This window comes from Abramis brama (assembly GCF_963993115.1).
Source record: "Abramis brama genome assembly, chromosome: 10".
Classification (NCBI taxonomy): domain Eukaryota; kingdom Metazoa; phylum Chordata; class Actinopteri; order Cypriniformes; family Leuciscidae; genus Abramis; species Abramis brama.
This window is the reverse complement of record NC_139972.1, coordinates 13,436,150-13,508,238: the sequence shown is the minus strand read 5'-3', so window position 1 is coordinate 13,508,238 and position 72,089 is coordinate 13,436,150.

The window sequence follows — 72,089 nt, the reverse complement described above, 5'->3', positions numbered from 1 at the left end:
TTGAACTATTATGATAACGAAGGAACTTGTGACCATAGTTGGCTAACAATGCTTTTGGGAAACATGAACAATTTAATCAGAATTGATTTTTGTGATTGAATTTAGGCTTTTTTCACATTTGAACATTGATCAACAAACATAAACAGAAGCTCAATTGTACTTGCTTGGTTCTTGCAGAAGTGAACGTGCTGCATAACACGAGAATGAACCTCATTGGTTCTTAGGGAAGCTCAAACGTGCTACGTAACACGAGAATTAATATTAATGGTTCTCACACGTCAAGCAAGCATACTTGAGCTTATGTTTACCATATCTGATGTGTGCGTTGATGAATGTTTATATGTGAATAAAAAAAAAAACTTTTTGAAGCGTCAAAGTATCGACTGTCAATGGAGGGACATAAATCTCTGATTTCAATAAAATATCTTCATTTGTGTTCCGAAGATGAACGAAAGTCTTACGGGTTTGAAATTACATGAGGGTGAGTAATTGATGATAGAATTCTCATTTTTGGGTGAACTAACACTTTAAATAAAATATTGCTGACTGATCATTTAAGGTTCATGAAAGAACAACCTCAAGGTCAGTATCTCATAATGCTACACAATACAGCATCAGCAAGGAACAAATCAATAAAACAATAAATACAGAAAATATTTTGCACTTGGCTGCTTTGTGATGCCTGACACATTTCGTTTTTCTATCCATTGATTGGCTTCTCTGCCCTCTCTGTTTAAACACACCGTGACCCCCAGCGTGCTCTCTATCATTTGTCTACCTGCTGACCCATAACAGCAGACACAGACGCAGATGTCTACAGATATCCTCCATCCTTATTCACAGTCATGGAGCAAGGTTGACTGCAGGCAAGAATGAGACGTTTTAACCTTCATGGCTGGGTGAGCAGGGAGGCTATCACCGCGAGACTCCGTTTATTTCCAGGCATGTGTCCCTGTCCTGTTGCTGCGCCCTCCAAACATGCCCCAGATAAGCTGTCAGGAGCTTGGCGGAGACAAGGAGAGACCTAATCCGATTCAACAACAGGATGGTGAGCAGGTCGCTCTGGGAGTTAATTGTGGTGCTGGCAAGTTATATGAACATCCTCAAAAGGACAAGAAGGAGAGTGGGAGTGAAGGATGTTTGTATATGCACCAGAGCACCAGCACATACATGCTTGGTTTGCAGGGAAAGAAACTTCCATCCACACCAGATGCTAATGAAAGTGCAATAAGAAACAAAAAGATATATTCAAACCATAACTCCTGTACAACAGGTGGTGCTAATCGACAGACAAATTGACTACGGTGCAACAGATGCACATCTTTCAGCTTAGGGATGTTACCGTTAATGCTTTTACCTAATGTTGCAGAACTGTTTCATTCTATTCATTCTATTTAATATTAGATAACATTCGCAGATAACATTCGCTCACAATAAATGTTTGGTCTTAGTGTGAATTAAGCCTGATCCAGCCAAGAGGGACAATTTATTTTTAGTTTATGTTAATTCAGTTTAATGGATTCTTTGGAGTTTGGGTCAAGTGTTATATATATATTCTGTGTTTATAATGTTTTTATTTATTTCAAGTGGTGAATTTTATTTATTTTATTTATTTCAAGTGGTGAATTAAATTAATTCATTGTATTTGATATAAAATTGATTTAGCCATTACGCGCAGTATAAGTTAACTGGGCAGAAGAGTGAATCTCAGTTCACACAAATCTAACTCATTATCTACTAGAACAGATTTGGGAGTTCATATAAAATTTCCATGCAATTGTATTGGCAAATTTGCAATGAGAAAGACAAGAGTAAAGCGGTACAATTATGTATAATTACGGTCTTTGTTTATTTATTAAATACTATAATTACAAAAATACTAACCGATTATTTTGTCCAAAAAGTAAAAATGGCAAAAAGTAATAATAAAAAAAACAAAAAAAACGTTTTGCCTCTGGGGAGTTTAGGGGCATTTTTTGTGTTCAACATCACATGGTATAATGTTTTCAGCTATATGCTTTCAGATTTTCAGATTTGCTTTTGTTGTTGTCACATTTTTTATGCTTAGCTCATGTTGAGCATCAATCAAAGAAAACAAAATTGAGTGGACATGTGATTTCTGATTGCGTGCACTTTGGTGCAGTTTGGAAGGCAGGGAGGGGGTAATCAAGAACGGATTGGGAGAAGTAATTAGGAACTTCAGCAAAACCTATTTGTGTTTTTGAAAGGAACACTCACAACAGGCGCTGAACATTTGTGCTTCAATGCTACAAATATAAAATATTTTGAGTTGCTCATAAAAAATATATATATAAATCAATTGTTTATTTGTGATAACGCAATGAAACATGCCAAGTATTTTTTGGCCAGGCTGTCATATAAAGAAATTAAGAACTTTAAGAATATTATTAACTGATTATGTTGTAGTCAATTTATGTTTTTCGTATGACAATGTATGTCAATGTAGAATTTTTTTCTATGCATTTTGTTTTAATATTAAAATAAAACTTTAACCAAGTTTAGTGTTTTGTTCTTGCAGCATATTTAACATTATTTAAATTTAATTATTATTATTATTATTTTTTATTTTATTTAGTTTAATCAAATCAATTGACACATTCAATTGATGTGTCAGTAAAGTATAATGTTACAAAAAATTTCACAGTGCCGCGACCAATCAATCACTCCTTTACGACTGGCTGGCAGAGACGTTTTTGCTTTTTAGCGGCGTGTTGGGGTTCCAGTACACCAGCCACGTTGTTACGTCCCCTGATGGCATAGAGGTATGAGGAAGACGTTCATATTAAAAATTAAACACTTTCCTATAGTTTTGATCTCTGGGGAGTATTGTGGGCGTTGCGCATGTTATTCATATGCTATTTTAAGGGCGCATGCTTGGCCATAATCAATGTAGCGTGTGCACAAAGTGCATACACTATACATTAGTACAAGGAAAAATATTAACACATGAGGGAAATCATTGTTGTGTCCACAAAGATGTGAAAAAATAGGCATAAATCTAGCTTACACATTTACCCAAATTATTATACGCCTGTTTAACCGAAGCTAATTTGGGTGGGTTTCTCCCATCCCCAATGTAACTTCTCTGTCTTTTACGGCCCTGACGAGAACGTCGGTCTCCTCGGCTGTGAACCGCTCCTGGCGTGCGCCTGGCAAATCCGCCGTTATAATAGCAAACCGCCATGGAACAAGCGCGCCTGCTCTTAAAGGGAATGTGAGATGTCGCTCTACTTCAGCTACTTCAGACCAACCCATTTTAGATTTGCGTCGCAAAGACCCGCCCACAAAGTTACTTGCGTTTCGCGCTTGATACTTGCGTTTCAGATCATTAAAATAGGGCCCCTAGTAACAAATACTCTACCCCTTTCCTCATTGCAGCCCTCTTTGCAGCATTCATCCGATAAGGATGCTGCTTAATGGGAACGGCATCACAAACATTAATGTCATGATAAAGCACATCAGTTTGCCTAGGTACATCCCCAAAAATCTATGGAAAACTCTGAATCAGTGTTACAATGTCTACACGCTGATCCTCTGTCAAATGACACCGCAACTTAGAAGGATCAGCCAAAATCTCAGAATTAGACAATGGTGTGAACGGCAACGGGTCAACCTGTAATCTCACCTCATCAGCATCGAACTCAGGATTACCAGGAAATGATGGTTCTGTCTTTCAACTCACGGCAACAGATGAAATCACGGGCCCTGTGTTCTCCTCCGAACAGTGAGATGCTTCCTTCCTGGAATGGTAAGCTTTGAGCATATTAATGTGACACACACGTTTTTGTCTCTTACGATCAGGTGTTTTAATGATGTAATTAGTGTCATTTTGTTTACCCACTATCTCGTAAAGACCAACAAAACGTGCGGACAACGCAGACCCTAAAATTGGTAATAACACGAGCACCTTATCACCAACTGAAAAAGATTGTGACACTGCTGCTTTATCAAAATGCTGTTTCATGCTAGACTGAGCTTCAGAAAGAGCTTCTTTGGCACGAGCACAGGCTTCATGAAGTCGTTCACGAAAACGAGCCACATAATCAAGAATGTTCTTTGTAGGACTCAAACTGTCATCCAGACCAAGAATTTGCTCCTTCAGAACTTTCAGTGGTCCTTGCACACTATGTCCAAAAACCAGTTCAGTTGGACTGAACCGTAAAGACTCCTGAGTGGTTTCACGAACAGCAAAAAGAACAAGTGGCACACCTGTCTCAAAACAATATTTCTTCAACATAGCCTTAAGTGTCTGGTGGAATCTCTCAAGCACACCTTGACTCTCTGGATGATAAGGACTGGAAGTACAGTGACGGACCCCCAATGAACCCAAAGTTTGTGTGAACAACTTCGACATAAAATTTGTGCCTTGTACTAACTTAGGCAGACCAATGCCTTAACGACCGCTTTGGACGTAATTTTTCGCAATGGAACTGCTTCTGGGTAGCGAGTCGCTACACACATCATCGTGAGCAAAAACTGATGTCCAGTCTTTGTTTTAGGCAATGGCCCGACACAATCCACGATCACGTGCTCAAAAGGTTCACCGAGCACCGGAATTGGAACTAACGGCGCGGGAGGAATTACTTGGTTTGGTTTCCCCATAACCTGACAAGTAGAGCACGTTCGGCAATAAGCTGCAACATCCCCTTTCAACCTAGGCCAAAAAAGCTATAAAAAGCTATATACAACTTAAGCAAAATAATTGAAAAATAATAATTGAAATAAGTCACAGAGAGAAAGAAATTGAGCGGTGCTAAACAAACAAAATAACAAAACCAAAACACACACTCTAACTCAGTGGTTCTCAACCTCTCCTGCAGGGACCCCCTGACAGGCCATGTTTCTGTTTTAACCCTGAAATGGCACACCTGATTCAAATAATTAAAGGCTTAATGAGCAGTTGACTAATTGATTAATTGACTAAGTCCTACTCTTCCTACTCTAATAACTACTCATTAATTGAGTCAGGTGTGCCATTTCAGGGTTAAAACAGAAACATGGCCTGTCAGGGGGTCCCTGCAGGAGAGGTTGAGAACCACTGCTCTAACTAATCCCCACTCTCTAAACTAACTGAAAACAGAAAGAGAAAATAAAGAATTCTTCAGCGCTTAACACGCCATAACTAAAACTTCACGAACTAACCAAACAAAAGTTACACATTATTTGCACACGCTCCTTCCCTAATGTGTCTAACAATAGTTATTCTGCGTGTATGTAAGATGTAGGTCACGTGACGTACTTCTCTTTTCTCTTCTCTCCGGACTGGTGCAATTTTAGATCAGGTAAGTCCTCTGAGTGAGCAAACACAATCCAATAAGAAAGCAAGCAAGCGAACCACCACAAAGTCAGTACTTTACAATAACAACAGTAGCACAAGCCAACAAACACTCCGAGCTCCTCCTCTGCTGTTCTCCAGAGTGCCTTATATCCTGAACCACAGCCGATGATTGGTTGTCTCCGACCAATAGCAGCACCTACAAACTTAAAGATAGCAGAGAGCGGGAAAAGAGGAAGAAACCAACAGCAGAGGGGAGAAACGCAGCAACCAATAACAAAACGACCTCACTCGTACGAATTTGTACGATTTGTCTAAACCCACGTGATGGGTAGGTTTAGGGGCGGGGTCAGGGGTAGGTCATTCGTATGAATTCATACGAATTGGGTAATTCGAAAAATATGTACGATTTAGCAAAAATCGTACTAATTCGTAGGTCGTATGAATTCGTATGAATTAGCCACCTCGTAGAATTTGTACGAATTGCCGTGAGATCAGGCTGGCTCTGTCGCATTCTCTTTCTGTCAGCAGACTCTCCTCTGTTTGGCGTTTGTTTTAAACGGGTGATTCGCCGGAGCCGAGTTCGAGATTTAGCGACTCCGTGTCGTCCGTGTCGCAAGTAACCTCTGCAACTCACACCATACCATGGTCAAAGTAGCCAGAGCAACTTTTCTGTTTACGGACATGACGAGACACACGGGCGAGCGACAAAAAAAAACATCATGCTAATTTTAAAATATAACACTTAAAATAGGCTTACCATAGCAAATCAGGGTAAGACAAAAACAAGTTTTTGAAGAAGGATTGATTGAGAAAATGTTGTTAATTTTGAACCCCAAAAAATTGCATAGTGTACCTTTAAATTGCAATAATATTTAATGTTTTTACTGTATGCATCAAATAAATGCTTCCTTGGCAAGCATAAGAGACTTCTATCTATTTCTATCAACAAAAAAAATATGATCAAAACTCTATGCTACAGTATATGTTCGCCTGACATTTTGATAACCTCTGCAGTGCGGAATGTCGAGTATCTGAACTAATACTTAGTATTGTTTCTCATGCTATTCCACCAGGAACGGAAAAGCACTGATTGTGTATGACGCAAAGGAAAAGCATCATGTTGCTGATTGAGGAAATCTTGAAAACATGCAAATGGTAAACACACAACCTGGAGGAGGCAGAGTCACAGTAGCAGATGTGTGGGCGGCAGTGGAAGGCCTCCTGATGAACACAAATAAAACAAACATATTTTCTTGTGTGAGGATCAATTTGGAGATGCCGTAAATGTACTGTTGGGGAAGAACCTACGCTGTGGTTGCCATGCCAACAGGTTAAGAGAAGCACCTGCTACCTTGCGGTTGCCGTCAAAATCCCCACAGACCCAGGCTATCATTTTCAGCCTGCCTTTCCCATTTGATTAAAGGCTGTTACGGACCTAACACGGCACGGCTTGCATCTCCCTCTTGTTGTGGTTGCGAAATTACCCTGGACTTCATTAAGTGGCTCATTACCTGCTGTCAAAGCTATCAGAGAGCCGTATTCTGTTCCAGTCCCTGTTCCTTTCTCTTTCCAGCCTAATCAGACGGTTCACATGACAGGAACATGAGCTCCTGCTCGGCCCGGCTTTGTGGATGACTGCAGTGACGCTAAACCCACAAACAAACACAAAAACAAATAAAAAAAGTTTGATTTTAAGCTGGAAGAAAAAACTGTAGCCTGAAAAAGGCAAAACACTACAGGCATTTCCTACTTTTCTGTATATTCATGTTCTCATTATATATTTGTTAGCATTCTGAATTAAATATTAATATCACATTTCAATATCACCGTTTTTAAGATGGAAATCATATTAGTTTTATGTTTCTTATATCATAACTAAGCAAACAGAAGGATACATTTTTGCCATGTCCCTGGGTGCAATGTGAACTAACTTACAATAAAAATCATTATCATATATTGATTCTATATACTGTAATTAAGAAATATTTCAGGTGTTTTGTATTTTTTTTTTTTTGTAATGTCTTGAACACTAGATATTATATATACAGTATATTGTAACCAACATATAGATTTGTATCACTTCAGTATCACCTTTTATCCTTTTAGTCTTTTGTATATTCCTATAACAAACAAAAGCCATTTCCTCAATGACATCATCCTCCAGGAAAGGACATCATTTTGGATATAAACACAAGGTGATTTGATAAATTGGTGATATTCTGTGGTATTGCCATTATAAGTGTAATTAGTAACAGTATTCTTAGTAAAATCAGGTAAAAAGGTTATAAAAAAAAACCCTAGCTGGCGGTTACCCAGATTGTGTGTAGCAGGTGTCGTGTGGCTTTTATCAGTTCCTATCTAATAAGTCTTTTTCAAGTGTCCTGGAGACTTGCATGGAAACGTTTTGATATGTTGTGGACAAGTGGTAGTATGTTTAGGCAGAGATTGTAAGTTTTTGCCTAAGGAACACCAAAAAAATAAAAATAAATAACTTTACATCCTCCTTTTCCTTGCTGTGTTCGTGAGAGAAGCACTGATTCTTTTAATCCTATCTTTTCAGAATGCTTTGCAAAACCATTTACAATTGTGACTCATGTAATTTAGTTAAAGCAAGCGTAGGCAATTTCAGAGAGGCTAGCAATAGCAAGCTAGCTTTGAAAGGATAAGATCCCAGCCTCCCTTCAGAGCGTCTCCAAATTCACGCTTCCTTCAAAACACATGAACGCGCACAGCCAGAGAGAGTCTGCAAAGCGTCACGAGAGACGGCGTTAAATTACCTCACGTCTCAAAGCACATAACATTAGAATAATTATGAGCGTAAACAACTTAAAGAGTTCTGACTTGTACCGCCTGACTGCTGCAGATTAATTTCAGCATTAATAGCGTTGCCATAGAAACACATCCAAGTCTGAGGACGTGGACATCTCCGAGTAGAACATCACGGGTTGGCGTCTCCTGATTACAGTAATGGACTACTTTGCACATTATGCACAACTACTTCCGCGTTATATCGGGAGTTTCCGGTTAGAGCGTTCAGCGCACCTATGAGGATGCAGATTATCACTATGTTTTATGGCTGCCAATTGATTAAAACAATGAATAATGATCTCTGTATTAATTATCTTGAGCCTGCTGAAATGTTCCTATTAATATATTTCCTTTCCAACTCTGCATTCTGAATAATAAATAGGCTAAATATATGTATCCGCTAAGCTGCAGCAGTCTCATATGCTCATCTCATTAACAGTTTTTTTTTTTTTCTCTTTCTGACATTTCATACCTGTTGGGTTTACATTTTTAAATGAAATTGACTTTTAAAAGGATTGCTTGTGTGTGCTGGTGTTTATTCCAGTCTTTTAAAATAGTTAAAAGGCGAGGTGCCTAGTAACGATGTTAAATCTATTTAATCAATAACGTACACAGCGTAGAGGAGAATGACAGTCATCTGCTTTGAATATTATAGCATTTTGGGCATAAACATGTAAATAGTGAAAAGATTGACATTGAAAAATGACACAGAATGATTCAAATATTTAATCCAAATAAATAAATGTTTGTGGTTCGTACTGATGTTATTCATCTGTTCTCACACACTTCAGCATCGCGGTCACTAGTTTAGACGAACACTGACACCCTGTGGTGAAATAATGCCGTATTTTTAACACCCGCTGCTTTCTCAGATCGGCTTGGGTTGGACTAAAACTTCATGTTCCGTTAAGTTTGGAAAATTCTGCACACAGTAAACATAATAATATAACCTACCTTCTCCTGTCAATAAAAATTGCCACTTTTTTAAATCTTTTTGCGGACACTCATTTTAGGTGGCGTTTGTTCAACTCATTGACCACAGTAGCCTACGTTGAAAGTTAACATAACCGGAAATTAGTGATGTTACGTTCGTGAACGAATCGTTCTGTTTGAACGAATCCTTTAGGTGAACGAATCGTTCACGTAATCCATTGACTCATATTTCTCGTTCACTGAAATGTGAAATCCCTCCCTCCACAGCAGCGCGGCGCTATTAGCAGCGCATGCGCAGCTCAGTGAACCGGTGTTTTCAACCCGTCAAAGAATGAACCTCGAGCCAATAGCCTTCGAGTATGAGATGTGACGAAGCATGTGATTTGTTGGATGTAGTGAACGAATACGCCCTTCACTGACTGTGACCGAGTTGCTTTTGAGTCTGAACCATGAACGAGAGAGAGATCTTATCGTTTGTGAACGAGCAGAACGAACTGGTACATGTCAGTACAAAATAACCAGTTGTTTGAACGATAATGATGGCGAACCGATAGAGCTAGGTTTGTGTAGCATGTTTGCATCAAAGAAACAAATTTACACTTTACCATTGTAGCCTAATGAAAACAGGTTAATAACGCAAGCTAATGGTTAAATATAACAAAGACAAATTAACATCGTCATTTTTTACTTGGTTTGAGCTAAGGGGGGTGCACTTGACTGTTTACTTGATTTAAATTTACACTTCTCGCTTTTCTTATATTTTGTTTGTGTGTTTTAGTCTTAGTTTTGTGGTATTTTGCACTTTGAACAATTTACTTGACTACTTGTGTTGATTTTGTATTATCAAAAATTAATTCATTACGTTTTATTCATGTTATATGCACTTCTCTAAAAACTAAAACAAACCAAAAAAATATGACAGTATTGGTTAGGTCTCATTTGCGTAACGTCAGCAAATAGCATTTCAGTTCGGGCTGTGAAGGGGCATGTATTTGGTTGGATCTACTGAACGAATATGCCTATCACTGACTGAGATCGCTCTGTTTTGAGTCTGAACGAGAGAGAGAGATCTCGTTCGTGAACGAATTGAACTATGGTACTTTCGTTCGTGAATGAGAGTACTGGGTAGATTGGTCATTTAGCATGTGATACAATCTCATTCAAAGCGCAGTTATAGGTGTGCACATATAATTGTTTATATTCATATTCAACATACAGAACATCAACGTTTAATATAATCCCAGATTTATGAATGTGTATGTCTGACTTAACAATTATTAATTATGCAAGAAAACCTTGGTTTGGTCATCTGAACCACTTGTTTATACTTATGTTATTAATTTAGTAAATAAGGCACACATTTTAACAAAGCCAAATCACTTTTTTTTTGTAACAAGTAAATACGTTCGTTAAAACATAGCATAAAATAAACTCTTTTTCGCCACCTGCTGCAGTATATATGTAATATGAAGAAATTATCACTGAACGAATCAGTGAACGAATTTTTTTTTCTTTTCTTTTTTTTTTCTACAGTGGAAAAAGTTTATTTATTTAGATTATTAAAAGGTTCTTTGCACTAAGAAAAAAAAAAGTTATTTTAAGAACTTTAAGGTTTTTTTGTGAACCCATAATGGTTCTTCTATGGCCTTTTGGCACCTTTATTTTTAAGAGTGTTGCATTTGTGACTATTAATTGAAAATTAAAAGCTTAAAAGCTTCAGTCCCAATGCACTGTAAATGCATTAAAAATAGTGACCAACACAGTCTTGCACATTTATCTTTTTGTGTTCTACAGAAGAAAAAAAAAACAAGAAAAAACAAGAAAAAAAAAACACTATCCATAAACAAATCCACAGATCAGAAAGAATGCCCTTACGGTACAAAAATATATGGGAATATACTGCAAAATATAATGTGATATATTACATAATACATTTCCACATATGGGAAACTAGTGCTTCTATTTTTCAATATACTGCATATGCATTGACCATGTATAGCTATATATTAATACATATAAAATATTTATAAATGAAGACAAACATAGTATTACATGTAATATTCACAAAGTTTCATCCTTTATTGTGTAGGCCTACATATATTGCAAATACATGTCCCCATATAAATGAGAATGTATGTTTACACTTGTTTATATATATATATACACACACACACACATTCATGGAATGAGTTAAAACAGATTTCTAGTTCCCAGCATACTTTGCTTCTGACTGTTAAAGGAGAGCAAATGTTAAAATTAAGTGTTATTTAATGTGTTTTGCTCAATATTAATAGGGGGGGAAATCTGTTAGTGTTTAATGCTCTATTATTTTGAAATTTAAAAGGTTTTGTATGTCTGAGTTTTTGGGGTTACCATTGTGCTGAAGAGTAGAGCCTGTGGTTCGGTTGATGATTGGCCAATGAATATTAAGACTATAATTATTTTATTTAATTAAAAGTAAAGGCTGTGTACTCCTCAGCACAGTGATAGTCTTTTGGCTTAATACTTCAGGACAAGCAGGTCTGCTTGTGCTTTTGTTAACTATAGCTTGAAAATATGAAACATTTATAATGTAAAAAAAATATATATATATATTATATTACATATTTCTCTATATATCTGTGCTTATGCTGAATGAGTAAATATATCTGCAATATATTACACGTGCAGTACCATAACTGATCACATGTGACCCTGGATGACAAAACCAGTCACATGGGTACATTTTTTGAAATTGAGATTTATACATCCTCTGAAAGCTGAATAAATTGTTATGATAGGACAATATTTGGTCGAGATACAACTATTTGAAAATCTGGAATCTGAGGGTGCAAAAAAAAATCGAAACATTGAGAAAATCGCCTTTAAAGTTGTCCATTTATGTTCGCGATTGTGCTGCATTCACTCACAAAAATAAATGTTTTATATATTTACGGTAGGAAACTTACAAAATATCTTCATGGAACATGATCTTTACTTAATATCCTCATGATTTTTGGCATAAAAGAAAAATCGATAATTTTGACCCATACAATGTATTGTTGGCTATTGCCACAAACATGCCCGTGTGACTTATGACTGGTTTTGTGATCCAGGGTCACATATACATCTATATATTATGAAGTGTATTACTGAATATAAAATTAAATATATTCAGATGTGTTACGCTGTGGTTCTCAAAAAGGGCGATGGAGACAATGGATACAAAAAATAACAAGATGATTTATTCTAAACAACGATTAGTTAATAAAGAGAAACAGTGTGATCCAACACAAACAAGTACTGACAATGAACATGGGCACGAGAGGAACTTAAATACACTGAGGAACAATGATGACACAGCTGAAGACAATGAATGATAATGATGATGACTAGATGACTGGCAGGTGTGGGTAATGGAGAACGACGTGCTGGTGTGTTTCAAGGAGGATCATGGGAACTGTAGTGCAGACAATGACGATGACAGTGGCGTGATGGTGACAAGATGACACTTATATATGAGTAAATATATTGTCACATATTTTTCAATATATGAAAAGCGACAATTCCTTATGTATTATTCAATATATTATAATATATTAACACAATATATTATTCCAACCCGATCTCACGGCAATTCGTACGAATTTTACGAGGTGGCTAATTTGTACGAATTCATACGACCTCACTCGAATACGAATTCGTAAGATTTTTGCTAAATCGTACATATTTTACGAGTTGCCCTATTCGTATGAATTCGTACGATTGACCTACCCCTGACCCCGCCCCTAAACCTACCCATCACGTGGGTTTAGACAAATCGTACGAATTCGTACAAGTGAGGTCGTACGAATTCGTACGAATTAGCCACCTTTTGATCTCTTGTACGAATTCGTATGAATTGGTCGTGAGATAGCGTTGATTATTCTGCATATTTTCAAACATACTGTTAAACCATTTAATATATTGATCATTCATATATAGGGAAATATATTTTCTTTTCACAAGGGTGGCCACTCACTCTTGGCGATGCAGTGTGTCTCGTTGTGTTTTTCCATTCAAAACCAAGATTTCCTTTAACATAACTAACAAGCAGCGAGAACTACCAGAAGTGGCCAAAACCAAACAATATACACTAGGGGCAAAACCCCTCTAAATGAGTGTAACAGGCCTGACTTTCATTGGGTTATCTTCAGCTCTGTTCTAACACACACAGTTATCACGAGAGAGCATAAGGAGGCAACTTTCCTAGCCTGCAGCTATTTTCCAGTCTCACACTCAAACAGAGCCTTCTGTACAAACGCATATCTTTCACTGGTGCTTGGAACGAGTTTATACACGGGTCTGTACACATGCTTCCTGCAGAGATGACACTTAAACCTAAAAATTCAATGCTAAGCTTATCAGTGGTGTATTGCACCTGAAGAGCTTCGTTTGTGGAATTGATTGGTTAGATGGCAGAATCTAAATGACTCTGCACATGGATCACTTTACATACACTCTGCAACACAGCAGTTTTTGCAGGGTGGTAAAAAGGCCTGATGTCATGCCTACTGACTGCATCTCAACCTTTACCTAGAATATTTCCACAATTTAAAAACATTCTAAATAAAGCTAGAGAGATAAATGCTAAAAATGACCCCTTTTTAAGAGGACTCTTGAGTCTCAGTTAACCTTATTTGCATAAATGTAGGCTACACTTGTGATCTAGTGGTTTGATTAGAAACTTATCTCCTCATCTGGTGCACTCATCTAAATGCTTGGTAACAAACAGATGAACAGTCTCTCTCTATAAATTCTAGCATTTGCACATAGTGTTGGTGCTTGCTTCTTCAAGTAACAATCAAATAGTACTTTCAAGTAGTAATGCATTACTTCTAAAATTGCAACAGTATGTACATTATCTCTTAGATGTATTCAAAATATTCAAGAATGACAAAAAATACAGGTTTGTTTTTCTGTTGCATATCACACAGTCAGCTAGTTTAACATTAAATTAACAAATAAAAATTTGTTATTTTGTAGAATCTGACAGATGAACCATAGTGTATAATGAGTGGATGCTGTGCATTACAAAACAAATTATGGTGTTTAAGTGCTTTTAAAATGCCAGCCCTCTGACAGAGTCTGGATCATAATATGCCAGGAAATATTGACATTTATATATGCATAACAATAATTGCAACAAAACAAAAATGAGATGCTTTCTTAAGCTTATGCATATACTTCAACTAGTGCTGAATCACTGTTATTTGAACCATATAATTAAACTTAACCTTCTTGTATTAGCATATTCATAATCTATTGACAGTACTGCATGAGCAGTTATCATATCAAGGGTACATTAGCTACATGATTTTGTGAATGTGATTTACATAATCCACATGAGCAGTGAACTGTAAAGAGTAGTACTGGCACAGAGGTGAAATATTATCCGCCATGTTTGGATCTTTTGCTGTCACTGGATAACATAAAAACCTTTTAGTCATCTTTATTACCGCAAATGCAACACTACAAGAATACGCTCACCTGCGTTTCCCAAAAGCATTGTTAGCCAACTGATCACAAGTTCATAGTTCCAATGAACAGTCGCAAACAGCATCGCAAAATTGTGTGGTTGGAACCACAGCTCTCGAACTGTTGTTAGTATGAAATGTGGACTTCATCATGCTCTTAGCAAAATGCAAGCTAACATTGTTGTGTAATACAAACAAACTTCATCCTACGTCTTTTAGTTTGTGCGAACTTGCTCTAAGATGTGGGAATCTCCGGAGTGACATAAGAGAGAACCCGCAATTGAATAAACCGAATTGAAACAAAGCAACATAATGGAGGACAAAAATAGCGAAGAAGACCTCAGATGCCGTGTTCGTTATTCACATCAACAATCTGACTTTTGATCTTGAAGTGATACATTAGCAGAAACTATTACTCCACCACCTGTGTGGTGTCATCCTAACCAACATGGTTCAAACAAGGATGTGCGACAAAGTTACTACGGTTTCAGGAAACAGAGTTGACTAGCTACTTTGTTTCTTAATCATTGCATCATGGTAGTTAAGCGAGTTACATCGTTGTTCGAGAAATGCACCTCTGTTTTGTTAAATCCGCTTAATTCGGCTTTTGTGATTCTCCTAATGCCATAAAATCAATGGACTATAAAATTCTGTTGTAGACCTCCAATATATTAACTATTAATTGGGTAAAATAACATTACCAGGCCATCCTTGGCACAGATGCATTGCTTTTGGGGTAATGCTAGTTCTGCCATCCTAGCAAAATGCAGACATTATATAGCTCACAAAATCTAACGCTAAGGATTCACCTCGACTTTTCCAGCTGACTTTTGTGTGGATTAAGGCAGATTTTAGTCATAGACTCTCTGTGTCTCTGCTGCTCTTGTATCTGATTAGGTTAATAGCTTTTACTGATTATATTGACTGTGTCTGGATATTACTCATTCACACCCCACAGTCACTGGTGGGTGTTTTCAAAATGGTAGAATTTATATATTTTTTTTCATCTCTTTATTTGGAGTCCCAAAAGGATCCTGAGAGAATTTTGTAGATATTGTGTGTCTCAGCACTGAAGTAGTGCATTATAAATGTATAATTCTCAGTAAGGCTATAAATAAACCTCGCAGTCTGTTAAAAATGTCACATAAATCCAGAGAAAATGTCTGTGAATAGAGTGTACTTAGGGTAAGATGCTTTTACAGTCAGAAAACTGTCTATTTAATTTGATTTAGAATACATTAAGCTGTACAAAATGCCAACTCTGATAAATCGTGAAATTATTATTACAGATCCATTAAAAAACTATAAGCAATTAGATTACAATTGTTCAAGTGCAGTTCATCCCATAATCAGTGGTGAGTTAAAACTTTTTTTGATTGGGGTAAGACAAAGCATATCCTAATAATAACATATCTCTTATAATAATAATAATAATAATAACCATTTCAATTTATAATATACTTGTATTACATCCAATTCATTTTGCGCTTTATTTACTGGATGATGTAGCTAACATTACGTTTCTCTGACAAATACAAATTTTCCCTTGCCTTTTCCCACCATTTAAAATTGTATCATAACATTTGCTGCCAAACACCGACCGCCATGTCCTGGGTATCTGAAGAATTGTACATAAAACAGATTACTAGAGTATATTTTACAAGAAAATATTTTCAGTCTTTCTACTTCAAATTACATAAATAATTCAATGTTACTTGTTGTTTTGTATAATTATTTGTGAAATTTACTTGCAGTTTCTGTGTGAAAATTGTTTCAAAGTAAATGCTACACTTAAACAGTTCAATTCAAAAACATTTAGCAACAGCATTTCCAATGGCAAATGTGGCAGTTTGTTGCGATGACTGAAGATTTGGGTTGAAGAATTAAAGTATATTGATTTAAACTCTGCATGGGGCAATTTATGAACTAAAATAGTTTTGCAACGTGCATAATATCCCTACTCGGCACCATAATTACTGCTTGCAGTTATGTTTTTATAATAACTGAATGTTATGCCATTATATGAATACTTATAAAATGCTGTAAATAAATACTGTAATGTAAAATTATTTTGAATAATTATTGTAAAAAATACCACTAACACAAAACATAAAAATCTCAGAGGCAAGTTTTACGCCTTTAAGTTGGTATTTTTTAATGATTTTCTAAGGTTGGCAACAGTTCATTTGCCCCTGTCAATAAAACACTTTAGTTTAATAGTCAGACCTGCAAATATATATATATATATATATATATATATATATATATATATATATATAATTTTTTCTTGAGCTAAATTGGCTCTCTTTTCACCTGTGACCAACCCTGAAAGTACATTGGCATTCATTACTGACTCAACAATGGTCTGAAAAACAAACTAATATTGTTGAATTCACAGGAAATCAGAAGTGATTGACATGTGGTAAGTTAAAAGGTTGGTCTGATGTCAGAGAGCTCTGGCGAGAGTCACAGGGATTCATTGTTTGTTGCGTTATTATACTACATGACTGACGACTTTATTCTGAATGGCCTGTGATTAACAGCAATTATGTATGGAGCGATTTAATAAGATCAATCTCAACGCATGTCTGCTGGCCTGAAGAGTTAAAACTATTTTATGACCAGAGCTGTCAGGTTGTTTATGACTTCAGTGAATAATACTTCATTGATGCTAAATTGAGTGAACAGTTTTTAATTGGTTTTATAATTACATAATGTTCATAATGGGAATATTCAGTTGCATTTTATTTTACAGTATGTGCACTTATAGCAAACTTACCTGAGCAATATAAGGTAACATGGATTAAGGTAGGGGTAGGTTCATGGTTATTATCTAGTTATTACCCAGTTGTTGTAATTACTATAATAAGTACATTATTACAAAAGTTTGGGAGTTTAAAAAAAAGAAAAGAAATGTATACTTTTATTCATCAAGAATGCATTAAATTGATCAAAAGTGAGAGTAAAAGACATTAATAATGTTACAAAACATTTCAATTTCAAATAAATGCTATTCTTTAGAATTTTCTATTAGTTCATCCTGAACATTTTTTATCACGATTTCCACAAAAATGTTAAGCAGCAACTGTTTTCTACATTTATAATTATAGATGTTACTTGAGCAGCAAATCATCATATTAGAATGATTTCTGAAGGATCATGTGACACTAAAGACTGGAGTAAATTCAGCTTTACATCATATGAATAAATTCCATTTTAAAATATAGCCAAATATAAACAGTTATTTTAAACATTTAACAATGCTACTTTTTTCTTCAGTTTTTACTGATTAATTAAATGCAGCCTTGGTGAGCAGCAGAGATTTCTTTCAAAAACATTTAAAAATCTTACTCACCCCATACCTTTGAACGGTAGTGTAAATGCGGATTGGAACAGGACTGTAAAATAAAGTGCTACCGAATTTTCAATAAAAAAAAACTTGCACAGTTAGTACAGTTTTTATATACATTTTCTATTACAAGTTGAGCTGCATATTTACATTTGAATGGAGGTTTCCAAATAATACCACCATGATAAAAGCAAAAAAAGAGATAACATTGAGCAATCAATCTATTCATTTACAAATCCAGTCAAACTATTGCTTTATATTTTATAATCTAAATTATATCTAGTCACAGTAACTCGCCATTACCACCTTATCAAACATGTGGACGGGCTGGAGAAATGTTTCTGTTGTTCTAATGAAATCCTTGAAAAGTGCAGTTTCCACAAGCTGCCAATAAAAGCAACACATCATGGTAACTGGTATTAAAGTGGCTTTAAGGTAACAGAGAGATCATCCTCCAGGAAAAGCCGGGCAATCAAAAGGAGAAGAATTTCTGTTGTTCAACATGTTCCTGGATAAACATCTCTGTTGATCCTGGAACAACATTAGAATCAACCAATCAGATCTGAGGGGCAAGTTTACAGTTTGTCAGGTTTAGGCTTACAACCAGGGTTAAGTGCTTCTACATCAGTGTTATTCATCATTTCCGTCTGATTTTAGGGATAAGTTATGGTTAGGATTAGGTTTAGGGGTAGGGATAGGGTTAAGACTAAATTTTCAAACAGGAATGTTGTTCCAGGATTAACAAAATATGATGATCCATGAACATGAACTTTTGAGCTCTTTTTTTGACCCACTTAAACTTAAAGGGTTAGTTCACCCAAAAATGAAAATGCAGTCAGTAATTACTCACCCTCATGTTGTTCCAACCCCGTAAGACTTTCGTTCATCTTCGGAACACAAATTAAGATATTTTTGATGAGATCTGACAGCTGTCTCACTTCTCCATAGGCTTCTATGGGATCGAAACTTGCAAACCCAGAAAGATAGTAAAGACATTGTGAAAATAGTCCAAGTGACTACAGTGGCTCAACCATAAGTTTATCAAGTGACGAGAATACTTTTTGTGCGCAAAAAACAACAAAAATAATGACTTTATTCAACCATTAATTTTCGTCTGTGTGGGCCTGAATGAATTCACGTATAGTGTAACAGTGATGCGTCACACGCATCACACACATCACACACATGACCAGCCTCGGCCAATAGTGAGCCTACGTGGTGACGTACAACCCAGACGCGCTGCACTGTTGCACTACATGAATTCATTCAGGCCCAGTAAAAGTGAACTTAAATGTGTTAAGAAACAGTCATGGAAGTGTTCTCTTTTCATTCAAATTTTGTTTGAATATACAGTGAGGAAAATAAGTATTTGAACACCCTGCTATTTTGCAAGTTCTCCCACTTAGAAATCATGGAGGGGTCTGAAATTGTCATCGTAGGTGCATGTCCACTGTGAGAGACATAATCTAAAAAAAAACCCCCAGAAATCACAATGTATGATTTTTTAACTATTTATTTGTATGATACAGCTGCAAATAAGTATTTGAACACCTGAGAAAATCAATGTTAATATTTGGTACAGTAGCCTTTGTTTGCAATTACAGAGGTCAAACGTTTCCTGTAGTTTTTCACCAGGTTTGCACACACTGCAGGAGGGATTTTGGCCCACTCCTCCACACAGATCTTCTCTAGATCAGTCAGGTTTCTGGGCTGTCGCTGAGAAACACGGAGTTTGAGCTCCCTCCAAAGATTCTCTATTGGGTTTAGGTCTGGAGACTGGCTAGGCCACGCCAGAACCTTGATATGCTTCTTACAGAGCCACTCCTTGTTTATCCTGGCTGTGTGCTTCGGGTCATTGTCATGTTGGAAGACCCAGCCTCGACCCATCTTCAATGCTCTAACTGAGGGAAGGAGGTTGTTCCCCAAAATCTCGCAATACATGGCCCCGGTCATCCTCTCCTTAATACAGTGCAGTCGCCCTGTCCCATGTGCAGAAAAACACCCCCAAAGCATGATGCTACCACCCCCATGCTTCACAGTAGGGATGGTGTTCTTGGGATGGTACTCATCATTCTTCTTCCTCCAAACACGTTTAGTGGAATTATGACCAAAAAGTTCTATTTTGGTCTCATCTGACCACATGACTTTCTCCCATGACTCCTCTGGATCATCCAAATGGTCATTGGCAAACTTAAGACGGGCCTTGACATGTGCTGGTTTAAGCAGGGGAACCTTCCGTGCCATGCATGATTTCAAACCATGACGTCTTAGTGTATTACCAACAGTAACCTTGGAAACGGTGGTCCCAGCTCTTTTCAGGTCATTGACCAGCTCCTCCCGTGTAGTTCTGGGCTGATTTCTCACCTTTCTTAGGATCATTGAGACCCCACGAGGTGAGATCTTGCATGGAGCCCCAGTCTGAGGGAGATTGACAGTCATGTTTAGCTTCTTCCATTTTCTAATGATTGCTCCAACAGTGGACCTTTTTTCACCAAGCTGCTTGGCAATTTCCCCGTAGCCCTTTCCAGCCTTGTGGAGGTGTACAATTTTGTCTCTAGTGTCTTTGGACAGCTCTTTGGTCTTGGCCATGTTAGTAGTTGGATTCTTACTGATTGTATGGGGTGGACAGGTGTCTTTATGCAGCTAACGACCTCAAACAGGTGCATCTAATTTAGGATAATAAATGGAGTGGATGTGGACATTTTAAAGGCAGACTAACAGGTCTTTGAGGGTCAGAATTCTAGCTGATAGACAGGTGTTCAAATACTTATTTGCAGCTGTATCATACAAATAAATAGTTAAAAAATCATACATTGTGATTTCTGGATTTTTTTTTTTTGATTATGTCTCACAGTGGACATGCACCTACAATGACAATTTCAGACCCCTCCATGATTTCCAAGTGGGAGAACTTGCAAAATAGCAGGGTGTTCAAATACTTATTTTCCTCACTGTATATATATTGAATATATATTTTTTTAATACTTTTAAGATTTTAAATATACGCTACAATGCACATTCAATACAATTAAGTGCAATTTTCTTTCACAGGAGGCTCAAAAATTGCTATACTGTAAATGTAGCGTACAAGTAATCCAGACAATCCAGGTTTTTTAAATTTAAATGGTTATTAACTTTCAAATAAAACCAAATGTCTGATCAATGTAAACAGACCGGAAATCAAATATGGCAACGTCAAAAACATCCAATTTGGAGACTTATGAATTACATTACTGGAGTTTTTGGATTACTTGTATGCTAACATCCCAGACAGCAACATACTGTCGGCCCAGATCCGGCCCACATCTGGTACACGTTGAATCCACATGTACCAGATATGGCCCGGATCTGGGCCGACACATGTTGTAACATGAAACAACATGGGACTAAGTAAATAATGGCAGAATTTTTCTGTGAACTATCCCTTTGACTATTTTAACCGGCAAGTGTCCAACCAGCTAGACCGGCATCAAACCAGATTCATGCAGATTTGTGGTCTTTTTCTTTTTTTTTTCAGCAGGAACATCATGTCTCCAGAAAGGTAAAAGATCTTAAAATGACTTCATGTTGAACTTATCTTTTTCAGGATATTCTTCACCCAATGTTTTGCTGCTTTCCTGCAGTTCCCTGCTCACATTTTTTAAAATGCAAATCCAAGGATTTCAACACTCTGGTGCCCTGTCACATTCACAGCCCAGGGAAAAGGAGGGAAGTTCTATCACCCCACTTTTATGGTGCTTTTATCTTCAGTGAGCCACAAATAACCTCAGCCTTAACCGATAATGTCTGCGCGGTGACACTTGTGTTACATTACCCTCTCAATATCTTCTCACATTGCCATTATCATTTATCTGCCTTTTTTTTCATCACTGCCTTGATTTAGACACATTTCTATGGGCTGCAAGAAATGCACAATTCACAACTACGAAAGCTTGAGCCTCAATGATTAAAAGTACACACTTTTTTTTGCAAGAAGGCCCGCGATCAGTCAATAACCCGTACTACATCATACCGCATCGCTCGAAGCGCCTCTTGTTGGCCCATCCAAGGTGCGACATTAATCATGACCGAAACGTTTGATATCAATTTCTTATCCTATCCACGGACAACAATTTCTGAGTAATTGGATTCTCTTTAGCAACATATATATCCATCTTTAGGGGTGTAGAGTGCTGAGAGCAATTCATCAGATGCCAATTCTAATCAAAGTGCCTCTTAATCACATTATTTGCTTGCATCTCTGTTTTGTGCTGAGATTAATGCTAAAATGGGATCATCCAGGATTTGATTTCTGTTTTAGGAGCGCACCTTTCTTTCCTTTTCGCGGACTGTCAACATATCCCAGCGTCACAAAACTGCTTGCCGTGCAAATGATGAGAGACGTATAAATGGAACAGAAGAGCGCTGTACCTTTGGGCTAGTAATTATTCCAGTGAGACTGTGGAACTCTGGGAGGGGACTAAACAGCTGTATTTTCGGGAAGACACATTGAGGGCATGTGAAGGTGGTCTGTGGGGTTCTGTAAGGCTGAGATTAGGCTGCTGCATGGAGAGGCACAGATTGCTTTAGGAATAAGCAGCACGCTCAGCAGGGTGGCAGGAAAGAGAGGCAATGAGTTTCTGAGGCTGTGAAAGGTTCCACCATCATTATTAATAGCTATTTTTCCACTCTTTGGCATGGGGTAGCCTACTGTATGACATGGCTCTTTTTTTTAACACATTTTTGGTTTTATATTTTCAGGTGTCAGATGTGTTATGATCATTCAAAGATGAATTCTGAATGCATGTGGTCAACAAATTTGCAAGTTTTATTTTTGATTTTATTCTATTTTTGTTCTTTTATTATTATTTTATTATCAAAATAAAGAATTTAGATTAAGATATTGCCTTTTTGATGTAAATGGATCTATAGTTAAAATTAATGATATGTGTGTGTGTGTGTGTGTGTGTGTGTGTGTGTGTGTGTGTGTGTGTGTGTAAATGTTATATGTATACACGTTATATGTATACACACACACACACACATATACATACATACATATATACATACATACATACATACATACATATATATATATATAACATATGTCAAAATGAATATATTTTTTACACTCTACAACATTATAATTGTGATGTCTAAATTCACTTGTAGCATTTAAAATGGTGGATTTTAGTGTTTGATTTTTATGTATTTAAACAAAATAGTATACAATTGTAATTATTAGCCTTTTAACAATTATTGGCCATAACATACTACCGTTCAAAAGTTTGGGTCAGTCAAAATGTTTATAAAGAAATTAATACTTTTATTCAGCAAGGATACATTAAACGGTGTGCACTGAAGACATTTATAATGTTACAAAAGATTTCTGTTTAAAATAAATGCTGTTCTTTTGAACCTTTCATTGATCAAAGAATCCTGAAAAAAACCTGTATCATGATTTTTTGATATTGCTAATAATTAGAAATGTTTTTTTTTTTTTTTACACCCAGAAAAACATATTATGTTTTCTGAAGGATCATGTGACTGAAGACTGGACTAATGATGCTGAAAATTCAGCTTTGCATTACAGAATAAATTACATTTGAAAGAAAACTTTGAAAGAAAGAAATGAAAACATTTAACAATTTAAATGATACCACTATCATTTATATATAAATGATATATATATATATATATATATATATATACTGTTCATTATAATTGTGTGATGCCTAAAAATTACTTGTAGCATTTAAAATGACTGTTTTTAGTGTTTCATATTTAATTTATTTAAACTAAATATCATGGAATTGTAATATTGGCCATTCATCAAGTATTAGTCATAACATAACAAAATCAGCTTATCGAAACAGAATTTTAATACACATCCCTACAGTAAGCCTAAAGTAGAGAGTACCGCCTTAGTCATCTATTGAAAATCCCCCCCAAAAAAAGGTTTTTATTTTTTTGGTTAACTTTAATGTGCCACTAGACATGTGCAAATGTGCACTTTCTAATCATTTTTGCACCCGTTATTATTTCATATTAACTGCAAAGATCATGTATGTAGCACACTTGTACTAAGATACCTCAAGCTTCCTAAAACATCTATAATCTCGTCTCATCTAGTATTCTGTCCTTCATTAATACCTCTGATTTGAGCATCTGTCCTCGACTTGGCTAGTCAAACACAGATTCTGATCAAAACTGATCTGGGATTTTTGGATTGAAAGAATCTTCTTTTTCATTAAAAAGGAGAAGAGATTCCTGTGAGACGTCATGTTTTGAGGTAAAGCCAGCTGTGTGGATGTCTGATGGGCTCCTCTGTACCAGTCTTCACCATGAAGGAGTTGTTAGACTGAGATCAGCTTTGATGGGCGACGGCGTGCCTAACTCAGAGTGGGCTGATTATTGGATTTCCTTCACTGTGGTCGGTAAAAAAAACCCTGGGGCACGGTCGCACAGAAAAACACCGGTCTTCACCCACTTTCTATATATCTCGCTCTTTCACCTTGCTTTCCTCGATGTCTATCCTGAAAACCAATCTATATACTGCAGTGGACTATAACACCATGCTGTGAATAGTTTCCCCTCAAGAAATCTCAGTTTTTTTTTTTTTTGATGCCACATTGCTTCCCGTCCTTTCCTCTTATGTCTATTCACGCTGATGGTGATTCTATCGCTCGAGGTCACCAGGTCACTGTATTATTGTTGGTAGTTACTGCAGCTGAATGGGACATATTGTTTGTGAAAAAATAAGATGGCATTGTATTTTGACAAGAAAACTGTCTGCTTCTACTAAACATTGCATCTCCAATCTCCATAAAGCCGTTACTTTGCGTGATGCTACAAATACGTTGAACAAGAAACCAAAATGGCAATACTACCATTAGCTTTGCAGGTGTTTAAATGCTAATAAAGTAGCAAAAATATCTTTGGATAAACAATGTTGGGTAATGCTATTAGGTGTACAATTATCAACAGAAAGGATTTACTGTGTCTAATTTACAAACCTACATCTGCAAAAGTTTGCTAAACACGTTTTATTAGCATATTACATAGGAACATTGACTCATTGATGATTTGCGTAGAAGTGAATGATTAGCATTAGCGCTTCATGTCTGTCACTGTTCACGTGACATTGTACACCCTCACCTTGGCAAAATCAGATTTCCACATGAGTTTTATATTTGAAAGTCTGACCAAATGTTTGCTAAAGTTTTATTAGCATGTTATCTAGGACTCATTCATGTATTTTATCTGCATAAAAGTTCGTTTAGGATTAGCTTATAATGCAATCACTGGCCTGTTCACACCAAGACGAAGGTAAGTGTGAATTGCATGCCATACATTTTAATTTTGAATGGCTGTTAACGCATCTCTTCAGACCAACACGAACATTCGCTTATCGTCCATTTTTATGGAGAAATCTCTTTTCCATCGCATTGCGAAAAACTCTGACCAACCAATAAGATTCATGCTGATCATATGCTGTACCCAGTCATTGATGTTATATAAAACTATGACTTGGTGGCAAGAATTTTGCCAAATAACAGTGAATAGCAGAATAAGAATCCGAAACCAGCCAGACATCTTGTCTTTGTAGGGGAGACCGGGGACAGTTGCAACACTTTTTGCATTTGGCTCTGTTACTCAGAGACGGTTTGGATTAGACAAACCAATTGTTTATACAATAAACTTACATCTGTCTGTTAATAGTCTAAACCATTTAAAGATTATTCCAGAATCTACATTTTTCACAATTTGCATTTGAATGTAAGGAGTCAGATGTTGCAACTGACCCCATGCCCGGGGACAGTTGCAACATTGTTTGGGGATGGTTGCAACATGTTACAAATACAATATATGTCAGTGTTAAATGTAAGTTATAATAATATTACAGTGTTATTTATTCATCAGCTTTGATTAGATGACAATTATAGATTTGTCTAGATGAGTAGGCCTTATGTGCAGATGTCAAATATTCAAATTGATATAAAATACAGGCTTTTAGTGACATAGGAAGAATGGAACAATTTGTGAGGCAATTAAATTTTATTTAGCCTATTGTCATGTAAAACATTTTTTTTAAAAACTATATTTTATATGATCATTTTTCATTTTAGCAATACAAAGGTAAAAATGTAATGTCAACAATATAACTGCATCTTGCATCTTGCAATCACTCTCATTTTAACAACTGTTAAAACTGTAATATCAACAATAATATAATATTCTGGCTTCAGTCAGAGTCACAGTTGTGACATGTGTACACATCACCTCCAGGGGTGCAATCCTTGTGTGCCCAGGATTTACAGCTCCAGCACTGTAACCAGACTTCCCTCGACCTTGAATAACTCTCGAGACAAACAATACAGAATTCGTCTGATTCTGATTCAGGCATTACGTTCTTCAGTTTTTTTGCTCTTCTTTCCCCCTTTTTTTGTTACTTTTTTCTCTCCAATTCTTTTTTTTTTTTTTTTTTTTTTGCCTTCTCGAGAAGAATGTTGTTCTTCTCGATCTCCCATGCTATCTTTTCTGGAGTGTCAGTCAGAATGGCAATGGAGTGCCTTTGGTGGTCATTTTTCTGGGCCCTGCTTTGGGATGTGGCCGGATAGCCTCTGGAGAAAAGCAAGCAGGTGAGGCAAGAGACGTGGAGGCTTCAGGTGAGGCTGGCGGATGAGACGTGGAGGCTTCAGGTGAGGCTGGCAGATGAGACGTGGAGGCCACAGGAGCAGGTGATGCTGTTGCAGGACAGGAGGAGGCCGCAGGAGCTGCTGAAGGAGGCACATGAGCAGGTGGAGATGCATAGGCTGTGGCAACAGGTGAGGCTATTGGTGGAGACGTGGAGACCGCAGGAGCAGCTGAAGGAGACCCAGAGGTAGGGAGTAGAGGCCGATCAGTGACCAGAGAAGGGGAAAATTCATGGTCTTTAAAAATGTCCCTATTGAATGGCCAGATCCCTGTGCAGCGGAATCCCTCCTGTACGTTTGATGGTGTTACGGAAACAGGGAGAGACTCCTTGACAATGCTTGGGATCATTGTCATGCCAGGATGACTTTTCATCCAGGAGTCGCAGGCAGAATTTACTGCCTTTTTTAAAGGCCTGTAGACAGTCCTGTCAAGAGGTTGCATTTTATGGGAGAAATGGGGAGGCAACAACAGGAGCACAATGCCACTGCTGCGGCAGAAGTTGACACCCTCGATGGAAAGGTGTGAGGGGTGATTGTCCAAAATAAGCAGGACTTTGCACTCTGGGGAGCTACGAGTGTGCAACTGGAAGTGTTTTAAATACACAATGAAGTCAGTCTTGTGCATCCATCCAGTGCGACTGGCTGTCCCTATACATCCAGTCGGTCCATCTCGGACAAAGTGGGACTCGAAATGGACCCGTGGGAAAATCAACATTGGTGGTATGGTATTGCCAATTGCATTCCCTGCACAAACCATTGTGACCAGTGTGCCCCGCTCAGCTGAGGTAAGAGCTCAGCCTACCTGCTTCTCCCCACGTCTGGCCACAATCCTGTCGGGTGTCTGGACTGTTGTAATGCCCGTCTCATCGACGTTCCAAATGTTCTGAGGAGAGAACTTGTGCTTCTCAAAAACTTTGCTGAGATTGTCGAAGAATTTTCCTACATTCACCCGGTTGAAGCTGGATGCTCTTGACAGGCTTGTGGCTTGTGGACGTCTAATAGAGAGACTGGTGTTCCTCTTCATAAATCCTGAAAACCAATCTTCCCCAGCCATACTCGTCTCTCTCCACTGCTCAGGAAATTTGCACCCATAGTGAGTGGCCAGCTGATATGCAAACCTCCTAACCTGAAATAAAAGTGTTAAAAATGTAAAAACCATCCATCATATTATCTTTAGGCCTAATTCTATCCTGTCCCTCCCTCTCTGTTTTCAGACTTCTCTCTCATATTAACATGTCCCTTAATAAAACAGTCTTCCCCTCATCTCTTACCTCTTTGGGACATAACCCAAAGTATAGGTCATCTGCCTTTTGTAAATACTGCTTGACGCTCTTCTCCTGTTCATCTGTAAACACTCTCCTGCTGCTCCAGTAGCCAACACCTGGTAACTTATCATGTCCCTCTGCTTGCAGTCTCCCTCTCTTTTTGTGGAACGCGTACAATGTGGTGTGACAGATGGCAAACTGTCTCGCCACTGCCCTGACTGCTCTGCCTTCATCCCTGATAATGTTAGAGGCTCTCTCCAAAATATGGAGTGGGACCTCACCCCTCTGTCTGTGACCCTCTTTCTCACTCTGGGCATACTGAAACGAAAGATAAATATATGTATATTTTTAGATAATTAAACTATTCACTGTGTCCTCCTCTGCACATAAACACACAGTTGCACGAACGCATGGCCACAGACATCTGCACGCGTGCGCGCACACACACATAAACATAAATCTCCTGTCCTTTCTCCAACTTGATGAACTATATTATATTTAAGTAAAAACTTGTGTGCAGATGAATGAAAACTTATGAATGAACTTTTAAAATGTTAAAAATACTGCTATGTGGTCTGTTTTTATATTTATGCATTGTACGGGGACAGTCAGCCATGATAAAACCTCATGTGCTAGCTAAACAAGGTGACCTTGATACATGCTAACCATTTTAGCTTAAAGTTAACATATCACTCATTTAAACCATATAAGTTTGAACTGAATCACAAAAATAGTGACAACAGTTTAACAAAAACAAAGCTCAAGAAAATAAATACTTTCATACCTCAAAAACAGTTTTTTTTTTAATAAATCCTGGAGCAGCTCAGGAATCTCCTTGATTTTTCTCTGCAAGGGAGGGGCATCCAACTGAGCATGTTCAGTGTGAGTGTCATCACTCTAGCTTGTTTCTGATTGGAGAAAAATGACATGTTGCAACCATCCCCTGTTGCAACTGTGGTCGGTCTCCCCTACTCTTGTATTTGGTGTTGTTTCGAATACAAAACTTAATTTCCTCACTATTACAAGCAGAAATGGAAAGTTGCGCAGCACTTTGTGCACCAGGGTAACCGAGGTATTTCTGCTTCTCTATAAGCGCCACCTAATGTCAGAGAGTGAATTTGCATTTTCATTCAGCCCGTCTGCTGTTTTTACACGTTGGTTTTAACAGATAATTCACATGCCGTTCTAATGCTTTTTTCGAAGTAGGAATTTTGGACACTGTGACTTTTGGGGTTGATTGAAACGTAGCATTAGTCATAGTAAGAGTGCATGCTATCACTGATTAACTTCAGTCTTATCTCATCAAGACGCTGACTTTTCAACTGAATGATAAAAACTCTGTGCAGTATTGAGGGTCAAAATAACAAAAAAAGGAAATTGCTGAGCTTTTACTGTAATGGTTAGAGGCTAGAGTGATTAATTTCCAACTCGCTGCACTCCGCATATGCAGCAGCTAATTCTCTTCTGGAGTGAAATGCAAATGAACATCTCAAAAGTGCACGGCTCATAAAAAGCTCACCAGTCTATTAGCGTTCAGAATCCAAGAATGAGGTCAAACAATAAAATGAACTCAACAGGGACTTCAGGTCCGACTGAGTGAAGCCTCTCTGTAATGTAAACAGCATTTTTGCAGCATATTCAAAAGATAACTCCCACCGCCTATGATGTGTAGCGCTACAGGACACATGTGAAACATGGAAATTAGAGGTGGGATTGAGGGTTTTCTGTCCTAAGCTCTTCCTTTTTATGTCCAAGCAGCTTTCAGAAATAACACCACTGAGGATTCAATGACGTCATTTTAGCATATCATTTCACATTGTGAGTTGCTGTGTAATGGGTAAAGCATAATGGATTTTTGGCTGATGGCTAAAGGTTGTAAATTCAAATCTCGCAGTGGAAACATCACAGTTGTGCATTTGGCCAAGACACATTAAAGTTACTACAGTTAGTCCAAAATGCAGCTGCTAGAGTTCTTACTAGGTCAAGGAAATATGATCATATAACACCAATTCTATCATCTCTACACTGGTTACCTATTAAGTTCTGTATCAATTACAAAGTATTACTACTGACCTATAAAGCCCTAAATGGTTTAGCTCCTGGGTATTTAACGGAACTTCTATCGCCCTACAATCCATGATCGCGCTCTTTAAGATCACTAAATTCGAGGCTTCTGGTCATTCCTAGGATATCTAAGTCCACTAAAGGAGGGAGGGCGTTTTCACATTTAGCTCCTAAACTCTGGGATGGCCTTCCTGATATTGTTCGAGGCTCAGACTCGCTGTCCCAGTTTAAAACTAGATTAAAGACGCATCTCTTTAGCCAATACTTACCTTTTATACTACAGTTGAATCAGATCGAATGCATTAATATTATGAACAGCAGCTATGCTAATTATTTCCCATCTGCTTTTCTGTCGTTATCTTGGGACGCTAGTAAAGCTGCTTTGAAACAATATCTATTGTGAAAAGCGCTATACAAATAAATTTGAATTGAATTACTCCAGGGTCACGGTGCCTGAAATAAGACGCACTCACTGAGGTTTTGTTAAGGGGTTTTTGTTTTTACAAAACCTCAAGGTGCTTGTTTAAACATTTTATTTTTTCACTTATACTTATTCTGTTTATTCAACCAGGAGGATTGCACATCTGCTGATCCATTCCATCACATGGAACATTGCTGTTGACTCAACTTCTGTTGTTATGTTGTGTGTGTGTGTGTGTGTGTGTGTGTGTGTGTGTGTGTGTGTGTGTGTGTGTGTGTGTGTGTGTGTGTGTGTGTGTGTGTGTGTGTGTGTGTGTGTGTAGGCCAGGTGTGCTCAATCATTTTAATGGAGATCTACCTGCAGAGTTCAGATCCAATCCTGATCCTGATCTGTCTGTAATTATCAAGTGCTCCTGAAGATATGAATTACCTGGTTCAGTTATGTTGGGTCAGGGTTTGAGCTGAACTTTGCAGGAAGGTAGATCTCTGGGAACAGGATTGGGGAACTCCATTATGTTTATTATATTGTTTGGTTTGCTTCCCTTGTGAAAAAAGAATTGTTCTTAATTGTATTGAATGTATACTTCAATATATATATATTTTTAAATGTTCTTGTAGATAATATCATTTAAAGGGTTAGTTCACCCAAAAATGAAAATTCTGTCAGTAATTACTCAACCTCATGTTGTTCCAACCGCGTAAGACCTTCGTTCATCTTCGGAACACAAATTAAGATATTTTTGATGAAATCTGAGAGCCTTCTCACTCCTCCATAGGCTGCTAGGTGACCGAAACTTGCATGGCCCAGAAAAGTTATTAAAGAGATCGTTAATATAGTCCAAGTGACTACAGTGGCTCAATCTTAAGTATATCAAGCGACGAGAATACTTTTTGTGCGCGTAGTGTTTTTGCGTGGTGACGTGTAACACAGAAGCGCTGCGCAAAAACACTACGTGAACCAACTCGAGGCCCAGAGAGAAGGAAACAAATAGTGGAATAAAGTCGTTATTTTTGTTTGTTTTTGCGCACAAAAAGTATTCTCGTCGCTTGATATACTTAAGATTGAGCCACTGTAGTAACTTAGACTATATTAACGATCTCTTTAATAACTTTTCTGGGCCAGCAAGTTTCGGTCACCTAGAAGCCTATGAAGGACTGAGACGGCTCTCAGATTTCATCAAAAATATCTTAATTTGTGTTCCGAAGATGAACGAAGATCTTACGGGGTTGGAACAACATGAGGGTGAGTAATTACTGACAGAATTTTCATTTTTGGGTGAACTAACCCTTTAATATAATGAATGAAATAAAAGGCCACTTAAGTTTACTTAAAGAGAGTATTCATGGCTATATTGCTCAACACTTAAAGTCGACATGAAATCAAAATTGACCCTATTTACTTTGTTAGCCCATATTACTAGTCTTGTGGTGAACAATTAATCCATGCAAGTTAATACACAGAAAAAAGATTCATTTGCCGTGGTTATCTAATCAAAATCTGAAAAGTTACTTCCGGTCTGGAATGGCGTTCCTTTTCTGATGCACCAGTTTGACGGCTTGGGTTGAAAACGCTGAACCACTCCCCTCAAACTGTTAGTCTGCTATGAGCAGAGATGGAGAGGAGGAGCACTTAAGTAAAACCCTGCCCTCTGTTCAATATTCCGTTTCACTTGGAAATACGTCACAACACTGGAGAAAAGTCGTTTGCAACTTCCAGTTTCACAGGGACTTTAAGTATTCTTTTAAAAAGTGCGGTTTGTAACAATGTCAAATAAAATGTTTTACTTTGAAGTGCATTTTAAATCATTGGTTTAATAATCATTTGTCATGCTTTAATAAAGTTCACTCATTTTGATGTACTGAATATCATACTAAATCACATAAATCATTCAGGAAAACCCTACATTATGGGGACAAAATGTTCCCTCAAAGATGACAATGTCCAAAATCCTTGTCCTTGTGGGGACATTTTTGGTCCCCATGAGGAAAACAGCATATAAATCATACTAACTGATGTTTTTTGAAAATGTGAAGATGCAGAATGTTTTCTGTGATAGGTAGGACAAGGTTTAGGAGAAAGAATATACAGTTTGTTCACTATAAAATGCATTATGTCTATGGAAAATCCCCATAAAACATGGAAAACCAACATGTGTGTGTGTCTGTGTGTGTGTGTGTGTACAATGCCTTGATTTAGCTAAAGAGCTTTGTAAAGTAAATAATAATAATTGTTATTATTATTATTATTATTATTAGTAGTAGTAGTAGTATTAACCTGTGTATCATGGCTGGTCATGTGTTCTCAAAGCACCCATGACAGGATTGTTTTTATTAGACTGATATGTACGGTGGCCGAGAGAGCTCAACACGCTGCAACTGAAGAAAACACATGCAAATAGAACCGCCATCTTAGACCGGTCACCCGCTCCACTCAGTGTAATCTGAATGGCAGGTGCAATGAGCTGTCAGCGCATTTAATTAATCATACCTCACTAAATACCGAACTGATTTTCAAGCGGGTTTTTTTGCTGCAAAGGTCATTCATGTAGCTATGATACAGGACACATGGTTCGGCGTATTTTAATATTCATAGTAGGCTTAACAGTAATATAATATTCAGATATAAGATATAAAGTGACCAGACGTCCAAAATAAAAATATGTGATGTAGGATATAAGGTATTTTATAAATCACACACTATAAATATGATAAAGAAGCAGAAACAGATAGTTGCAGTAAAGTAATATTTTAATAAGCTGAAGAAACGTGTGTGTATTACATTGCTTCCTGATATCACGTGTGCAAACACAAATAACCATATATATATATATGTGTGTATGTATGTATGTATGTATGTATATATGTATGTATGTATATATATATATATATATATATATATATATATATATATATATATATATACACACACACACACACACACACACACACACACACACACACACACACACACACACACATAGGCTAGGTTATTTGTGTAAAACAGTTATGTCCGGTCGAACAATGTATGAATTAACTTCAGTTTGGATTGTGTTGGTAATAGGCTGCAGGCACTTACCTAACCTAACGCTAACGCACTTCTCCCAGTGTCTAGAACGCAACTGAATGCCTTTTCAAGCGTGTCAATACTTGAAAAACCACAGGAAACTACTTTTAAACACGAAATTATTTGATTTACAGTGGGTCTATTCGCACGTCTATTAAAACGTTACCTGAGGTAATTTTCCCGGACCTTTTTAAAGAAGGTAAAAGTCGCCATAATCTTTACTGACATTGTCCGTAATGATTACTGAGATACATTCGGACGGGACTAAAATAACCGAGAAGCTCTTGTAATTATTACTTTACCCCACCTCTCCATGCTGGGTGAACACCGGCTGGTGCAGTAAACATAGCCTAGCTAACGTTAGCTAGCTACGATTTCAGTACAGTAATATCAAAGATCATTGCTCCTTCTGAATTATCTGGTAATATTCTATTCACAAAATAGAACCAATAGTACGGTAATGTTAAAAGTAATCCCCCGGGCACTATTTGCGATGGTCCGCCGATTAGAACATTGAATGAGCTGTGTGCGGTACGGTATTACTCCGCCGCTTCTTCTTCTGCTTTTTCTGTGTATTCAATGAAATGCCAGTGGTTTGCTTGCAATTGGCAAAGGTGCATTATCGCCACCAACTGGGCTGGATTGTCTATTATTCAAGCTCTCAACGGAAGAATGTACGGGTGTGAGACGTTTGGAAAAATAGATCCACAGTTTTACAACGAATGGTAAAACACCTGTTGGAAAGCATCTTTTGCAGCGATTTTTGTGTGAGCATATCAGTGAACACCCCTGACCACTCGGTGAGTTTCACGTCTTTGTAAACGAAAGTTTAATGCGTTTTATGAAGGATTGTTCCAGTGCACATAGGCTGCCATTGTGGAGGTGGGGGGGAAAGCGAAATAAACCTTAAATTCTCGGGACAGCAGCATGTGTGCAAATTTTAATCTTAACCGTTCTATTTCATCAGAAACGATCTGTAAACAGGGCTTTAAGTGTAAAATACCGAACTTGTCCTTTAACTAAAGATATACCATTTCTAGGCGTGTTCCCCGAACCATACCTTAAGAAGTTGCTTAAGATATACCTTCTTACGTGCGACGTCACCAGGTGCTGTCCGTGGCGATGGTGCTGAATTTGTTAATATCGATGGCTCGAGAATCAATTATTCACTATGAGAAAGCGGTGTTCTTTATATAATAATCACTTCAGAAATAGTGGAAATTGCATTCATTAGGATTAATGGGATATTATAAAAATAATCCAAACTATAGCATAGCCTACATATTTTAAAATTTTATCATATATTGTTACCACAATAATGGCCCATTACAAATGTTTACGTGCTTTCTTCTTTCTCCTTTTTAATTTCGCTGAGGTGGAGCTCTGATGAAATATTGTTCTTGTAAATACTTTCCAGCACTTCAGTAGCCTAATGAAAGTTTACATCGTACGTACGGTGCTCGGCAGTGATAAAAAAGGATTTAAATAGTGAAGTTTGAAGTGATCTCTTCTTGTAAACTTAGAGATGTGGATTCGGACGGCAGTTAAATCACCACACGACCTTGGTGTTAAAAAAACAGTAGCCTAGGGAATTTGGCCGGAGATTTTTACGCGGGTGGTGGGAGAAAAACACTGACATTCTGGATTCGGACGGCAATAAGGTCACGACTAATCCCTGTAAATGTTTAAAATACCGTAGCCTACAACCCCATGAGAAACAATTAGCGTCCGAATAGGGCTAAACTGACAGTATGCTTTCACTGGCCTTTAAAAGGGCTCCGCGGATGGTGCCGTCTTTCATTTAGCACAACTATTCGCTGTATCGCTGCCATAGTTTGAGCAATCATTCACAATCATTTCCTTTAAGTAGACTCTTTACTGCCTAATGGTTTGCCAGCTGATGCACATTTGGTTAATATAATTAAAAAGCTAACAACAATCAGTGTAAATATGAATACACTTGAATTAGCCTAATTGAACACTGGGTGTATTAACTTCAGAATTATATTTGTATACTGATATTATTATTATTATTTTTTTTTGCAGTTGTGGCCACCTGTTCACAGTTTAACAAGATGCTAAGAGTGGTCCATACCAACCTTCCGAACGTATGACTTACAGTATACTTAACTAAGAATGTTTTGGGAAACACGTATTAACAATAAGGTGCTTAATAACTTAAGAACAACGTAGCGTTAAGAATGTTTCAGGAAACGCAGCCCACTTCATGTAAAAAATATAGTAAAATAATTGGGCACTTATCCAATTTAAGGTTGAGCATCTCTTGTACATTTGTAAAGTATGTACTGTAGGCCTACTGTTGGTCTTAGATTACTTTAAGGTGCAATTTGGATGTATCAGCTTGTAAATAAGCAGGAACTGAAACAGTTTATCCTCACGACCCCTCATACTAACGCCACTTCTAAAAAATCCACAACCCACCATTATGTCAATATCATGCAATGGTAGATCTGCTGTGTGTGACAATGTGTACAGTAGCTGCCAGTAAGTCCTTGGATAAGACCCTGAGTCAAGTGAGCATGTTAGCACGATAAGAGGGCTCTTTCAAGCAGAAAATGTATACAGATAATGGAAGAAAAGATATGCAGCTCGAACGGAGATTGAAAACCCACTCAGTCCCATCCTCATGTAGAACATTTGTTTTACGTATTTCCAAGAACATTTGATGGTAGTTGCATAGAGTAAATTAACATTGACGTAAAAAAGCGGGTGAATTCTGTGCAAATTAACCATTATAACAACACTAGCTGAAAGACGACACTAGCTGTACGTGACTAAATACAGTATATATGATGTAGGAAATTCTGAGTTCAGGTCTACCACCAGCATACACAACTTTTAATACACCAAGCAAAATTGCTTCCGCATATCAGTAGATGTGTATCAGTAACAGATATTGACTGAGTATACTTGCTAAATGAAGCTTTAACATGTGTATGCTGGATTACCTGGACTGGAATAATGCCTACAGGAAATGGACTGGACTGACAAATAAACAGCCGTTTTATTGATTCCTTTTTAATAAAATAATTGCTGGAATATAGTCATTCTGAGCCAATGTCACCCTTATTGGACACTGAAAATATGCACCGCATCAAGGCTATAATTATGAGCAACAATGCTGTGCAACACTTAGATGGACAGTTTCATTGATTCTAATGGGTCACTTCAATTGCATACGTCCAGTATGCTAACGTGTTCAGACGCCCATGGCCAAAATTATAATCCTTGAATGAGCCCTTCGTCTTTTTCCAGCCGGTCAGATATTATTCTATCTAAAAAAATACACCTCTCACCTCATTTATTATGTGAGTAAATGTAGTTACGATAATAACAGTTTCGGAGCCGGCAGTTTTTTAACTGACAGCCACATAATTGAATACAGCTTGAAATGTGGTACTTCAAATGTAATTATGGAGCCGGTTTCTCTCTTTCTCTCTCACTATGACACTCTACGCTATGACAGGAAACCCATTAATGGGTTGAAAGAATTGCAAACGATATTACTCCCTTTGCAGTGTTTTAAACCAGCTCGAAAGAAGCTGAATAGACAGTGTTTGTTCTTCTTTGATATACTGGAGCGTTCTGGAAGTTAGTGAGTTCTGCAAATGAGACCACGCTCCATTTTACCATGACTGTGCATTAAGTCTTATCATAGTGGGATGGAGTGAATAAATGAATAGGAACTAAGAAAAAAAAAGCGATCATTTCTAGTTTTGTTAAGCACTGGCTTATGTGGAGTGACATCAAAATGACATTAATGCAGCATATTGCTGTGAAACCACATGGCACGTGGCCTGGGAAAGAGAAGAAATTTTTGGCAAAGGCGAAGCGGCACATACTAAAACCATAAAACTCCTAGAATGGCACAGGCTGATGGAGTGTGAAAATATATAATGCTTACTGAATGTTTAGAGGTTCTTCTCCTCAGGGAGAGCAATTAATAACAGCAGCCTGCTGCCTCACTGTTAATCCTGTCAGTTTGGCCCGAGAGGGGATGGAAAGATGCCCCTGTGATGAGAGATCTACGCTCGTTATGGTTGAGCTAGTATGAGGGGAAGGATGGGCCAACACACACAACCACTAATTGCCCTGTTGCCCAATGTTATGTCTTATATGTCTATAAAGACATTTTGCACTGAAACAGATTAAAGCAGATGCTTTTTTAATGTTAAATTAGATAAATATTTTGTTAAAATCTATAAACTGCATAAGCATGTATATATGGTTTGTGGTTAGTATATATATATATTTTTTATAAATTAATATTATTTTTCAGCAAGCATCCATTAAATTGATTAAAAGTCACACTGAAACTGTCACTTTGATATACAAAGATTTCTATTTTTTAAATTAAATGTTGTTCTTTTGATCTTTCTATCCTGAATAATCCAAAAAAAAAAAAAAAAAAAAAAAAGAAAGAAAAAGGAAATGTATCACAGTTTCCACAGAAACATTTAGAAGGAACTTTGATGATAATAATAAGAAATATTTTTTGAGCACCAAATCAGCATATTAATAATTGCTGCAATGGCTGCTGAAAATTCAGCTTTGCCAGTACTATAATAAATTGCATTTTATATTTAGAAAACTCTTCAGTTAAAATGCAATAATATTTTACAATATTTTTTTTTAATTTTAATACATTTTTGATCACATAAATGCAGCCTGAATTTGCAGCACTGCTACAATTTTAAATGTATTAAATGTAAAGTTATTTTTATTTTTTATTTTTGTGGAATGCAAAATCCACTTGGCTCAAAATAACAGTGTCTTTAAAAACATTAATGTGAAATTAATGATAAATGATATAATTTCTTTGTATCTTTGTATGCTCCCGGTCACACTTATTAGCTGCTTGTATCCAGATCGTTTGCATTTGGAGACAGCTCATTCTTCACAACTCTTGTAGTGCATCTGCGGCAGAGAGAAACAAGCACTATTCTTCATGTTTTGGTGTTACATCCAAAGGGACAAATACTTCAATAACAGTGAAACAGGCATCTTCTCCTGAGAAATCACCTAGTTAGTGATAAAACAGCTGCCGCTAGTGATCACACCAGTGGTATTCATGGGCTGTGATTCAGACCCAAACATACTGTATAATGTGAAAAAATGTTTTAAACCAAGTGTCAAGGAAGTAATAATTATGCCAGTCAAATGGAAAACATGACCGTATGTTATTAAAGCTTTATATTGAAAGTCAAAAACAACGCAAAGTATTTCAACACCCATCTGGCTCAGTTCTGCACCAAAGTCTTCGGTGAACATCCCGCTTTCGGGAAGCTGAGGGAGGCTCTTATTTTAACAGTCTAACCTTTCCTCTTTGAGCGTTAATTAGTCTTAGGAGAACTCAACGTTTAATTATTTTGCCAGATTGTTGGACAGGATTTGGGGAAACATGACAGAAACTATCACAAATACAGATAACACGTTGTCCAAGAATTAATGAAAGTGTCTTATTTAATTCACAAAACCTTTCAGGAAAAGATAACGACCTTTACAAATAATTGCACAGTCGCTCATTTTGAGGTTTGTGGACACAAAATAAGGAAATCCACAATCAGTTAGTCATTAAAAAGACTGGAAAGTGTTGTAACACATTTTGATTAAACTATTCTTTTTCAAATTTCCTTTTTTTTTTTTTTTTTGCACTATGTACAGTAACCTTTATATAATATTTCCACAATTAAATGATACAATAATAAAAAAAAAACATGGTTTAAAGAAGACCCACAAGTGTTGTACCACATTTTAATATATTTTTTTAAATGTCATTATTATTATTATTATTATTATTATTATGTGTCTTAACCTTTATATAATATTTCCATAATTGAATGCAGTTCTATAATAATAATAATAATAATAATACAAATAAAAAAATTATAAAAAATAAATAAAAAATAAAAAAATAAAACAATTCGGAATGTATGGTTTTCGCTAAATTAATTTTAATGAGTTGAGTTGATTTTTCAGATTATTACATTAATAAAATGTAGTTATTTACTCTATAATTATTTACTTTTATTATTAGTATTTGTAGTAGTAGTAGTAGTATTAGTAGTAGTAACTGAATTTGAAATGGCAAACAAATATGAATCATTAAGATTTAGTATTATATTTACATTTTACTTTTACTCCATTCTTTTATTATTATTAACATTCTTTTTTTTTTTTTCTTTTTTTTTTTAGAACATACCTGCAACCCATTTTTGGGTGATACCAATGAGCTGAGAATTACTGCTGTATTAGATGACTGGTTGTAACAGTAATGTATCACCACATTCAGTATTTATTTGAAGCGATCATTTGTGAAATGAGAGGAGGTTTGTAATGGCAGATTTTAGTGAAATGAGTGTGTTTTAGTGCTGTCTCCATTCTGTGCTGTCACTGTGAGCAATGTCTGCCTCTTTCAGAGTGACCTTGCTGTAAAGCCAGACTATTTCTCAAAGTCTTGAGAGACTCTAGCAGTCTCTCATTTAGGGACGAGTGAAGTTCCCAATGTCAGAAAGGTTGTATTGTACACAGCTGAGACCTGGATGCATTGTATTGGTTCCAGTTCATCTACTATTACAGATTTACAGATCTTACACTCTGGAGTCCAATAGATGAATGAAAGGGTAATTTAAAAACTTCTAAACCCAGCACACTTAATGGGCCAGACTTTGTAAATTCTTCACGCTGTGTTACTTTTAATGACCTGCAAGGTTAATCACTATCTTGTGTCAGGACACAACTCAGCCTGTTCTGGAGGAAAATAAATGCAAACTGTTTAGAAGTGAAACCCAGGCAGGCAGATGAGGTGAGCGTCTCTTTAAGAGCGTGATTTATTGTTTGCTTGTTTTGGACATGTGGCTACACCTTTGTGATGGTTAATTGAACTGAAATAGTTAATTGATGTTAGATTATATAGGACTCTTGCTCCAGAGAGCATTACTCTCAAACATCTCGCATGGTGAGTCATTAAAGTTGATTAGCGAGATCTAATTATACACAAACAAAAAAAAACTTGTGTGGCTTGCAATATTTGCCTTCTAAAATCTGTTAACTGTAGAATATCAAAAAATATATCATTTATAATAGACTGTAAACCTGAATAAGTTGGCAAAAAAAGAAGGTAATCAGTTACATCAAAACATTTAAGTTAAGAAATTTAGTTCAAGTAAGCAGAACTGAAACACTTCTATTTTGCACATTTTAATTGCTCTTAATTTTAAATATTTGAGTAAGCTAATTCATACATTTAACTTAAAATGATCATGTAATCTTAACTTAAATATTTTTAGTAATGTACACTAGTGATGGGTCGATCATGAACCATTTGTTCATTTTGAATAAATCTTTAATATGACTCGACAATGAGTTGTCTTAGAGAGTTTTTGTTTTTTTTTTGTTTTTTTGACCATGCATGCTCAACATCCTATAGATTCTGTACAGGAAACAGAAATGATTAGTTCACCTCCCGAGGCTTCGGGTCTGGGTCGTTTGTTCTTTTATTACGTGATGTGACATCCATATGTGATGGGACAAAACAAAAGATGTAGATGAATAAAAGTCCAACGTTTGGAAACAAGGAACCAACAACAAGACAGAACTGATGAAACAAGAACCAATGAGAAGATGACACATTTAATAATGCTGCATTCACGCCATTTCGTAATTACCGTAACAACACGTGACATTCTAAACCACTTCCTCGGACTGGGAATTATGCATTTTCATGGCAACATTATCAACGCAAGATTGATGTCAATTATGTCACATCCACCGTCTGTCTTCCTCATCTGTCTCTGCACTACACTCCCCAGAATCCTCCTTGGCGCACACCTGCACTCACTCTCCTCTCTCTCCTCTAAGTAGTAATCATTGTCACCTGGATCCCATCACCAGCTCACCTTTATATTCAGCACTCAGTCACTCACTCTTTGTCTGGTCTTGTCAATACACGTCATTTCATGACACACAGACTCTCTACTTCACCTACCTGCATACTTGCGTCGATCCCGATCTTCTTCAGCCTGTCTTCAGTCCATCTTCAGAGAATCTTCATCATCTGCATCTGCAAGAGAAAGAGAGACTTTGTTATCATTCAGTTAAGCTTCATCCAATTATCTACTTCCTGTTTACTCGCCTTTCACGCTGTGTCCGATCCATTCTGCTATTAAAATATCAAACTTACCATCTTGCCTGCTTCGTTTGTACGAAACCTGACAAATTACAAGATCTGCAAGGAAGTGAATGTTTTTTACAAGTAAAAATGTTGTAAATATGGTAATTACGAAATTTGCGTGTACGCACCATAAAGGGACCAAATGACAAGGTCACATGACAGGATCACAAGGCAAAAATAGGAAATATGACTGACAATTTTCTAATTAAAAGACATGAAAACCATAATAAACATGGGCTAAGTACATTAAAGTATGAACAGAGAACAAAAACCTAAACAAATGTGAGTTACAATGAGAGTTTAGTAATTGAGCACATTTCCCCAAAAATTATAATTACCCTAATGAGTTTATTTTATAGTTGAGTTTTATGTAATTTCTATAAATTCCCAGTAGTGATTGTCGTTTGATTCTCATTTATGAAATAATACCTTTTAACAAAATATAATGTTCATATTCAGGCTGCATATTGTTAAGAATTTTGTAATTACTTTAATACATTGCTAAAAAAAACAGTGTCATTAATTTTGCCATGTTACACACATTTATAACTAAAACAACTACTGGTAACAATTTACAACACAGTAGTACTAATATGCATTAATAATTCATGCACAAATAAACTTGAGTTGTTTTAATAATTTATTTTTATAATAATACAATTATAATAAATTATAATATTTTTATAAAAAATAAAAAGTATAATAATAATTTTTCTTATTATAACTTGTGTTATGATCAGTTTTTAGTAATTTATTTAGTAATTATTATCAATGTAATACTCTTTGCTGTTCCAACATTATGAAAAAAAAAAAAAATCTTTATATTTTTACAGCAAGTTGTGATTACTGAAGTGCTTTATTCTCACCGTGCCTGGGTGAAACCGTAAATTGAGCTGGCTGTAGCTGTCGGACCAAAATGGGATTTGAAGTGATCGTCACGCCACAACTGTTGTGAGTGAGATAATAGGAAATGGATTTTTAGGGAGTGGCAATCTCTGGTGTTTCATGTTCATGTTGTCTTTGGGAATTATTAAACAATAGATGACCTCAACATGTTGAAAAGATCACAGTTTTTTGTTCCATATACTTAAAAGAATAGTTTACACTAAAAGTGAAAAAATTCAAGCTTGTTCCAAGCAGTTATAATTGAAACTAAATCTTTTAAACTTCTAAATGGGACCCAAAAGCACCAAAAAACTGTACTAATTTCAAGGGAACAAACATGGTTACGTGGATTTGGAAGTGTCTGGATGGCTAATGCCATTGTGTTAGATGAACCAATCAGAGCTATGTTAGAGTTTCATGACTGAACTATGTATTTTTTTTCATCGCTAAATCTCCTATGAATTCACTCAATAATGACTTACATTTTGATATATTTCTCACCTACACCTATCATTTACTCTCAGACTTGAAATATAGTGCACAAGTCATAATGACCACTTTTATGAAACTTTATAGCATCTGTTTTGAAGCATGAACACTTGAGGTGAACTATTCCTTTAAAAAAATGTTCCAGGTCTAAAAAAGGATTAAGGAAACATGATATATTACTCTAATATAGTTCTGGAAAATTATAGAGTGGTGTGGGATCTGGTCTTTTGGAGAGGCTGCTTTAATCATGTGGTTCTGTGAATTTCTCCATATACCATCTTCCATCAAAACCTTTTACCCTTTTACACAGTAATTCACTGGAGATCTTATTTACTCAGCTTTATTTATGCCTCTTGCTAAGAAAAACACTTAGCCCATCCACAAGGAAACCCATATGTGTTACTTGCAGAAAATACACCCACAGTTAGTTTAATACTTGTACATTATGACACACAAACTAGTCCAACTTCTCATACCAGCAACCTGTTCACTTCTCGCTACATGTTAAGCGATACGACTGTAAGTTCAGTGCGCAAACGGCCGCGATGAATGTGACAAACAGAGCTGAGATCTGCCCTGTGGTTCGTTTTAATGGGATTATGAGTGTGTCTCCGTCACCATAAACAATCTCTATCATCCAGAGCTGAACTGCAACACAAATCCTCTTATTCTACAAAGACTATTCCAGAGAACACAGTTCTGCTGATTTGTGTGATTAAGCTTCTCGTTTTAATCCCAGGGTACAAATGAGCCTCATGTGAGTACACATCACAATACAGTGAGTAAAAAATAGAAAACATGCATTTTGAATAATTTCTAAGGCATACAGATTCTCAAAAAAACAAAAAAACAGTATTGACTATATTATCAAAAGAAGCTATAGAAAAGAAGAGCAGCATTGCGTGCTCTGGTTTTTGGAAATGGATATATTCATTATGTAGATGATCATAATCACGTTATGTTATATTTTCCATGACAATGTTTCACTAAACAAGTTGTGTGTATTGGGCTGTTTAGAATCAGAACTGACGCCTGATTAAATGAATAACTTCATGAATAGGTTTTTTTGAATGGGTCAAATGATCAGCCTAAATTGGTTCGTGATTTACTGTGAATATAATGATTGATATTTAGCTCTTAGACACATAAGGACTGAAGCAGTTTCAAAAATCCCTTGCGAAAAAGTACACATAGCATACTTTTATAAAGAGTACTTATTATGGAATTAAAATACTTTAAAAGACTATACTAAAGTACAAACTTTCTGACACTTAATTGTATGTTATTAGCAATTAAGCGAAAAATATATTATAGTTTATATTTGTAAATGTGGTTGAAGTGTACTGCCAAGCATTTATTGGCAAACTAAATACATAACTGCCCTTTCTATTTAAACATTTGCAATAATAAAGATTATAAAAAATATACTTACAGCATGTAAAATCATAATCAAGCACTTTACTTTAGTACAGTATGTAAGTCAACACAAAGTTACAGTAAGTGTACTTCTTTAAATCATATTAAAACATAATTATTTAAAATATTAAATACGCAGTATGTTATTTCTCAAAGTCATTGCTGAACATTGTTGATATTTGAAATCAACCCAAACAAACACACACCCCTCTCTTCATTGCTCCGCCTCCAAAGCTCACCCTTCAATCCTAACCGCCCTGGGGTGCGTTTCCCGAAAGCATCGTTGGCCAACTATGGTCGCAAGTTCCGTCGTTACCAATAGAGTTCAATGGACATTGCGATGAACTTGCGACCATAGTTGGCTAACGATGCTTTCGGGAAACGCACCCCTGCTCCAGTCGGTCTCGACTCAGAATCAAAGTGGAATCAAAGCAACCTCCATGTCTGTTTTCAGGCCTTCCCGCTTCTCTTTAGCGCTGGCAAGCTTTTCAAAAAATAACATGGGTCCTAAACCTCTTTCCTGATCATCATTTCCTGATTCTTATGAGCTTTTCTCTTTTGTAATGTCTCTCAGCCATCTCTCTTTCTACAGTCTTTCTTCAAATCTCCCTCTTGCTAGTTCTCTCTCCTCCACCATCTCACGCCCCCTAATGCTGATTGGCTACATGTTTGAGGAGTCAAAATTCAGAAAAATTACAAAAGCAAATTAAAGGTGAAGTGTGTACATTTCAGTGGCATCTAGTGGTGAGGTTGCGAACTGCAACCAACAGAAGTTACGGTGGCCGACAGGAAAATATGTCGTCGTCTGAGACAGCAAAGAGTAGCCATTGAGCAACGAGGTTTACTTTACAAAGATAAATTAAGAAATTATGTTTACATAATTATTCAGTAAAATGATTTGCTATTGCGAATATTATTGTTACTTGTTCATCATTGTGTCAGTGTTTTATTCACTGACTTTAGCTAGCTTCTTTGCACGAAGAACAAGATAGTGATGAAACGCGGTCTATAGAGCAGTTTGTCCATTTAGGGCTACTGTAGAAACATAGAAAATGGCTATTTCAATGTAAGGGGACTCGCGGTGTGCAGTATGTAGATATAAATGGCTCATTCTAAGGTAATAAAAACATAACGGTTCATTATGTAAGGTCTTTATACACCACTGAAAACATAGTTATGTATATGATATTGCATTTATTTCAACAGTTCTTCCAAAATATTACACAATGCACCTTTAAAAGATCAATAACAAACCAAACTTTTCCAGAAAAGCTATGCAAAATATCAAAAGTATTAGTATTTATTTGATGAACTTCAATTTTTTTTGCATACAAAAAAAAGAAAAAAAGATTTCCATTAAAAATATAATCTCGAGATTGTTATGCTATTGAAAACAATATAGGCCAGCATTTACACCCTGTTGGAGCAGGGGCATAAAATCCCTTGTGAATGTGTGATAAATAGCCTACCTGTGAGTTTCCAATCACAGTTTAGTGGTCCTGCGTAAATACAGAATTCTGCTGAAGCCCCTAGTAATGCCAGACCTTCACTTACCGCAGTGCTTTACAGGGCTTGTAAACTTGTAGAAATCAAGTGCTCTAAAGAGCATCTGTTTTTAGGTTCTGTGCTGTAAGCTATAAATCACTGGCTGGGCTCAGTGATTACACTAGCTCATCATCACAGGACCACTCCAGCAGCCCGTTGGGCATAGCAGAAATGGCGAAAGTATAAATAAACATTGCTGTGCTGTTAATGAAAGGTACATTCAGCTTGCGTAAACATCTCCTGGGCCACTTTTACCTGTGTGCTTTCCACCATAGTCATTTCACCAGTCGATACAGTCGTACAGCGTCCAAATCAAACGGTTTTCCCCACGAGCTTCCAGATGATTTGCTACTTAAATGCATCAAATCTGCCTTGCATCCTTGATATGTCAGTAGACAGAGGCAAAAAGATGATCTGAAATCTATTAAATCCAAACTTGCAGTGCTTAAAGGAATAGTTCACGTCAAAAATGAAAATCCTGTCATAATGAACTCGTTTTTCCAAACCCGTATGATTTTGGGCAACGCAAGAGAAGTTTAGCTGTAGGGAAGGCAGGAGAATTTATTTTCCATTTTTAAAAAATGTAAAATTAAAAATACCAAATGTTCATGCCATTCCATACGTTTTCATTAACATTCTCACATTTGCATGCTTCCACCGATAAGCACTGACCTCCAAACTACAATACTCTGGAAGTGGTCCCTGAATTAAATTGCTGCAAAACACAGTCATTCCAGTAGGAATCTGTGCGATCAGGAGTTTCATGTGAGGGCCAAAATGTTCCGATGCAGATTGTGCTTGTGTTCAAGATGGTTCTAATGGTTTCAACAATCTACTTACAGTATCTTTGGGAAATGCAGTCCAGTTCTTTTTAGCAAAAAATAAATAAAATAGCACGTCCAGTGATGACTGCTAATGACTCTAATGAACCAGTTTGTTTTTAGTGAATCACAAATACTGAGACTTACAGCATTTGAAACCTAAATCTTTGTAGTTATTGACTGCTTATACACATTATGAGTTTTGTCAGTAGCATTTAAAAAAGGTAAAGGTTTGAATAAAATAAGCAATCACATTGTTTATTCTTTAATGTTTTACATTTATTATAGAAATAGTTCCTTTAACAAAATTACATTTGCCTTGTTTTCCAAATATATTTTCCTCATATAATTAGGGAACTGGAATATTAAGGAACCGGAATCACCAAATTCCTTACAATTCTTTCCCTAATGGAGTCTCCATTTACTTTAAATGTAAGGAGAAAAGCATCTTGGACATTCTGCTAAATACTGTATCTCCTTTTTGTAGTCAACAGAACTTATATGAGTTTGAAACACCATGAGGGCGAGTAAATGATGACATCATTTTCATTTTTTAGATGAGCTCCATATCTCTTAGTTTGTTAGTAACCAGATAGATTTTCTGACATGGTTGTGATATGGCTGGTCTTAGTGACAGTCTCCCTGGGGCTTCCGTTTTTTTGCTCTCCGCTTGGTGGGCTTGCAGTAAATAAATTTTTACACTTTATGAATAATATCTCCCACGTCTAGAAGATGAAAGCTGAAGTGTTAGCAAGCCTGCACCCAGGCTGAGGAACGTGGGTAGAGAAGGTGATATATTGTTTCATTAGAAGCTTAGAAAATGCATGGCAGAATTTGCCTGGAAAGGCAAGATCCATGCAACTCATTCGAATGCATTATCTAACAATTTAGATAAGCCCCAACTCTGCACGTCTCTTTCGCCTTATTTTCACATTATATGTTTTTATCATTTGCATCTTCTCCTTCAACTACTCCAGGCGATACCTTAACTAGTTAGCTGGGAGTGCATTGGATTGGTTGACAGCTGAGCTGTGTTGAATTCATATTAAGCGCAAATGACAACGGACGTGTTGCGGGTTGCACTAGCTCTAGGCTATCAGGTGAAATTATTTAAAGGACAGGGTGACTACATTAATCATAGCATCATCTTGCAGGGAGAAAACATTTGTTATTCAGTGGCTTAGTATACTGAAAAGCCTCGTAACTGTACCTGCCAATGAAACGGCCGGTGTATTGCAAATTGATCGTTTGTTTTCCCGCATGAGGGAGTCACACAAACAGTGAGGGAGTCGGCGCTGTGCGTTGTGTTTCCTGATTTCTCTGCCAATGTCAAAAGCAGTGCAGAGGCATAACAAGCCAAGCGGTTGGGAATAAACAAAGCCGAGTGGGCTGAGGGGAAACACTGGCCCACGATGCACTGCTGCTGCCAGTCTGTATTTATAGGCCTGCGCATCATCGGCTCCGCTGTTACACAATCGACTGTTCACACTAGATGTTTTTTTATTTGTATTTTTTTTCATCTTCCTTTCCTTTGTCTTCTCAAGGACTCCAATTAAAGTCAAGAGAATGTACAGTATGTGCATCATATGCCTACATAATATTCAGACCCATAACCAAGTATCTTATTTTATAGAGTCACACATCATACATTATAATCTCAAAACACTAATAATGTTGTGCAACAAAAATAAAGGCTGAATGGGCGGTTTATTTATTTTCCTTTTTTTTTAAACATCTACCTTAATTTATTTTTATTCTTAAACTTTTCAAGTTTTCTTTTTTTTTTTCTTTGAAACAATTGTTTACTTTTATCCAGCAAGGACACATTAAATTGATCAAAAGTGACTAATGAATTTTATCTTGTTACAAAAAAACAACGTTTTTAAACTCTATTCATAAAATAATTATGTAAAAAAAAAAAAAAAAAAAAGTATCACGGTTTCCAAAAATTATTAAACTATTTTCAACATTGATAATAATATGATAATCTCAATATGTTTCTAGAGCAGCAAATCAGCATAGTGGAGTGATTTCTGAAGGATCATGTGACACTGAAGACTGGAGTAATGATGCTGAATTTAAAATATGTTAAAATATAAACAGATATTTTTAACTATTTTAAATAATATTTTTACTGTATTTTTTTTTCAATAAAATGCAGCCTTGATGAGCAAAGAGACTTAATTGAACATTACATTATATTCAATAGTTAGTTTTTATACATTTTATACAATAACTTTATAAATATTTCTGAAAATAATAGTTTTACAACATTATTATAACCTAAGTGTGTAGATCATTTTAAAATGTAACAATTAATAATTTTATGATGGATTTTCATCTCTTAAAATTAAAAGTCTGTGTCTGAGACGTGTGGAAAAAAATCTAAATGTAAGACATTTAAAAAGTAGCACAATTTATATATAATGATTAAATGAATGAACAGTCCTCTGGAATTATTATTTTGAATGTCTTCTACAACATGTTAATATATTCGTGTGTGACTGTTGGTCATGGCGTGAGGTAACACGGTCGATGATTTTGCCTGCAGCTGCTTGAACCATGAGAGCTGAGATAAACGAGAGGTGGCCGTTAAACCCTACTGTCGTCCATTCAGCACCACGGACAGCAACAGCGGGTGCTCTTCACTGGCTTTGCTCATCAATTCAGCTTCTTCGACATCCGAATCTCCACTCCCATCACGCATCCGAGGACACCTGCATCTGCGAAACTCCAGAATCACTGATCCTGCTCTGATCCTAGAGTAACGCAACAACAGTTTAGCGTATCCCATGGTACCAAATCCAGTTTCGATAGCAATTTTTCTCCTAAGCTTTGGGTGTTGTAGAGCCCTCAGGGTTCAGTTTTTGTTTCCATCCAAATAAGCAATAACAAGCCTTAGTCTCGGGTATTGTGGAACCTATATAGCTGCTTTCCGACCTGATCCAGCCTCTGGCGATGCTATATCTTCATCCAAAAAGTCTGCAGGTTTTTGTTGTGTTTGTGAGCACCAAAAAATACAATTACATTTATAGAATCACATTTTTTGTGACCCTGCTTTTCTGGTACAGTACATCATGATCATATGCACCAAAATGGTATTTAAATGCTGGTAGAAACACAATGTTCTTCTACTTTTTTGAAGCCACACATATAATACCACTCTCCTTTATCTCTGCTGAATGAAAACCAATACTGTTTCTCACAAATTTTGGGGTGCTGATTCCAAAACCAGTGTTTGCTTTTGACAGCCATTTGTAAGGAAAAGAATGATGTGTTATCCCTTAATAACCAGAAAAACTGCCACAAAGACATATTTCTTATCTCTGTCTTCTTATCTCTGTCTTCTTATCTTTGTTCAATTCTCAGACGATTTTCACATATGACATTATTCTATGCTTAATCCTGTTTTCAACGTTAGAATTGCAATGCAAATGCAAATATTGGCAAAAACATGTAATATACTGTATGCAGAGTCTCAATATTTACAGTGTTGACCCTTCTTCTTTATAACCTCTGCAACTCGCTTTGGAATGCTGGAAATCAGCTTATGGGCCAAATCCCTACTGATGGCGATCCATTCTTGCCTTATTACTCCTCGGAGTTTGTCTGTATAGGCTTTTGCTTGTCCACTTACCTTTTAATGATTGAACACAGGCTTTCAGGGATTAATGGATTGAGATATTAGGGAGTTGCCTGGCCACAGATTCAAAATGTCAATGTAAGGATGCACGAGTCACTTCCTTATCACCCTTTCCTTGTTACATGGTGCTCCATCATGCTGGATAATGTATGGATCATCAACAAATTTCTCCTGGGTAGTTTGGAGAAGTTTTGCCTCAAGTGTTTTTGGGCAGAATTGTGAGAGAGCCCACTCTCTTGAATGAAAAGCAATCCCACATATGGATGGTCTCACTTTTGGCACGACACAGGACTCATGGTAGCGTTCACCTTTTCTTCTCCAGACAATTGATTCCCCAGATGTCTGTCAGAAAATAACTTTGTACCTGTCCTCTGTTGTCCAATACTTATACAGTACTTCTTGTAGAATTTGAGTCTGTCGTTGATGTTTTACTTGGAGAGAAGTGGCTTCTTTGCTGCCCTTCTTGACACCAGGCCGTTGTCCAAACGTCTTGGCTTCACTGTGTGTGCAGATGTACTCACACACACCTGGTGCCAATATTGAGCAAGATCTGCACCGGTGGAGAACCAATTCTGTAGCTGACTGCTCAGGAGGAGGTGGTCCTGGCACTTGCTGGACACTCTGGGACGTCTTGAAGCTTTCTTCCCTGCTGTTGAACCTTTCTCCTTGAAGTTCTTGGTGAGCCAATAAATTGTTCTTTCAGGTGCAATATTCTTTGCAGCAATTTCCTTGCATGTGAGGCCATTTGACATCTTTCTTTGGAGGTAACCATTGATAACACAAGAACACAAAGATGGAAGCACTTCGTCCCTCCTTTTATAGCAATCAGTCTACTCTTATAATCCAATCAGAATGATACAGTGAATTTATATGACTAGTATTTGTTCAAACTTTTCCATGTGCTGATGATATGATTAGTGAAATTATGTCAGCTGGTCATTTTGGAGAAGGGTCTGTCTGCATCCAGAGTTGTCCATTGTTTTGCCATTGTCTTATTGATATATGTAAAACTATCTGCATTCCTTATCACTGCATTCCTTATCACACTGGCGATAGTAAAGCTTAAAAAAAGTAGAAGAAGAGTGTTGTGACGTCATCAACTAGGGAGGTGCCAAAGGAAAACACTGAAGTTTCCCCGGGCGCCGCCATTGATTAGCAGACCATCACCTGCTGTTAGCATGCCATTGACTCCCATTCATTTTGGTGTCACTTTGACAGCGAATAACTTTACATCTGAGGCGTTTAAAGACTCCATTTGTCCATTATTTATTTCTAAAGAAACACGAAAATGTATAAAAGGCTCCATTACCTTGTATCTTACGTTATGGCCCCGTAGAAGCAGTTTTTGTAAAAATAGGCTAACGATTGCGTCATAACCACGCGACTCTCTGTCGCACAGTAGAGAAATTACCGTATGGACAGGAGGAGAAGCTCGCGAGCAATCGTGGGGTCGTGGAGGCAAAATGACAAAATAATTAATCAGAATACTTAGCAAAAGTTTCTCCTGCTCCTAGCTCATGGACAGCTCCTACTCACACTCTCCGTCTCTGCAAGTTTCGGAAGGGAATGATTCAGATTTCTCTTGGCACAGCTACTAGAAGCAGACGGGTTGCTCACGTCACATCTACGTCGTCAAGCTCAGTTTGAGTCTGCGCAGTACGCTCAGCCATCAGGAAGTAAGAGCTTCTAAATTACTTCACTTTTCTCCGTTGAATCCAATGGGGTCGCTGTGTCCATTTCTTTTACTGTCTATGGGAGGTGCTGATTAGTTATGTAACTTGTAGCGGCTTATTTTTGGCCAATAACGCTTTTTGCAATTATTTAAAATGCTTCTGATCACTCTGCATGAAAATCTATAAACAGAAAGCTGTGGTAAGAATAATTTGACAATACTTTGACATTTTGTTCTACAATGTAAACTGCACACTCTCACACCCAAAACTGTCTTATCTAGTTACTTGTAAGAAACATATGTTCTCAAAAATAAATATAACTGTTTCAAAATTTGCATTGTTATGTTCACCACAGGCTTTATTTTACTTTTTTTTTGCTTTATTTTTATTATTATAAAATAGCAAATTAGTCTTCTAGGTTTTGATGTCATCCCTGCGCCACTCTATACTGTTGGCCATGGCTGCACATCTGTGGGTGTTTTACTACAGTACATCCAAACAGTGACAGAAAATATAAATAAATAAATAAATAAATAAATAAATAAATAATAATAATAATAATAATAATAATAACCTTGTGTTTATGTAAATTTCAAAGGTTCCAAAATGCTTTTTTTGCAGAGATGTCACGGAAGAACCATTTTGGGTTCCCCAAAGAACCTTTCAGTACAATATGATGGAAAGTTTTGTTAACATTTTTGAACCCAGCATTAGCTAATACAATGCCTTTTTTTTTTCTTTTTTTTTTAATTCAGCAGACTTTTTTCAAACTGCGGGGCTGTGTAATAGACCTTGTTGAACTGAAGCTGTGGTTATACTTCAATGGGATATATTTCAGTGCATTATTAATTCAGGCTTTGGACCCTGTTAACCAAGTGATCGTTTTTGCTGGTGCAAGTGAAGAGGAAAAAAAAAAAAAAAAAGTCTCCCGTCCGCCTGTAGACTTTGGAAAAGGCTCTTGATATTTTATCCTGATTCTTTCAGCACACAACCTCTCACCTCGCTCGATCACTCAAACTCTTAGTGCTCTTTTGTGCTTTGCTCCCTGTGACATAAGGACGGGATAGCCTCAAACTCCTATTCAGTTTGGCTAGTGGGTGGCTGTGTTGGTGGAAATAGCAGAGAGGTGGTTTAACCTTTGCCCAAGATGTTCCATAACAGAGAAAACACTAGATGTGTTGACTCAACTCATCTTTACACTTATTCAGTGACCTGAACATTGTGACTTAAAGCTCTAGAGCCGTATCAGCACTACATATAAGGGGTTTATGTAGGTGTTTATTTTGCTGACTGTACATTATCCTGTATATTACATGGCTGCTTCGCAAATAAGATAGTAAATGGGCACGAAATATTGATTTGAGCTGAAGTCATTTTACTATGTGAGAAGAAAGATATTTTATCCTATTTAAACCTCCGTTTTATCCTTAATCATGGTAAGACAAAATTATTGATTTTTCAACACCAACAGTTCATCAAAAGACCAGACCTCACTTGCAATAATTTCCCAGGGATGACAAAACAAAGAAAAATATTTTATGCTATGCAAAAATACAATAGAAACAAGATAAACAAAATGAGAACAAGTCATGGGCATACAGCACAAAAAACATATACTGTTGTTCAGAAGAATGAAATGTTTTTTTAAAAATGTTTTTTTTTTTTTTTGAATGAAATTAATACTTATAGCAAAGATGTATTAAAGTGATTTAAAAGTGACAATAAAGACATTTATAATGTTACAAAAAATTATATTTCATATAAACGCTATTCTTTTAAACTTTCTATTCAAAGAATCCAAAAAAAAAAAAAGAAAAAAAAAAAGATCATAGTTTCCAAAGAAGTATTAAGCAGCACGACTGTTTACAACACAGTTATGCAATAAATATTTATTGAGCAGCAAATATTAGAATGATTTCTGAAGGATCATGTGACACTGAAGACTGGAGTAATGATACTGAAAATCTTTGATCACAGGAATAAATTATAATTTTGAAAATACTATAATGTAAAACAGGTATTTGAAATCGCAATAATATTTCACAATTTTATTACCATTTTACTGTATTTTTTAAATACAAATAAACACCCTGGTTAGTATAAGACACTTATTTAAAGGTTACTGACTCCAAACTTTTGAATGGTAGTGTATTTCTAAAGAAAATTGTATTGAGTAAACTATGGTAATATTTGCATGTTTGTACTACTGTATATGATTTTCACTACTGGTTTAAAAGGCAAAGTGATCCTTCTTGTTGGAGTTCAGTGTTCACCAAATGTATACGACAAGATCAGATGCAGATGTGTGTTTGGATTTAAAGGTCTTCATCTGATTTGAATACAATGTCAATGAATAAAAATGTAAAACAAAATGAGTTGTGTCTGAAGTTGCATTAGGTTTGAAAAATAATCGGGAGATTAATATTCTGCAGACGCATTAACAATAAAAATAAAATTTAAATTAGCTTTAAAAAAGTCTTCACATTCACCACTGAAGTGTGCAACTCCTTATTTTTCCTTGCGATACATCTCAGATAATGTTGTACATTAAAATGAAAGATGACACCGTAAAGTGCCATGTAAAGTTAAATAAACAGTTGTATCATGACAACTCTCTGAAAAGTTTAGCATAGTAATGGAAATGACAATGTTAATCTATTTGGTCTTGGTGAAATAGATCTGCTACTCTGCTGTTTTTGCTGCTGGTGCAGAGCAAGGACAAAGACTTGCTACTTCCAATACATACATGACAAACAGCAGCTGTACAAACAGCAAATATGAATTTACCCCCAGCAGATCTATACAGGTGGAGCTGGGTTTCAGAGGATTTTTCAAAGCATGTAGCAAACTGCTACAGCAACCACTGAACAGCTATTTAAATGTTGAGCAGCAAGCTCATTGGCTGCAGATGCAACAGGAACCAATCAGCTTGTGCCATGTAGAGTTTCATGATAGAACTATTCATTGACAATAATGCAGGTGGAACTTCATTTATCCATTCTTCATATGTCAGTTGTGATGATACATAGATTACGGAAAAGGTATGTTATACTGTACATATATATCTGACCACAAAATGTGATGAGGAACAAGATGTGACTGACCAATCAGAATCAGGTATTCCATATACGTCTCTATTGTGTAATTTGCATTTAACACTTGACATGCACTGTTAGCTTCATTTTCTGGTAATGGGCACTTTCTAAGTCAATTTGGGTAAACAGCATTTGCCAAGAACATAATAGTAAATGTAAGTGTTAGTGGTTATATGAAATTGTGCTGCTTAGACATGCATGAGGAATTTAAGGCAATCGAGACCGTTCTCATGAGAGCAGAAATCTTTAAATTTATACAATCTTGTCATGGTAAAACATCTCATCTATTTTTGAGAGTTTATCCATTTTAATGAATTCATTCCAGACCGCTTCAGGTGTCTGAAACATTTAAAAGCGATAACAAAGGCTTGACCCCCATTTATAGTTTTATTTTATAGACAGACTGAGAAATACACCTGCCAATGGTAATGAATTTTTCATGAAAGCTTTTCTATAATTTCTCTCCCATGTTGTCTGATGAAATGTTAATGGTTCGAGACCAGATTATCTACTGAAATCTTAATGTGTTATGGGGTTTGTGACATATAGAAACACACATACTTAACATGATGAGGGATGGTGGTTTGGATGGATCACATGAAATGTTTAGTTTTGTTTAGTGTGGTTGGTGAAAGTGAAACATACATGTATATATGTATATATGAGACATTTCATCTCCGTGTATTTCTCAGTCTGTCTATAAAATAAAACCACAAATGGGGGTCAATAGACAAACGGCGGCATAGACAAATGAAGAGAGATATATATATACACACACACACACAGTGGGTATGGAAAGTATTCAGACCCCCTTAAATTTTTCACTCTTTGTTATATTGCAGCCATTTGCTAAAATCATTTAAATTCATTTTTTTTCCTCATTGTACACACAGCACCCCATATTGACAGAAAAACACAGAATTGTTGACATTTTTACACATTTATTAAAAAAGAAAAACTGAAATATCACATGGTCCTAAGTATTCAGACCCTTTGCTCAGTATTTAGTAGAAGCACCATTTTGATCTAATACAGCCATGAGTCTTTTTGGGAAAGATGTAACAAGTTTTTCACACCTGGATTTGGGTATCCTCTGCCATTCCTCCTGGCAGATCCTCTCCAGTTCTGTCAGGTTGGATGGTAAACGTTGGTGGACAGCCATTTTCAGGTCTCTCCAGAGATGCTCAATTGGGTTTAAGTCAGGGCTCGGGCTCTGGCTGAGTGTCACAGCAAAGGGTCTGAATACTTAGGACCATGTGATATTTCAGTTTTTCTTTTTTAATAAATGTGCAAAAATGTCAACAATTCTGTGTTTTTCTGTCAATATGGGGTGCTGTGTGTACAATAATGAACTTAAATGATTTTAGCAAATGGCTGCAATATAACAAAGAGTGAAAAATGTAAGGGGGTCTGAATACTTTCCGTACCCACTGTATATCTTCCTTTGTCTATGCCACCATTTGTTGATGCACACACCCCTTTTTCTGCAAGCACATCATGAAAAGATAATTGGAGAATTGAATTAGCAAAGTAAAGCTTTGAAGTTAAGCCTTTTATTGCTGCAGTTTCTATCACCAAGGTATGTTTTGAAAGTCTTACTCATTTTAAGTTTTAATAAAATAAATAATTAATTGTTCAATTAACATGTTTTCTGTTCCAACTGTTTTATGTCGGGATTCTAGGACAGATGATGAATTTCTGTCGTTTTATCTGTTCTTCTGAATTTGTCGGCTCCAAAATACCTTCTCTCACAATAAAACGCATAATAAATAGATTAGGGCACATTTCAAATGCATTAATTAAATATAGAGACTGAGTCAATACATTTGTTTTGTTCGAAAATCTAATAAGTGATCATAAGCAAAATGTGTTCCAGAGGGTAAACAGCATAATCATACTGGATCATAATATCGGGCTTCTTCTGGTCAAAATCTGAAGTAGTGGGCCTATTGCATGTTTGTTTAAACAACAGTGAATGAACTGTAATTGATTAATCCAGTCATCCATAATGTTCATTAATACATTTATCTAAAATAGACTGAATGTAATGTTTTCGGACATGTAACTACATGTTATTTGTAATTAGTTGAACTTAAAGGGTAACTTTGCTGATTTTCAACCCGCTTTGTATTGTTACAATGTTGGTAGTATATGTAAATGAACAATGTTTACTAATTCCCCCGTGTTACCTGAATAGAGAAATTCACATTTATTTGTCAGCAAAAGTCTGACGGATGACACAAAATGGCAGTTTATTTCAGTTTTTCTCTTCCATTTGGCTTAAAACATGATGTTCGTGGTCATCCAGTTTGAAATTTTGACTACAAATATGCGTTTCTTTGCCGTCTTTAGCCACTGACTACAACACGCTAGATCCTTCACTGGAAACCAAAAGTAACTCACTCTTTGAAACGTTTACTCTTTGAATTCCTGCACCCGGAAACAAAACAAGACCATTATGACTAAAAGTTTGCTAAGAAGTATTTCCTACCAAAGCAAGGTGGTATTTGACTCTGGTCAAGCGTATCTATAGACCCTTTTACAGCCCACGTGATCAAATAGTTGCGCGCGCATTTTGGCAACGGAAGTGGTGTTTTTCCCCACTGGCTCTAACGTGTTGGCACCTCCGAAAGTTTATCAAAACGGTTTCCCAGCATCAAAATGTCTGGTTGTTGCGTTTACGGTTGCACTAATCGATATTCCACCAAGGGGCTTAAGTTTTATAGGATTCCGACAGGATCACGGCCGTTTCAGAATAGTGGCTGTAGGCGATTAAACGTGTTGATTGGAGCGAGGACATAATAAAAAATGCTCGCGTCTGTTGTTTAATCCGCTCGCGTAGCTTGACACGCTGCTGATTCTCGCCATACTTCCGTTGCCAATATGCGCGCGCATACGTCATCGTTGTGTACAAACAGTAAAAGGGTCTATAGCAGACTGGTGGGAGTGGCCTTGAACAGCAACATGCCCAGTGCATTGTGGGTGTTGAAGTTTTCCTACCTATTTGGCAAAAACAGAAGGCAACAGCTTTTTTTTTTCTTTTTCTTTTTTTTTTCTGTTTTCTCTAGCCAGGTGGCATCAATTTCAAAAACATTTCCCCTTTCTACTGTATAGCAGCCAAGATCTATTGAAAGCCCATTTTGTCAGTGGTGATAGGACGTATGTAATTTTATAAGTTCTTTTGTCTTTGAAATATATTTAAAGAATACTGCCAAATGTACTGACAAGCATTTATAGTAAATAAAAAACGTAAACGTTTATATTTACTATAATATTATTATATTTACTATATATATATGCAATTAAACATTATTTTGTTGTTGACATAATATATTATACACAATATATTATATTATATTATATTATATTATATTATATTATATTATATTATATTATATTATATTATATTATATTATATTATATTATATTATATTATATTATATTATATTATTATTACCACCTAATGTTGAATGTAAAATATTGATCATGAAGCAAAACAAGTCGAGAGCCACAGCTTTAAGACCTGTATAGTAGTGCTCAAGATTGGTCCTGGGTCCAAGTCCAAGACCATATTTTCATGGACTCGGAAGCATAGCAATTGGACTTGATCTTGACTCTGACTCAACCCTCTTCTGGTCTCAGTTATGATTCAGACTCAACCTACTCGGGTCTCTGCCTGGACTCTGACTCGTATGAGCAGGTCTTGACTACAAAAATATATTTTGTTCATCTTGTAAGTGATGTTGAGAATTTCAGGTAAGTGTTTGTACTTTAAAGTGAAGTAGATGCCTAAACTTCTCCTTCTTTTTCTTCATCTCCTCTCACACAGATTCACATCAGTGCTCTTCAAAATGGCTGTATTGATCATGTTCAATCAGCCGTAATCAACAACGATAACTTGGAGGAATATGGGAAATAATCAACACTAACACAGCATGTACAAACACAAAGTCCTTTGATTGATTTAAATGGGTCTATGCCAATGCTTAGCCATTTTCCTACAAAAACACTGCCCTTTAAACTGGCTTTACAAAATAAATTCCTCTGTCTTTTTGACCCTGAACGAGGCAGTTTCTGTTGGTCCTAAACAGTAAAAAAAATTCTGATCTCTTTCTACAACATTGACCTGGAGCTCAATGTGGCTATCCATTTCCCAAAGAGTTGTCTCTGAGAGCAACTATCTGCTCACTATAGGGAAGACTAATATGTTAACACTTTAGCAAACCCCGAAGAACTACTTGTGTTGAACAAGTGTTGAGACAAGCTTTTATGGCTCAGCCTGGTGATAAGTGTTGTTTTTCAAGGTTTAAGTGTAGAGAGAAATGAATGTTGGGCCAGTCATGACCGGTCACTGAGAGTTAATATAGCACCTAATCATCTATTACCGGGTGTTTGCCAGTGGTGGTAGCGAAATATGACTAACATAAAGTCTGGTTCACTTTACAGTTTATTCTGGTCAATAATCTGTTTTACCAACATACAAAGCAATCAATGACATAAAATGTCATTTTTATGTGCCATTTAAGAACGATTTATTTGATAATACTGTAAGACAATAATGGACCACCATGGAAAAACTCTTACAAATAATTGTGCGACTTTAAAAGAATACACTTATATGCAAATTGAATATAATGTAAAAATAACACTAACTTACCTGCATGTTAATTACATTGATATTAAATGTAATTATTTGATCCCCATTTAAGTACGTAAGAACATCTTTATAAATATTTTGTCCTTTGATTATGGTTAAAGTGTACTGACAAATATACTGACAAGCAAACTTCATACTTTATAAATATAATATAATTTCTATTGAGACTTGCAGTGTACAGTATTTAAATATTTGTAATGACAAATTAGACAAATTAGTAACCTTTTATTTTACAGTGTCCTTGTTACATATGTTACATGTACTTACTATAGTAATAACAGTAAATAATGCATATTTACATGCAACTAACCCTAAACCTAATTATATACCAAGGACATTGCTTTTATTTACATTTACACCGTAACAAGAGTACTTTAAAATAAAAAAGTGTAACCCAAATTTTTAATGATGGGGTTGCAATTTAGTACATTTAAAATCTATAAACTTTAAGTCAACTAGACTAGGCCTATGTATTTTAGTCAACATCGAAATAAATGTACTTTTCTAAAGCACAATTAAATGATTACTACATTAATTACTATTATTAATAACATAATTACATTATTAAACCGTAATGATTTAAAATTAACTTTAAAGTAATACTTTTATTGTTACATTATTACAAAGTGCACTTTTTAAAATTGTACTTACTGTAACCCAGACGGCAACATAGTGTCGGCCCAGATCCGGCCCACATCTGGTACGTGTGGATTCCACGTGTACCAGATGTGGGCCGGATATGGGCCGACACTATGTTGCTGTCTGGGAAGTGTGTTAAGAAACATAGTACACTTAAGTGGCCTTTTATTTTATTAATATTATATTTTCTGCAAAAAACTTTAAGATCTGAAGTACAATACATTCAGTACAATTAAGCGCACTTCTTTTTCAGAAGGGGTCATGTGTGTTGATGTGTTGATAAAAATGTTATATGACGTTTATAGAATCCTGAAGTATAGTTTAATTCTGTTTTGTGAGTTGGGATCGCAAGAAATTTGTGGAGAAAAAAAAGTATAAGTATTTTTGGACCATGTGTGACAGATAATATGCCACATCCTCTACATTTTGCATGAAAGAAAGGAATCAATTTTAGCCCAAATTCTTCACACTGAAAGTTAAAAAATGTAAACGGGCTGGAGAGTTTTACCACTTCCTTTGGCCTGTGAAAATTAGCTACACAGTACATTTTAGTGGATGCCCTCAAAGGATAATCACTGGAAAAAGAGTTATTGGGTAATAGAGGATTATGGGAGGGCATAGAAAGATAGAGCAAGTAGGTTTGTGCATTTTCATGTGCATGCACATTCGCGTCCAAACTTGAATAAGTCAGGTCAGCCCTTTAGAATTCCAGTCCCTTGGCTAGTTCATTATACTGAAGCTTTTTTAACCTGCAAAAACAGCCTGTCAGTGCACTGAGGCATCCTGGCCTCTATTTCAGCAGATCGACCCAGTACAGCAAACAGACTCTCATTCCCTGCCTTCTGGAGTCAGCTTAAACAAATGCTGAATTATTAACCAGACTAATTTGGGAAATCATGAATCTTTCAAAATACGGAGGCCCCCATTTTGCATTTTCATATGAAAACCGCATCTACATTTCATTCAGAATGAAAAAAACCACAAGAGGGAAAAAAGGAGATGAGGAAAGAGTTGGAATGACAGAACTGAGAGATGTTAACAGACTATATCTCCTTTTTTATAGATGTGACACCTGAAGAAGAGAGTGAAACTCACATCAGAAGAATTATGGGAATACGCAAGCAAGATAAAGACTAAAGATAAAGGCCCATCAAATCGTTTAAACTGATTGTGGAAAACTTGCTCTCAAATGGGGGAAAATACATGATCCCTTGTGAAAAGGAAGTGCACTTAAAGGGATTGTTGCCACAAAAAATAAAATTTGCTGTTAATTCACCCACTCTCAGGCAGGGGTGCTGGAAGTAGCGGTGCTATGCATGAATTTGTTATTTTTTAGCATTTAGTCATTTCTTTGTAATAAACACTTTAAGTGGGCTATTAAAAATGTGTCAAACTACATGCACATGTAACAGTTAATTATATGTTGAATTATGTTTTTTATGCTTGATGTGCTTTGTGGAGTTTTGACATGTTTTATAGACTCAATATTGTTTCTTAATAAATGGTAACTAAACCCTAAAACATTTTTTTTTTAGTTAATGATCTGTAAGACTGGGGCTTTATTAGTACTGTTCATTGACTCGAGTAATTTTTTTGACATTTGGGTATAAAGTGTTTTAATTCTGCAATATATGGTGTAAAAATACCTGAGTGTTGCCCTCTTGAGGTTGAACGATGGCTACTGCAGTTGAATTTTCAAAGTTGTTTCCCTGTGTGATGTAAGCTGGCACCAGCTCACCACGCCCTTGGCATAGGCTCAGCCATAGCCCCTGGTATAAAAACATCTTGTTCCGTCAAAACCACTTTAGCAAGTCAGAAGTTGGAATTGCGAGTATTGAAAACGAACAGGATAGCATATATTAGCATCTAGTTAACATAGCATTTATATAGTTATTTAGATTATTTCGTGTAGCCTAGATAGTTAATTAGCATAGTTGTTAGTGTAGTATTTTTAGAAGCATAGTTAGTTAGTATTGCATAAATTAGGATAGCTTCAAGTTAGCGTAGATTTTTAGCATTAGCTTTATCTGTATTTAGTGCAAAGGTTTGGATGGGACGTAGGTATAGTGTTGCTAGTCGCAACAGCACTGCTGGACTGCATTGCTTTCCAGCAGACTTGGAAATTAGGCGCCAGTGGTTGCATGCACATGTTGCAGCCAGATAGACCGTTCTCGGGTGAGGCATTTCATTAGTCCGTGTTCTCCATCAGATTATAACTCTAGGTTTGCGAATAATTGACGATGGGCTGCTGAATTATTTGAATTTTTTTTTCAGCGCAAGCTGTTTGGAGAAGCCCATTTCCACCCCCATTGTGTTGGAGAAGCAATCCCTCATAAAATGCAGGTTGCACACTCCAGCTCTAGGCGGGAACTCACGGTCTTCCAGGCCAAGTGCATGCAACCACTGGCGCCTAATTTCCAAGTCTGCTGGAAAGCTATGCAGTCCAGCATATAAGCTATATATATATATATATATATATATATACATATATATACACACACACACACACACACACACAGATATAGTGCAGACACACACTCGCACATAGACCATAAACGGAAACTTTATCAATAAAATAGTTTCAAAATTAAAAAGTGTACCCTACCATTTCTCAGTTGCATAGTGATGCCGCTGTTCTTGAAGCACTTCTCTGTTATGACGTTTTGAATTAGCAACTGAGGCTTGGTATCTGACAATAAGAAATAGGACAAAAACCTGACAAATGTCTTGAAATACAACATCTGAACAATGCCTTGAGGTGTGGTCACCGACACCGAGGAGAAATAACTAACGACGAGTCGTTGAATTGCACTTCGAGTCTTGGCTGCATTACAACCTCGGATGTGCATTATTTTTCAAATAATTCAGCAGCCCGTCGTCAATTATTCCCAAACCTAGCAAACTTTAAGTTATAATCTGATGGAGAACACGGACTAGTGAAATGCCTCATCTGAGAACAGTCTATCTGGCTGCAACACGCGATGTGCGCCAAGTAACGTTAGTGCAGTCGAAAAAGGCGATTTTACAAGTTGAGTGCAACATGGTAAAATAACAACAAAGAAATAAATTTACCTTGAACAGTTTTCTTCTTTAGTAGACGGAGACGCAGACAGTGAGAGTTTTGAAGAGATTCAGTTAACCGCTTTCTGCAGACGAGAGCTTGTGTCGTATTGAAGGTGTCCCGCCCCCATATGTTGCTTTTTACAGCGCAAGACTGTTTTTCTCAGAAACAAACCGGCTTACTGTTAAATGCTGTACATTTTCTGCAAGTGCTTAATTTAACGACCATTAACTGTAAATTTACATGATTTAGCTGTTTATTGAAATAATAGTATTTTACTGTTGGAATTTGGTTGTAATTTTTTTTTTTACAGTGTATGCACAGCACCCCAACCTAAATCATCTTTCCACGGCCCTGCCCTCAGGCCATCCAAGATGTACAGCCCTGGTCAGAATTATTGGCATCCTTAGTAAATATGAGCAAAGAAGCCTCTGGGAAAATAAATCTGCATTGTTAATCCTTTCAATCAAATCAACAACCATGACAACAACTCAGGGGAAATGTGCAAACAGAAAACTAAGTCCAACCAGTGTGTGTGACAATATGTTGGCCACAATTAATGGTGCCCTTTTATTCAATACTTTTTATAACCTAATTTTGCCAAAATAACCGCTCTGAGTTTTCTCCTAATGTCTGATGAGTTTGGATAACCCCTGACAAGAGATCAGAGATCATTCCTACATTAAGAATCTCCAGATCCTTCGGATTCCCAGCTCTATGGCCTAATATATATAAATATATATATATATATATATATATATATATATATATAGGCTTTCTGACCTAAAATATAATATATAGCCTTTAAAATGAAGATACCAAAAGAAAAGTGTATTAAGAACTAGAATCTAAAAGAATGTTAAGGTATCTCTAATAATTCTTGAGTTACGGGCATGCAAACTTGGTGCAAAATAATTAAATAAGTGCTTTTTCCCATTTTTGAACTGTCACCGTTGGCATATAATGCAACAAAGACTGCTAAAGTCAACAGATTTAATTAATAGACCTACCAATCTCTATGTAAAAATAAAATAATGATGCTGCCATCTTTCTAAAGTCATTTTTACCCCACTGTAATTTGGCTCCACATCTAAGGTGAAAATTGTCATTTTGACCCCCCTCTACACAATAGTAAATATACACCCATGACATTTAATATTTTAGCTTTCATCTTCATTTATGTGTTTCTTTCACCAGACAAAAAATGCTGAAGTCATGATGACCTGCAAAACTGTACATCATGCTTTTGAGCTCTAAAAGAAATTGCTTTTGCTTCAGAAATCTAACTGAGTTTAAGTAAGACTACTCAAGTAAAGCAAAAAATCCCGAAAATAAAACTTAATAATACGCTCCTTTGAAGGTAATTATCTAGTAACAAGCTGCTGTACTTGGTACAGGGAAAATTGTTGTCCATTTTATTTGTTGTCCCTGCCAAAAGCATCAATGCATTAACAACTAGGTTCAGTTCGGTTCTGTACACAAACTGTGTAAATTTAGTTGTCAGTATGTTTGGTTGTAGAATGCAGTTGTCACTCTCGTAAACATCTGAACTCTGTGTACAAAACTGCATTACACACTCAGCTACTTTACTTGTAGCTTCAGTGAGTGAGTGGCATTAGCAATTTTACATTTCAAATTCATCAAAACAGTCTTCTAAGCCATTTCATTCTGAGTCCTGAGAGAGGAAATACTGGAAATCCTTAAGTGCGTTTATTGTGCATCTATTTTTTGAAAGCATGGATTTTTTATTTCTAGGTCCATTATGCACATAAGCTTCTGCACTCGTCATCTGAAACAACATTTATTCTGCTCCAAGGACAAATCTTTAGACTACCACAGTCGCAGAAAACATCCACCAGAGACCAACACTGCTTTTCCAAAATCCAGTTGGCAGCCATTTTGTAATACAAAGCATGTAATTACTGTCTCCTCCAGAGAGACAAAAATCTGTTGTCATCCCTGATACAGGCTGTAACAAGCGATCTGTCTGTCAATTTGCATATAAAAACACATATAATATCACACAGTGTGAATACATATGTAGTTTCTTATTCTACAAACACACACACACATGTATATACACATAGTGTGTGTGTATATATATATATATATATATATATATAATTGATTTATTAATATTATAAATTTATTAATATTTAGTTACTTATTAATTGTAAAACTGCAAAGTTTTGAATATGTGTATATACATAACTAAAATTATAGAAATATAAATTCTAGTTTTGGTGACTGAAACGAATATGTCTCGCTATAAATGCATTTTCTGTATAAACATTATGTCTTGAATATCACCATCTGCGGCACACCGGGAACTTGGTGAGCCGGAGATGGACATGTCATGTGTCAGTGTTTCCAGACACACAGACCACAACGTGTTACTGTGACCTGCCTACAGAAAACATATCAGAGGGCAGGACAGATGAGCGTCCAGGGTCTGTTACACAGTGCCAACACATCAGACGCACCCCGACACATTACTCTTCCCCTGCCAGAGGCCGGCAACTTTGTGAAGGTGTTTTTTTTTTTTTTTTTGGATAACATCCCACAACTGCAGGTTCAAAGGATCACTGCCTCAACCTGGCAACAAGCAGTGTAGAGGAAGATACTTTAAAAGTTGCCAAGATAAAACTCGCTCATGATTAAAAACTGTTTTTCTAAAATGAGTCAAACTTGCCAAAAGTATTGGAGAGATTTGATTCTTGCCTCAGCTTTTTAGGTTGTAAGAATAAATAGAAAACAACAACAACAGACCTATTTGAAAAAAACTATAGTATAAAACAGGAAGAAAATTTACATTTAAATATATATATTAATATTTAACTGGTGATGGAAATAATGGGAGGTGGGAGGAAAATCTATATTGCAATGCTTTTGTCAATTTTTTCTCCCATTTCATATTTTTCTCATCACCATGTTGACTTTGAAGCTCAGTATGAATGTGACATGTTACTGCAGACAAAACTTTTGACCCGATGCCTCATGGGAAAGTAAAGCAACCTAGCAATTTAGCATTTTTACTAATATTTAAAGGGTTTTAAATGGTCCGACTCTATTCTAAGGATAAAGCTCTAACAAAACTGTTTCTTTTTTATTACTTTCCAGTGTGTCTAAATGCACTGCTGCTGTATAAACTTGTTACATACTTAATTGATTTTTTTTTTCACCTTAAATTAGTTCAATGTCATGTTTTCAGATTTTTAGTACCGTTATGCACTTTTATATCTGATGCAACCCGCATTCCAATCACAGCAAGTATCTGCAGACAACCACAAGGGAAGAACATTTCCAGATACACACTCCATCAGCACAATCCAGTTGGCAGCCATTTTACAATACAAAGCAAGTAATTAGTGTCTCTTCCAGGCAGCCAAGAATCTGTTGCCATCTCAAATAACATCCCAGGTCCAACATGCCAGCAGAGTTGTTCAGGTCTGCAAAACGCACTAGAAACGGGTGGGAAAAAAAAGAAAAAAATCTCCAAATGTCAGCTCCTTCTGCATCCATGTGTAATAAGTAGTCTCATAGCAAAATCAATTGGAAATTTGAATAAAATCTGTTCTCTTTTCAAGTGTAATCTCATTTAAGAATATTGAGCATCTGACATCTTATGATTTTAATACTAGCTTTTCGATTGAATGTTCTATGATGCCACGTTTGATGGAGGATTTACAAATCCTTCAGATATTTGATTGAGAGGAACGACTATGTTTGCAATGCAGGCGATGACAATTTGTTTTCTAATGCGATATTTAGGATTGTCCACACTGTTATTTACTGGTGATTGAATCAGATCCTGTGTTCAGGCAGTTCTAGCATATCTACTATGGTTGCTGTAGTAATCATTTTGGCATCCGCACTATGCTAAGCAGTTTTCTTGTATAACTAGGAGCTGTACGCTCAAGCTGGAAGTATATAGAGAGCAGACATAAAGCTTTGTACACTGTGGCGTCTAGAGGAATATATGTGATTGCTTTATTTCCCGTCACTCTAACCAACAGAATCGCTGCGCATTGTGGTGTGTGGAAGTAATAGCTGTGGAACATTCCAGGAATAGTTTAAGACAGAGAATTACCATAAACTGTATCAGATTTTTTTTATTATGCATTTGGGTGTTTATTTAACTCTGGGGACTTATGTACGGAGCCCTTAAAGGGTCATGCATGGGGATGGCGGGAAAAATGAGATGGGAGGTCAAATTAAATTTCACTGCTTGTGTTTGCTTCTGCGTCCCCCTAAAAAAGTCTGCATTCCTCTGAGATACTTTGCATTCAATTGCAAATAGTTTGTGTGAAAACACAAAATTAGTCATGGGAATAATATGAAGTGGAAGGAAATGCTATATGTCAATGCTTTTGGGAGAGAACGCAAAGTTTGTTGGGGAAATGCGAGACTTTTGCAAGTTTTATGATTATATTAATACTGTTTCACCACTATATCCTCTTAGGGGCTCCATAGTTTTGGCCTTGAAGCTGTTCAGAAAATTCACTCTCTACTAGTTTGTTGTCTAACATATTATATACTATTTATGCATTGCAAGAGAAAACATTTGCATAATGCCAGCATATGATCTTAATTGGCTGCCCATGAACATCTACTTTGACCCTTTAAACACTGTAGCTCTAGCTGAGGCCTGAAAGAGTTTGGTTTGTGTTGTCGAGAAGATGCTTTTTTCTGCGCTGTGAAAGCAAATCCATTTTACAAGCACTTCTAAAGGATTAGGATTCTAATTGATATGGTAAAATCCACGTCATCATTACTGTTCGTATCACTGTGTATACAAGTGCTAATACCTGAAATTCAGATATGGTAATGGGCGTTTGGTTTCCAACACGTACTGTAAGAGGTAGACCAATCACAACAGACCAATCTGACCAATCAGAGCAGAGTAAACCAATCACAACAGACCGGGCCATCTGACCAATCAGAGCAGAGTAGACCAATCACAACAGACTGGGCCATCTGACCAATCAGAGTAGAATAGACCAATCACAACAAACTGCGCCATCTGACCAATCAGAGCAGAGTAGACCAATCACAACAGACCGGGCTATCTGACCAATCAGAGCAGAGTAAACCAATCACAACAAACCGGGCTATCTGACCAATCAGAGCAGAGTAAACCAATCACAACAGACCGGGCCATCTGACCAATCAGAGCAGAGTAGACCAATCACAACAGACTAGGCCATCTGACCAATCAGAGCAGATCAGAGTAGACCAATCACAACAGACTGAGCCATCTGACCAATCGGAGCAGAGTAGACCAATCACAACAGACTGAGCCATCTGACCAATCAGAGCAGAGTAGACCAATCACAACAGACCGGGCCATCTGACCAATCAGAGCAGAGTAGACCAATCACAATAGACTGGGCCATCTGACCAATCAGAGCAGAGTAGACCAATCACAACAGACTGAGCCATCTGACCAATCAGAGCAGAGTAAACCAATCACAACAGACCGGGCCATCTGACCAATCAGAGCAGAGTAGACCAATCACAACAGACTGGGCCATCTGATCAATCAGAGCAGAATAGACCAATCACAACAAACTGCGCCATCTGACCAATCAGAGCAGAGTAGACCAATCACAACAGACCGGGCCATCTGACCAATCAGAGCAGAGTAGACCAATCACAACAGACTGGGCCATCTGACCAATCAGAGCAGAGTAGACCAATCACAACAGACTGAGCCATCTGACCAATCAGAGCAGAGTAGGCTCTGAAACCAGGGGTTTAGAGAGACCCAATCATTTATCAAGCCGTTTCACTGTGAGAAAAGAGGTGATGCTGCAATGTATATTATGAGAAAATAAAAGTGTTTTTGATCTTGGCTGAATGTAAACCTATTGTAAATAGGATAATAGCATAATAAGGTCCCTTTAATGAAAGCATTCTGTTGTGGAAATGACATTTTGGAACAAAAATTGGACCTTGCAAAGGCTAATTTCATATTACAATCTACAGTATGCATAGAAAAAGTTTCATAAAAATAAAATTTGCTTTATTCATGGGGTCTGGTCTGGATATGATGTGTATTGAATCCGTGTGGTTTTTATACTGTTTAAAATCACATAAAACGAATCAGATATGAATCGAATGTGCAAAACATGTGGATCATGGCGCAGCAATGCAAACATCTCATCGCTGATATATCAATACGAGTAATTGTTGGGTCACAAATTCTTGATCATCAGTTTCGTTGAACATTTGTTCTGCAAACAAACTGCCTATTAACTTCTTACAACTTACAGTATTGTATGCATTATACATCATAACACATTTCTGTGAATGTGAATCTGAATATTACATTCAAAGAGACATAAGTGTGTAAAGAAAGCTGACAAAAGTGATAAATGTGACAGGGGGATCATTTAAAATAAATTGACTTTCATTTCATTTCTCATTAAAATACAACCAAATCACAGCCAGCAAAGACATCCATCCATAATGGCTTTATGAAATTAAAGATAAACACATCTTGTAGATTAATGTGATTAAGACACTTCGGGGAAAGGCTGTCATTTGGATTCATAAGAGAACATGAATTTTACCATTGGAAAACTCTTTGACAACTCTCATAGAAATGGTCTCGTCTTGTGCTCTCTGCTTTGGTGGAGTAGAGAGTTTTTTTTTTTTTTTTTTTTCTTAAAAATGACTTTGAGAGACTGATTCCCTTGGAGTTCTGAAAACATTTGATGCCTATCTCTTCAGTAATGCACATTATTTATAACACTGACCTTTGCAATATGGTAATAAGGACTTTGGACTAGATATGTATTGTGGATTCCAGAAAGCTGAGGATCTGGTTGAAGTGTGGTGCTGAATATACACTACTGTTCAAAAGTTTGGAGTCAGTTAGTTACTATTTCAAATAAATAGTAACTATTTGTTTGTAGTTTGTACCCTACAAACTAACTATTTGTGTACCATTAAATAAAAAAAAATAAAAAAATACTTTAGAAGTATTTGTCAATGTTAGTTAATGTTAACAAATTGGACCTTATTGTAAAGTGTTACCTTATAACTCACTTAATAGAGAAAATCCTAGGGTTTTTCTTGAAATTAATGAATAGAAAGAAAAAATCATAGTAAAAAAAGTCAACTGAATGAATCAATTATCCTGCCCGAGTACATTCTGATTATACAGCAGTAAGAAATGGGTGCATGTGAAAACCTGACAGTGTGTTTCTGTTAACTGAGAATTGATGAAAGCTAAGAGCTCCAAGTGCTCTCACCATATGCTTTAGTCCAGTTATGCTAATTCTAATGCTGATGATAATGAGGTTCATAATATTAGCCAGTAGCCCACAACGTAACCTACAAATGATACTGTACAACCCAGAGAACCCAAAAACACAATCTCTAAGCTTTCCAGAAGACTTGACCCCTTCACAAAACAGCACCTTATTAGACCTATGACCAAAAAAAGCACATGGCACGTTCATTCATAATGAATGTAATAAATAAACCATGAGTACATATACTTTGTATATGCAACCAGTGCCCATGAAGGTCTGTGGCTCTTCTACACAGAGCCGCTTCCTGAAATCTAGGTCAATAAGAAAAAGAGCATAAGTTTTCTCTGTGGCATTGAGCAGAGAAACATACAAATACAAGGAATCCTTAATATTCCCTAGTTGATGGAAGGTGAAATGGGGTTTAACCTGGAATGTCTCTCTCTCTCTCTCTCTCTCTCTCTCTCTCTCTCTCTCTCTGAGTGTGTTTGATGAGATCACACATACTGTATGGAGGAGGAAGAGAGGATGCAGAATGAGGAAAGGTGTATCCTGTAGCATCCTTCTGGTCTGCATGCAGGGTCTCCTGTGCCATTGAGTTCACTGCTATTAAATGACAGGCTTTCAATTGTATCTGTACTACAGTGCTAAGATTACGTTTCTTCTTATACAATAGATCATTGAAAACTAAGACATGTTATGACAAAACAAAGAATAAATGTTCTTCTCTCACTAATCAAAATAAATGTCTGGGTTAAGTACACGTTTTTGCTGGTTTGCTGTGGATAACTGGATGTATATATATATATATATATATATATAGATAGATATATATATCCATGGCAAACAATTAAATGATCAAGTTATACAAGATTCAACTAATTTTTAATATGACTTATACACAGGGGGTGCTGTTATCTGTGCGCACAGCCTCACACACCCAAAGCACATGTACGCAGAGAGAGAGAGAGAGAGAGAAAGGGGCAGCGCTTTTCAGACAGCGCTCGAACACCAAATTGATTTCTCTTTTGCGTTTACTTACGCTTGAACTGGCACATACACACAAAATTATGTCAAAATACGTGTCTCTGCAAGTATTCTCTTAGTTATGTCATAAGTGAACAGTTGAGAAAAAAAAACGGATATGTGTCAGTATATTCGGTCTGTGCATTCAGTCTTAAAGTGACATCAGCCTAATATTCCTGCTGTTGTCTGTCATTAATGTCAATAAAATAAAATAAAATAATATCATCATCATCATCATCTACCATTTTCGAGAGAAAAGAAGATAGTGAGAAGAGCAGTCAGGAGGAAAGGGATGTGGACAGCTTGTAGGATAA